This window comes from Rhipicephalus microplus, chromosome 6 (assembly GCF_043290135.1).
Source record: "Rhipicephalus microplus isolate Deutch F79 chromosome 6, USDA_Rmic, whole genome shotgun sequence".
NCBI lineage: Eukaryota > Metazoa > Arthropoda > Arachnida > Ixodida > Ixodidae > Rhipicephalus > Rhipicephalus microplus.
In genome coordinates, this window is record NC_134705.1 from 48,851,749 (window position 1) to 48,923,837 (window position 72,089).

Genomic DNA, 72,089 nt, shown 5'->3' on the forward strand with positions numbered 1-72,089 from the left:
TAAAAATTTTGCTCAAAATTTGGACCGGGCTTTTAAATTTTTATATTCGAATGATAATTTTGTTGAAAAACTTGCATATTTGATTGCTACATTTTTCTTTTATCAGCAGCGTCTAGGAAAACAAGCTTCTGCAGTAATATTGAAGCTATTGCTCAAAGTTGGCCCTTTTTTGATGCTTGTGCATGAAATCATTCTTACGCCTAGGCGCATCAAAGATACTAAACTTTCTTCATTTTGACAAAGTTTGCCATTATTTTGAGGTTCTTTCGGTTCTTCAGACAGCTTAAGGAAAGCATTATTGTAATTCATTGTGATGCGTATCAAAAGAGTAAGAAAGGAATCCAACACGCCACTCATAGTGCGCATTCAATTCGCCAGCGAAATTCGGAAACGTTGTGGTAAGCAATGACGAGACGCGCACAACGCCACTTTCAAACGTTTTTTGTGCTCTAGTTTCAATTTTTGGAAATAAATGGTTTGGTTCCGTGGATCTCAACTATACCTAAAAATCATAAAAAGAGAACGGACCTCTATAAAAAAACCCGGGCTGGGCTAGAGCAGGCCGAAACATGAAGTTTTTGGGCTGGGCCGGGCTGGGTTCGGGACAGGCTTAGGCCGGAAAATTAGGCTCATGCAGTGCTCGCCCTTAGTCGACACTACAATGCCTGCTTACACAAAACTTTTGCGTCTTTTTCATTCACTAGCAGATTTTTGTATTCCGAGTTTGCCTTAATGCAGCCGAATCAGCATTTCTGATAGTAATATTTGTGGTATGACCACTTTAGCTCCTTTAAATGACAGCTTTCCAATGACCGACAATTCTGAGCCGTGAGCTTTGTACGGACTGGTAAGCGGTTGCTCCTGCTCAGATTGACTTACTCTGATCACATCTGAGAGAATTGGATCTTTTGCTGTCCGAACAGTCTCGTGCTGGTTTTTTCACTGACCAGACTGGATAGGATTGATACTGCATGTACCTCCACATCGCTATATTCGTCTTTCATCAAGTTGCAACGGGAATTTGAAGCCTTAGATAGCATGTCTGGCAGGACTAGAACTTAACCAGGAACATAGGCAAACTGGTATTCGTATCTCGTCAGTCTGAAGAACAGGCATTGTAGTCGGGTAGGCATGTCACCAATACATTTTTTTGATATCTAAATCAACGGCTGATGATCTGTTTCTATGAGCATCTTTCGCCCATATATAAAGTCGTGAAACCTCTCACAGCCATAGACAACGCCTAAATCCTCTTTTTTCTATATGCGAGTATCGTTTTTCGCATTCTGTGAGGCGCCTCGAGCTATATTCCACTGGTCGCCAATATGAACCACGCTTTTGAAAAAATGCTGCAACAAGCCCAAATCTCGTGGCGTCAGCAAACACTCTGCATTATCTTTTCGGATCGCAGACCACAAGCACAGGTGAGCTTGTTATGGCCTCTTGAATGGCTTCTAACCCTCTTGTATGCTCGGGTCCCCTTGTGAAGTCTCTTTCGTGCTTTAACTGTTCATGGAGAAGAGTAGTTCGGTGTGAAAGATAAGGCACGTATTTTGCGAAATACTATACCACGCCTCAGACACGCTGAAGCTCTTGCTTTGTGCTTGCTTCTGGAATTTGCAAGACGCTGCTCCTAAGTTCGCGCGATGGCTGTATGCTTTTTTCACTGATCTCATCACCCAGAAAAACTATTTCTTTCATGCTCATTTCACACCTCTCAGCGTTTAGTGAGATTCCATGTTATTGAGCTGCGTCCAACACAGCCCTCAAACGCTCTTTATGCTCTCTTTCATTCGAGCCTTATACACTCTAAAAAATATCTAGTAAAAATGGTGTCTTTTGGTCCCACAACAATAATCGTCATAAGGCTTGTGCGCGCTTCCTTTCTTGAAAATTCGGCGCTGGCCACTTTCTTATTGAGAATGCAATGTAGCCCTGATAATGGGCATGTCGATTGTGACCGGAATGTACCGGGCGCGGGGCGATAGCGCAAGGATAGAACGCAATATAGATGACGATTATTGTTGTGGGACAAAAACACAACCTTTTTACTCGCTTTTTTTTTATTTGTGGAGTTTAACGTCCCGAAACTACCATATGATTATGAGAGACGCCGTAGTGGAGGGCTCCGGAAATTTCGACCACCTGGGGTTCTTTAACGTGCACCCAAATCTGAGCACACGGGCCTACGACATTTCCACCTCCATCAGAAATGCAGCCGCCGCAGCCGGGATTTGAGCCCGCGACCTGCGGGTCAGCAGCCGAGTACCTTAGCCACTAGATCACCGTGGCGGGGCTCGCTCTTTTTTTAGAGTGTATGAGCACATCATCGACGTATACTCTCATACCTGAGATTTCATCAAATACTTGCGACATGGCTTCCTTGTGCACCTCTGGTGCCGACGCTAAACTAAAAGCGGGCGAAGAAATCTGAAACACACGAATGGCGTGCTTAATGTACAAATACGAGAGCTCTCTTTGTCTAACGGAATCTAATAGAAACCAGAGTTGGCATCTAATCTTGAAAAGACACGCGCACCTGTCAGGTCGGCTTCAATGTCTTCGTGCTTAGGCATTTCAAAGTGCTCACGCTTGAGGTGTTATTTATGTTCCGTAGATTCATACAAACTCTCAGAGTGCCACTTTTTTTAGAACTATTGTTCCGGTGTCCAGCAGTAAACACGCAGCCTTGAAGCAACAATGAAGAAAGACCTTTATTTGTGGCAACGTGCCGGTATATATATCGTGGGGCAGCTGCATTATCACAGCCAAGCGGTATAGAACAGTGATAAGCAAAAGTCAGATACAAAAAGGCGCATTCGAAGGCAGCTAACACGATACATCTCCCTCCGTATGACAGCTAGAGCTTTGACATCAAGATACACGTGACTTGGTTGAAGTTCTCGTCGTAACCAAGGCGGCTGGGTTTTCGCCTTTGCCGGGCGGACTTCCTTGGTTGGTGTTCTAGCGTTGGGGTTGACGTCGTCGACTCCGGCGAACTTCCTGTTGATGCAGGTTGTACCACTGACGGCGACCATGAATTTTCCTGGAACATGTCTTCGCTTCGTCCCTCTGGAAAGATTCACGTGTGGCGAGAAGGTGTTGCCGATTCCGTCGAAGCACCCGACTGTCTTCTGTGAAGACGCGATAAGACCTTGGCGCCACCTTATCCAAAACCCGAGCCTTGCGATTCCATGTATCCCCCACGAACTCTTACGACTGCATCTTTGCTGAGTTCTGGCAGGGGTTTCCCTCTCGACGACTTCGGTTGGCGCGACTGACGCCTGAAGTCCTGGCGTCCAGAGCACGGTCTGAATTCGGGCAGCCGATTGCGCAATTTCCTGCCCTGCAGCAATTCTCCTGGAGATCGGCCTTCGTCCAGTGGCGTCGAGCGATAGCTGAGTAGACCAAGCCAGAAGTCCTCCTCCCTTTCACCAGTCTTCTTCATGATCCTTTTGACAATTTGAACTCCTTTTTCTGCGAGCCCGTTTCACCGCGGGAATCTTGGACTGAAAGTCACGTGAGTGAAGTCATATCTGGAGGCAAACAAAGAGAACTCATGGGATGCGAACTGGGGGCTGTTATCAGTGCAGACTTCTAAGGGAATTCCATATCTAGAAAAGATTGAGCTAAGTTTATTTATGACCGTGCCCGTCGTTGTGTCCGGCAGCTTTTCGACTTCAGGAAAGTTCGAAAACGCATCAAACACGCACAGGTTGGAGCTCCCGGCGTACATAAAGATGTCAACGCCAATTCTGTACCAGGCATGCTCTGGGGTTGGCCTGAGCACTACCGGTTCACTTTGTTGCCTGTACGCGTATTTTTGGTAAACAGCGCAGTTTTTCACTAGATTTCCGATGTCTCCATTCAGGCCGGGCCAGAATACCAGTCGACGGGCCCTTGCTTTGCATTTATTTATGCCTAAATGACCTTCATGAATGTGACCCAGTATTTCAGCTCTCATACCCTTAGGAATGATGACCTTTGTTCCTTTCAGGACAATCCCTTGAACTTCGGTCAACTCTGAGCTGAATGGTTTCAAGCAGCCTTGTAGTTCTTCGCCGTTTCTCATGCAGCGCAGCACAGTTCGTAAATTTGGGTCAGCAGCTGTTGCTTCAGCCAGACGAGCAAACATTTTCTTGCTCACCAGGTCTGAAGACAATCTCACTGCATGAACGTCAACATCCTCTGTGAAGTCATCCATAGTGCCCGGTGCCACTGGCGACGATCTAGATAACATATCAGCCAGGAACATTTGTTTACCTGGGACAAAGTGAAAAACATAATCGAATCTGAGCAAACGCAGAAAAAACCGCTGAAGTCGTGGCTGCATGTCACCAATGGCCTTCGAAGCAATTGCTATCAGCGGTCTGTGGTCCGTCTCAATGAAAATTTGCGGCCGTATACGAAGTGAAAAAACTTCTCGCTCCCAAAAGTGATTGCCATTGCCTCTTTTTCGATTTGTGCGTATCGTTGCTCAGTCTCGGTCATTGTGCGGGACGCGTAGGCTACCGGCCGCCAATTGCGCCAATTCTCGTCATAACGCTGAAGGAGAGCCGCACCGATGCCGTTTTTCGAAGCATCTGCGGCGACCTTTGTTTACCAAGGAGGATCAAAAATGGCTAGCAACGGTGCAGTGCTCAGTAAAGCGCAAACAGATTTCCATTCGCGGGCATGGTTCTCAGACCATTCGAAGGTGGCGTCTTTCTTAAGGAGGCTTCGCAGGAGCGTCGTTCTTTGCGCCAGATGTGGTTTGTATTTACCAAAATAGTTGACTACCCCTAGCTGTCTGTGGACGCCGGCTTTGTCAACCGGTGGCGGCATCTCGCCTAATGGTGTTGTCATTGCGGGGTTAGGTCTGATCCCGTCTTGGCTTATCACGTCGCCCAAGAAGTCGATTTCGGTGACCCCAAATTTGCACTCAACAGCATTGAGCATTAGGCCGGCGCTCTTGGCCGACTGCAAGGCTGTGCGAAGGCGGGCGTCGTGCTCTTCCCTCGTGCTACCCCATATCAATATATCGTCGATATATATTCGCACTCCTGGGACCTGGTCGAATATTTCATTCATGGTTTTTTGAAAAACCTCAGGTGCCGAAGCTATACCAAAAGGCAGCCTTAGGAAACGGTAGCGCCCAAACGGCGTGCCAATCGTGCACACCTTCGAAGTAGCCTTATCTAGAGGAATTTGATGAAATCCAGATTGCGCGTCGAGGCGAGAGAAAAACTTGACACCGGCTAGCTCAGCCTCAATGTCCTCTCTTTTTGGCATTTGATAGTGCTCTCTTTTTAAGCACTCATTGGTGCGCCTAGGGTCAACGCAGACATGCAGTTTACCATCCTTTTTTCTCGCGTCGGTTCGCCGACTTTGACCACGATGCCTTCATGCTCCATGCGGTCCAGTTCCTCTCACAAGGGCTGGAGCAGCGCCTGGGGCACCCGTCGTACTGGTTGGACCACCGGGGTTGCATCCCCCCGCAGAACCATGTGGTACTGGCGTTTTAAACAGCCGATGCCCTGAAACAACTCGGGAAATTCTGTCATCGCTTGGATGGTGCTGCTTATATTCACTACGTCGACAGTACGAGAGACCAGTCCTAAAGCTTCACTCGCCGACGGCTCCAGGATGGCCTGGGTGCTCTTCTTAACAAAGAAGAAGTCGAAGTAACCGGTGTGGCTCTTCGCGACAACTTGTAGCGTAGTAACACCGATATGCTTGATAGCGTCGCCACTGTATGAGCGCAGAACAGAGGAGCTTTCCCGTAACGTGGACTTCGATTTTAGGCTTAGGAACACAGACTGAGGCAACAAGTTGGCTAGTGAGCCTGTGTCAACCTTAAGAGACAATTGTTTGGAAGCCACTGTTGCATTGATCAGCCAATCAGCTTTGCTGCCAACGTTGACATCGAGGATGTCAAAGTCATCTTGCTGGTCGCATACTTCACTGACTTGAGGCCCTTTCTTGCAGCAGGAAGCAAAGTGGTTAGCGCCCCGGCACAGAAAACAAGTTTTGCCAAAGGCTGGGCATTTTCCACGCTCGTGGGAACGATGGCACCGGGAACACCTGAATTTTCTGCGTGCCTTAACATGTGCAATTGCTTTCTCGGGTTCCACCCTACATTCCTCGACACATTCAATATATTGTTCACACGCTGCACATTTGGCCTGCCGGTGCATCTCGATCGGCGCTACTTCCTTCTCTGTACCAGCCCAGGCAATATTTTGCTCAGCGCATACTTCATCGGCCTTACAAATGTCTTCCGCTTTTTGTAGCGTGAGATCTTTAACTTTGAGCATTTTCTCGCGCAATTTCGAATTAACTGTTCCAAAATCATGCTGGTCCCTGACCATGGAGTCACTCAAGGTGCCGAAATTGCAGCTTCGTGCAAGCCGCCTTAAGTCCCGGGCGAAATGCTCAAAGGGCTCCCCCTCTGCTTGCGTTCTTGAACGGAAAACATAACGCTCGTATACTTCGTTCTGCTACTGTTGACAGTACGCCTCAAACTTGCTCGTAACAGTTGCGTAATCTTCCTTGCGTTCGTTCTCAAAGAAAGCAAAGTTGTTGAATACCTCTAGGGCGTCCTCTCTGGCAACGCTGAGCAGGAGTGCTGTCTTGGCGGCCTCCGACCTCGGTTCTTTTGACGGCTCCGTGGCCTGCAGAAACAGCTCGAACCTCTGCTTGAAAAGGCTCCAGTTCTTTGCTGTACTTCCCGAGAGCACCAATGGCTGCGGTGGCTTCAGTAGTTCCATCATGAAGGTGCACGGTGACGCCCCTCTGCCTGTTGTCACTGCTTTGGCGAACGCGACCCCACTTCTGACACCATGTTCTGGTGTCCAGCAGTAAACACGCAGCCCTGAAGCAACAATGAAGAAAGACCTTTATTTGTGGCAGCGTGCCGGTATATATATCGTGGGGCAGCTGCATTATCACAGCCAAGCGGTACAGAACAGTGATAAGCAAAAGGCAGATACAAAAAGGCGCATGCGCAGGCAGCTAATACGATACAACTATGACTAAGGACTCACTCATTCAGTCGGTTCATCAACCCTTGTGATGATGCTGTTGTAGCACATAAGCTGCAATTCATCCTTAAGCGGCTGCTTCAGAAGATGCGGCACTCGACGCGGCTTTTAAATAACTGGACATGTTCCTTGTCAAAGAACTTTCTTGTATTGCGTTCGAACGCATCCCAAGCCATGAAACAATTTCGTGTAGTCTTTCATGACGCTTTCCCGAAGCGTTGCCTTTCCCCCGTTCCAGCTTCAGACAGCAGAGCTCATACCTCCGCGGTACAGCGCACAAGGTGAAAGTCCTCACACGCAGCAAGTCCAAGTAGGACACATCTTTTTAACACCAAAAAAATTTTCAGGCTAACAGTGTTGCCTTGGTAAGTAATTGGGAGCACAACTGTTTTCAAGATGCTTGATGGCTTGACCGCTGTAACTATACGTAGCGTCACCTTGTTCTTCCGAAACTCGTACTTCTAGCATCCAAAACACTTGAGCGAACGCAGAGGGATCGAGTTTACCCGTGATCATGTGCCTACTTTAAGCTTCGGTTTGCCGTTTTTCATGGTTGTGTTTGTCATCCATTTCGAACTGTATCTGAAATAAACCTTAAACACTTCATACTGCACTCTCGACGAGTTGCTGCGCGTCTCTTCGACATCGTCTACCGCTTTCTTCGTTCTAGAGGCTGCTGGAAAATGATACTTTTGGCCACATTTTCTGCATTGTTGACCGTACGCCGGGCATTTTTTTCGGTTCATGCCACCTCTTTCACTTGTTGGAGGGTCTTTGGTTCGGCGTCTTGTCCTCGCTTGACACTTTTTTTGACAATAGCTTCGACAGCTTTTGTTTCCGGAGCTTACCACTCTCTATTCATGCGAGGTGAGAGACGGGGTTGTGACATTATTCATGTCAAGACGGGTGAGTCCTACTTGTCGAACTGTCTCATTCAGCATATTATATTTGGATTTACCCCAAGTTAAGAGGGTGATTCCTAAAACAGCCCGGCAGAGGCAGCTAGATCGAAAATTCAGCAGTTACAAAGTACCTGTGAATTGGCGTTATGCGAAGCTTGCGCGGAGAATGTGTTTGTGCTGCAATTTTTCCAAAAGGTCACATTTTATTAATAAAAGAACGCTAAACACATGGACAAATGTTGCAAGCAAAGAATAATTAGGAGCTGCAAATGTTTATATACAGTTGTCTGCACTTGTGCAACAATGACAGCAGGAAAAGAAATCTTCACAACACTAGAAGCAATAAGCTGTTATGAAGCCCTGGAGCTCGCGAGGATGGTAGCCCTGGACACTGCTACATAATCAACTTTGATGCATGGCACCTAACTGTGATTTACGTTACCCTAAGTGATGGCTATATTATAAAAATACTTATGTGGAGTTTATAAAATTGAATAGCGTGCACTGCAACCCCAACAGACGTTTCGAACTGCGAAACGTCCGTTGGGGTTGCATTTATTGCGATTGCGATTTATTTGAAAAAAGTTGCGAAACTTGGCGTCGCTTTGTGGCAGAAACTTGATTGCCACACGGAATGCTTGGGTTAAATTTGTACTGGGATCCTGGCATTTATTCTTTACATTCGTCGGTTCAACGCTGCAGGTATGAAGTTTGTCTGGACGCTGACGCGTTAGGTGTTGCCCTCGTACCTGGGTAGATACTAAGTGTGAATTACCTGTAGCACATGAGTGCATACCAGTGGCACATACCCAACCTCGGGTATATGACACTGTTCGCCTGTGTTTGATGACGTACGCAACAAGATTCTGACATTATTCATATCTTGATCAGCGCGTCATGTTCTTCTGAGCAGTTTACCCTCCACAATAATTTTCGTACAATCATAGGTAAAGGGGTGATCACGAGAGCACCCAGACCTAAGCGACTAAACATATAAATAGACAAATACGCTGATATAAGCCATAAGCACTTGCAGTACGCTCAACCAGCTCTGTGAAAACACGCTTCACTATCGTGTTATACAAATACTACCTAAACAGAGGTATCAGCCACGTTTTTTTCTATTTATCTATCTTTTTGTCACACTCTCTTGTGCAGTTTTCTTCTTACTTTTATCTCGTTTCTTATTCCTGTCAACAGTTTGCCTGCTCGATTTCAACAAGCAGAGTTTTCTTGTTACACTCGCAGCAGCTGTACGAGGTCGTGGGGCTTGCCAAATTCCTGTTGTGCATACATGGTTTTCTGCAGACATCAACGTTGTCATGATCGCCGTAAACAGCTCCGATAATGAACAACGCGAAAGTATTGACAAGTAATGAGAGGAGTCTGCCTAACGGAAGCCTGATAGCGTGGAAAAATTGAAGATTAGAACAACGCGACAAAACGTTCGAATCACTGAACGAGTGGTTTGTTCAAAGCTGCCCACCTACCATCTATTACAATATTACAGCTCCTCAGATTCATGTGGCACGATATGGATTCGTAGTGGGTACTTCGCGAATTTACAGATCCAAGAATCATAGTGTATTGCGCAATTCAAAACTCTTCTTGGGGTATAGGAATTGTGGGGCTGTTTGCGGCGGCTAATGTTACATTCTCATGCGTTCCTTTGTTGTTGCATGGTTCAAGGCGACGGGCGTGAGACTTGAATAAATGACCGTGTTTTACTGTTCAAGGGCAAGATGAAGCCTAATCGAGGTCATTTTCTCATGTGCTCGTCAGCGCACTGTTGCATTTTCGTCTCGTTCTTTGTGTCGTGGTTTTAACTTCTCTTCTTACGGCACGCAGGTGATGATTCGACCATGCAGACTAACGCATCGGCCTTAAACGCTGTCAAACAGGTGCACATTCGATCGATATTGACTGAAGACAATGCTGGCAACAGTGTGATACTTTTTAGACACTTTCTCAGCTTTACTAACGTGAATTTTGGAGGGGTTCAACTTGGGCTTGTTTGTCAATCATCTTTAGGAGACTGATGCGCACAAAGCGAAGGAGCCCAAGAAGGAACATATATCGAGACGAATCACTTCGTGTGTCAATTGGCGTTACTTCTTTTCATGCTGGTTTTTGTGCGCACCAGTCCCCATAAAAATTTCACTGCCACGCCATTACCATCTCTGCACTTTTCTTCATCTCTTCAGGCCACTTTATTGTTAACTGTGTTCTTTTCCTTCAGTGTTGTCAATTGGCCACATCGCAGGGCGTAATGAAAGTCAGATTAACTGCTTCGTCACACACAGCCAGCATTTTGAAAGACCCATACAACGACAACAAGTATTCCTGCGGAGCTGATTAATTTATTTATTTATTTATTTGTTTACCTAAATAACTAAATAAAAAATATTTCTTATTTATTACCTGCATCGTCTTTGCAGGCATTACAGTGGCGCGTAAGGGCATATACACCACTAAATAATTGTAATTCATTTCTACACACAAAGCCTGGCAAAAATTACCAATACCTTGAGTTTCTGCAGTATTTGACAAAAAGGCATTTCACTGGCCCGCAGTCCTACAAAAAAATTAAAAACGCAAAGTGTTCCTTATAAAAAGAAATTCAAGAACTTTCAAAGCATGGTCCCCTCCAGGAGAAATATATGATTGTAATGCGATATATTTGTTTCTCTCAATGCCAGTTTTTCAATGAAAAGGCTGTGAAAAGAATTAATTGTCAGTGCTTACCACCTGTCCTTTAAGTCATGCCATTGAAGTGCACGCTTACCTCCAGAAACACTCAGGTATTTGTCCTAATTTCCCAAAACAAGTCGAACAGCCTCATCCTGAATTTTTTCTAGTGAGTTGAGTATGAGTAGGTGGATCACAGCTGACACTGTTGACAACTGTTGAGAATGAGGCTCCCAGCTGACACATGCGTACTCATGTATCGACCGTACGTCAGTGAAATACAGCCGTTCTTTCAAGTTAATACTTTTTTTCGGAAATTTCAATGAAGAGGCGTAGTTTGGGTGCTGCCTTTCTTCTTAGTTCCTGTGCATGCCCATTCCACTTTGAACCCAATGTACAAAAAAAAAACACAGTAGCGGCACTGTATCGATAGAGTTTGCCTACTGCGTGTGGCAGACAGTTCCGAGTATTCCTTAAAGGATATAAGGATATGGAAAACGGGACAAGCCTGTACTCCAGCACTCTTTTGAGGCGGTGAGTGAATACATCTGCTGCCATCACAAAAAAAAAACTAGATCTCGGTCGATCAGCTAATAGCGATAGCAGGCTTTTTTCTTACCAAATAACAAGCGTTAAAATCTAGTATTACGATTCCAGAAGGCTGTAGTTGAGGACGACCAAAAGGCGGCGTAGATGAGGACTTTCGCGGTACTCAATGCGAGTGTATTGTTCACCAAATAAAATAAACATTAGTTTATTAAAAAGTTTACAAAGAAGCCGCATCATTTTGACTGAACAGTGGTTTACATACAGCACCATCCTAATGACCAGAGGGACTGCTTACTCATTACAGTGAGAACATTCAATGTACTCCACTTATAACAAATTCCGTCAGAACACACATAAAACATAAAAGCTGACTTCTACCTTAGATGACAACATATCGAGTTTTCCGTCTAAGTAGATTCATGTGCATTTGACTCGCGCAATGATAACGACGTGCGAGCGCCAAGTGAAGAGACACCACAGTAGCCGCGACATGCGTGATAGCACCCAATTAAGTGCCTTAAAAGGACTCTCCGCTTCCTGTAGTCTGTTCGATTTCACGCATTGGAGCAGCCATTGTGCCGAGAGAAGCCGTCAACTGTTGCCAGCCTCCCGAACATCGTTAACGTGGGCACTGTCCATTTATCTTCGAACTTCAACTCAGCCACGCTCGTTAAGGGAGGGACAATCTTGCACAGGAAGTAACTCGCCACGATTTCACGGTTCCTACGACAGGAGCTATCACGCAGGGAAGTCAAATGGATCACCATTTTCCGATATTCAAGTCGAGCCTTCGCATGCTTGTTGTAGTTCATTCTTCAGTTGCGGCGGCGCCCATAATTTGCACTAGTCGCGGAGCTGAAAGCTTGAAAACACGCAGAAACATATGCTCCCAGTTCTTCACTGCATATTCACTGTTTAGCACGCTTGCCTTTTATTCACACCTAATTATTCGTGATAGAGAGAATGACAACTGTACAGAACTCCGTCTCTGTGTGTGTGTTGGGTGTCTCTATGAATATATGTGCGAGTGTATGTGTTAGTGTGTTTGTGAGTGTGTGTGTGAGTGAGCGCGTGTGTGTGAGTGTGTGTGTGGTGTATGGGTGTGAGTGCGTATGCGTATGAGTGTTTGTGCGTGTGTGAGTACATGAGAATAAAGCACACATTACATGAACAAAGTCGCAGTCACGAGTCACACTTACATATAATAAATTCGAAGAGTGGCAGGCACTGAAGTAATTCATCTCTGTGGCATACAACGTAATAGAAAGCTTCACTGCGCACGTCTCGCCTAATCTGTGATTTAAAAAGTGCGTCCTCCATTTCTCGCGCAACCGCCTACTTAAAACTTGATAGTACCTTGGCTTCTGATAGCAAGGGTGCGCAGCCGCACTCTATGCAGTAAGAATGAACCAAATTGTATGAATGAACCAACTCGCCCAACAAGTCACTCTACCTAACTCCAACGGTGCGCCAAACAAGGTGTCATAAACTCTATGTAGCAGCGTTTTCAAAAAACACAGGTGGAGTTATCTTGGATTGTTCACAGTTAGCGCACATATCGTTTGGCACCGGGCCACTTTGCGCGGCGTTGATGTAGCACGCTTCATGCTTTTAGTCAGTGAAATTTGTGAACCACTTCAGAAGTTAGGAGTTTATACAGGTCTCCCGTCTGCTTCGGTTCCTTTTCTTTCATTTTTGTTTTCTAGTGCGTCTTCTATAAGCTAGCACCTTTAACCTACGAGTGCTAGTTCTTCAAGCCCTTCCACTTCCATTTTTTTATCTACTGTGCGTTTACAGTTCAACACAGTGTTTAAAAAGTGTAGTCGTCTGTCAGCTTGTGGTGCACAGTATTCCACATTCGTAAAATGTATTCTTTAGTGTACTTGAACAGTACATAACAAGGCTCTTTTTTCGGGTAGTCCAGTGCCCTAGTGCTGATTTTATTATCTGGCAGAGCCAGACCACACCACTTTGCGGGCAAACTAAGGCGACTAGTCTTCACCTTGGCAGGTTTATGTTCCCATATAAATGCGCCGATAACTCTCCTAAGTTTATATGCAAAACTGCTCGGCAACAGCGCAATGTGTGTGTGTAGGCCTAGTAAGCACACGCACATGCCTTAGTGTTTATTCCACCTGCCCTTGCAGTGAGTGACACCTTGTATGCCGATACCCTACTTGTCACCTTCCTCGTTTGGGCTGTGGTGTCAACCCTTCTCTTATTTGCAAAGTTCTCGTTTTCGAAGGTCAGCCCGAGAGCTATGACAGGGTCCACGTACTGAATTTTAACAGGAAGATCGTTAGTGAGGGCAGCAAAGCACGGCGCCTTTCTTTTCCCGGTATTCAAGTATGCACCGAAAAGAGAGCGGAGTAATGCTCATTCATCTTTAAAAATAGGGCAGATATAATTTTGTTTTTTCTCAAATCTCCAATTATCACTGAAGAAACAAAGTAAAACTAAACTAGAAAAACACTCGAAAAGACGTGTTACTCAAATACACATAATTAGTACAATATATAGCGAAAATGTGGTACTCCTGAATAAAAGAAGTCAATAAATTTTACAAATAATGATTTCATGACTTTTCAAATGAAACCAAAGAAATTTTATACTTTAGTGATGAGGGTAAGGAGTTTCATAATGATATGACACAGAAGTGTGAAAATGATCTAACCTAGTTAGCATGAACATTAGAAAGCAGGAAGTTTTTATTAGCCGCAAACCTGATATTCTTAGTATTAGGCAAAAGTTCAGAACAAATAAAATTATTAAGAAGTATATGTGATTTTGTTTATGCAGAAACGTAAATAAAGTAAATCTAAATAGGTTGCTAACAGGTATGATGTTATTACAAGGGAGGAGGTGAGTGATGTTACTGTCGCGAGCGCAGTTAAGATAACGCGAAGTGCTCTATTTTGTAAATACTGCAAGGATGAAAGAGGACACTGATAAGAATTACTACATGAAGCAATACCGTACGTTATATGACAATGTATAAAAGCGACGTAAAGAGAAAGGAGTGCTTTGTGAGAAAATATGAGCGAGCTTTAAGTGAGGCGCTAATTTCGAACGCCGACATTTTTCTACCGTGAGCAATATGGAGGTCACATTTAAGATTAGCATTGAGTAGAAGACAAAGAAATCATACGCTGTCACTGATAATAATAAAATGAAAGTCTATTGTGATCACTGATGATGAAGTTAACTTGCGTTAGGGTGTTCTAAAAACCAGGGTGCTTTGTTACTTTCCTCACGAGGACACCCACTGACAATACAAGTAAAATCGGAGACGCTTGACCACTGGGTATTTAGAAAAAAGTGTATAATGATTTAGAGTAACTAGTACTGAAGCATGGAAGAGCAGTGAGCCGTCCCGGTGGGCAAACGACTATAAAGCAAGTGAAGAAGGGAAATGCGATTTTACACGTCACTTGTATATCTGCAATCTACACAACGGAAACAAGTGAAAACATTGTATACATCATACAAATGAGCCCTAAAAAGAATTTACCTATGTGTATTCGAATGTTACGAGTTTGTTTAGAAAAAGTTGTTAACTATTTAGAGTATTAGGTACTCTACTATGTGAGAGCGTGGAGCCGTCCCGTAGGCCTCACAACTGAGGATGCCGCGGCGACAAAAAGTACGCTGTGAACGAGCTCACGACGAGGCATGGTATAGGAGGAGTCCTAGCGGGAACCGAACTACTGAGCGTTTTGAGCGATTAAATTCTTTTTGAAAATGTTTATTTACACCATGTAAAAAAACAAGAAAATCATAACGTTCCAGCAATAAGGCGACCAAACACATGTTGTACATTACTAGGTTGTAGTGAACGCATAATCATCTGTTATATACATGGCAGAAGTGGCATGCATATACAAAACAACTCGATGGAATACTATAATACAACGGACACAATTGTACGATGATACAATATATGCAATGAAAACAATTGGCTACAAAAAAGGCGCGAACGACGACTCAACTGGCACTGTTTAGCACCTTATTAGTACGCAAATTAGTTGTACCTTTCCTTGTTCAGCAGTGACAAATGGGGCACGGCCAAGGCCACAGGAACTCGCGCTACCCTAGGAAGACGAGCTCTTAAGAGAGGAACGCGCGCACCTCTCATCTCCTTCGCCTCAATATCGGCCACAAAGCACACAGGCATCAATTTTTATCCATGGTCTCACATTGGTTTTGCCAAGGGCTAAACATCTCGTAATAATTAAAAAGCCAAAAAGTGACCACGCGGAAAGCGGCCGCCGGACATGAATGTCCACATACTCTGTTCAAAAAAACCAGCATGGACCACACGATAAAAAAAAACCTGCTCATCTGCAGAGTGAATGATGATGAAGCAGCTTGCACAAGACATCGAATCCGGTAAACCGTGAATTCTCTACACATACTCTAAATCATCATTATATAAAGACGAGACACGAGAGTTGTGCTCTGATTGTATATACACGTGAAATACACAGTGCTTTTTTATTGTGATAGCAAAACATATGAACACACTCAGCTGGATTTCGCCGCTGGTATCAGCAAAAGCATCGATGTCACGCACCGTATAAGTATAGGTATTGCTTTATATGAAAACGCAAGAAAGAAAGAAAAATCCCCGAAATATGACTTCAGCGCGCAGAATCGACCGTGCGACCTCCGCGTCGTAAATGTGAGGCGTTAACCACTGAGCCACCGAGAGGTACCTCCTTCAACGTTCATACGGCAAGCTATTGATACCTACTATTTACCGATGTTGGCGGGCGTCTCGGGAGGAAAGTATTATGTTTTCAGCATCATTGACTAGCTAAACATTTTTTATGTTGTTTGAAGTGCTTTGTTCTGTGTTGACTGCAGTATTGTACTGTTGATTTTGTTGTACTATGTACACCCACTCTGCTATGGCCCCACGTTCGGGCTAGCAGTATTGCTAAATAAATAAATTATCAGCAAGGGGGCGCAGTGAGCGCGCGGCGGCTCTCATCTCTCACGCGCACTTTGCCCCACGTAGAGAATAAGTGGGTATACGCTTGATCGCGGGCCCTTATCTTGCAGTGGGGAGAATCGTACGTCTTGACTAGCCTTTGAGTTTTGTCGGTGCGATTATGTTGTAGTTACCGGCCGTGCAAATGTCACTGTGATCGTTGCACAGCACCCGGTTCCGAAAAGTGCGGCCTTTTCAGACACAGTGAAGTAACAACTGATACGCTTGTTCACGTTATACTGAGCATGTGAGTACGTTTTGTGCGTCTTTTGTGCGTGAGAAACTCGGGGCACGTTTCAATCTGCTTGCCCTTCAGCGTGCGTATTTCCAATTTGTTGCAATCGCATTCATTTTGTCACGTTTGCGGCAAAGCTGTGACTGTTTAGAAGAGCGATGCCAAACGCCCTGCTGCCAGTCTACAAGCACGATACCATCCGAAGTCTGGGACAGTCATTACTTTACGCGTTCGTCGTCTTGCCGCCACTTCATTGAGGGCTGTACCTGTTATATGCGCAGCGCGCGACTCATCGTCTGTGTAGAAAACATACTTGGCTATCGGCCGACGTGCCATTGTCGGCACTCAAGAAGCTGCAACGCGCGATGCCTGCCTCAGCGACGACCATGGCGTTCACACTATTTCAACCACCAGCATTTCGCATGCGTGTCTCTTCCTTGCTTGCTGCTCATAGCGATGCGCAGAAATCGTGGTCCTCACGCACTGCGTGGACCCAGTATGGATCCTCACCCGCTGCTCTCAGGCTAGCGAGCGTCACTTATAGGGAGCCTACATGACAACTTTGGCAGTCGTGTAGGCTCTCTAGGGTGATGATGATGATGATGATGATGATGATGATGATGATGATGATGATGATGATTTGAGGCTGATTTTTTGTATCGGGCGGGCCAGATCAATCTGCTCTAGCCAGAGTAAAAAACATTTAAAAGTTAATAAACAAAACACTCCACAGGCGTACACACTCGCATCTGCACACCTTCAATTTTGCCCACATAAATCATTACCGCGGCGTCGTGCGCCACCACTGCACCAGCCTTGTTTTGGTGGTGCGTATTGCCACATAGTTCACTGTACCAGCCGCTCTATCGCCTGTGGGTGGCCCCGGGTCATCTTTGTGAGCAAACCCCAGAACCTCGGGCAGTGTGGTGCCCTTTCGTTGGTGTGGGCCCAAACACGTCCAGCGTAGCACTAGATAGGGAATGGTTTCTTCTTCCTGCCCGCACACCTGGCACATCACACTCGTGTCATCGGTATTTTCGTCGAATCGGCGACAGTACACAAGGGTTTGTAGTGCCCAGCCCGCGCTTCGAACAGAGAGCCACTACCGTCAATGTTGTCGTACAGGCGCTCCTTTTTTATTTCATTCTTGCAACTTCGATATACCGTCAAAGTTGCCTTGTAACGCATCGCCCTCCGCCACTGCTCATTCTCTTCCTCCCATACCTGTTCTTGGACGACACGGGCCCATCCGAACTCTGTGCTTGCCTTCACGGGTTTCCCGAAGAAACCAAACTTTCGGTGCAAGGTGTGCATCCACGCAGTCCATTGTGTCGGTATTCAAGTCAGGCTGGTGTATCGGAACAAGGGTCTTGCCCCCCTGTTGTCATTCATGAGAGGCAGGCGGCCCTCGTAGGCTATCTCGCTCCTGGCTTCTCGGGCCTCATACAAAGACCATGCAACCTCACCTTGATTTGCCTCGATAGCAACTCGTCCGTGGCATGCCAAGGCAAGTCGACCAACCTTCCACTGCCCTCGTTCCAGCCACTCTCTGGTTCCTGGTTGGAAGATTGGTACAACATTGGGAAACGACAAGCATGGGACATGCACACACTTACACATTTCCCGAACCAGCAGGATTCGGTTACAGCCCCAAAGACTTCGATGGCGCATAACGTTCACCGCTTTGCGTGATGTTTGGAGGATGTTTTCCTCGTGAGTGTGTAGAACTTGCCTTGATTTACTGAATTCGACCGCGAAGTATCTGTACCTTTCTTTCCACGAAATCTGTCCACCCTCCGGCAGCACACTGCCGCAGTTATGTCAGTGCCTGCAAACACCAGCACCGCTGATTTGTTGGCATTGAAGCAGAGTCGAAGTTTGCTTAGGTGATTTGCCGATAATTAAACGAGATTCTGCAGGTCACCCAAACTGTCAGCCATCAACACAACATAAACGGCGCATACCAGGCCCGGAAGCCTACAGGACACTGGTGTGCTGCAATATGAGTGGGCAGGAGAAAATCCCCCTCCATCCGTCAGCAGCGCCCTCTCGAGGCTGGCCGTATACAGCATGTACATCAGCGGTGACAATGAACATCCCTGTTTGAGACCCCGCTTTACCGTCACTGGTTCGGCTTGGGTTTCGGCAAAACACGCCACCACGGTATTGTCCGTGTAGAGCCGTCGCAGCACTTTAACCCATGTCTTCGGCATGGCAATCTGCGTCATGCAGTGAAACAAAGGTACATGCGGTACGCTATCATATGCCTTTGCGACGTCGATAAAAGACGTGTACAGTCCTCTGTTCTCCTTTCATGCTATCTCGATAACCTGGGTGAGCACAAATACATTGTCCTCGAGGCGCCGTTCGCTGCGGAAACCATTCTGCAGTTCTGTCAATTGGTTGTCGTGCTCTGCCCAGCCGCCCATCCACGTCTTTAGGATTTGTGCGAAAGTTCGGTATAGCATGCTGGTTCCTGTGAGGGGTCTGTATTCACGTAGCAACCCTGCATCTCCTCCTCTCTTCGGCACTAAGATCACTCGGCCACATTGCCAATCCTCTGGTATTGGTTCTCCTCTGGTATTGGTTCTCAGGCATCATGCCTGAGAAGATATCTGCCAGCTTCTGCCTGTCCTCGTCCTCTAAGCATTAAAGCAGCCTCGCAGGTATGCCGTACAGCCCTCGGGCGGTGTGTGCTCCTATGCGTTTGATCGCTCTGTCCAGAGCTAGACGGGTTACTTCCCATTTATTCTCGTCAGGTATATGACGTCAGGTAATATCGTCAGCTATATCGTCAGGTAATATGATCTCTGGATCGCCATTGCTGAAATCGTACAGTTTACGCATGTGGTGTGCGAGGTGCTTGCCCATGTTTGATACTGGCAGTCCTGTATCCTCATGTCGAATTTGGGTACCTTGGCTTTCCCAATCAGGGATGACACGTAGGTTAAAAACTTCCTGGCCCCATAGCGTCCGTCCGCTATGAAAGATTGGAGTGGTCGGCTGTTGTGCTCAATGATGGTGGGCTCGGTGGCACTGCCATGATGCGGTCCACTGGTGGGCTCGGTGGCACTGCCATGATGCGGTCCACTAATCCGCTTCTGTTCATCATGCAGATTATGACGTCCTTCGTCATGCGAATGTTGCTGCCCTTTCCCGCGGAATCAACGAGCGCTTCGTTGGCCAAGGCGAACCCGTGCACCAGCTGTGTCATCAATTTGCAAATCGGAATCGGCAACCAATCGTCCCGTTCAATGGCGCCACCAGTCCAAGCATGGATCCTCGACAAGATGCCATTCGCCCTACCGCCATCGTCAACAGCCAGCCAGCGGCCTATAAAGGAGCAGCGAATACCCCCCGCGCGCTGTGGGCTCGGTGGCACTGCCATGATGCGGTCCACTAATCCGCTTCTGTTCATCATGCAGATTATGACGTCCTTCGTCATGCGAATGTTGCTGCCCTTTCCCGCGGAATCAACGAGCGCTTCGTTGGCCAAGGCGAACCCGTGCACCAGCTGTGTCATCAATTTGCAAATCGGAATCGGCAACCAATCGTCCCGTTCAATGGCGCCACCAGTCCAAGCATGGATCCTCGACAAGATGCCATTCGCCCTACCGCCATCGTCAACAGCCAGCCAGCGGCCTATAAAGGAGCAGCGAATACCCCCCGCGCGCTGTGGGCTCGGTGGCACTGCCATGATGCGGTCCACTAATCCGCTTCTGTTCATCATGCAGGTCTGTAAATCTCATCCTCTTTTCGCTAAAAAAACAAGTAATTATTGTCTTGTGCAGCTACCGAGCCCGCAGTGCCGCTTTTCCATTGTTTTTCAGTGTCTTTCCGTGATTAGATCCCTATTATTGCTTTCCGGTGATATTGAAAGCAATCCTGGTCCCGATAATGCCGCGCTGCTTGCCGAAATGAAGAAGATTTCCGCTGGTCAGGCTAAGATGATCGCTGAAATGCAGGAACTAAAGAACCAATCTATGGCTACGACCGCGTTACTAGACACGTTAAGTAAAAGGCTGACGGACCTCGAGGGTAATTACCAAAGTGTGATAGCCTTGCAAGGAGACATGCAATCTATACAGGCAGACAGCGAACGTACGGCGCAGCTGATCCATAAACTGGAAGCGCGTGTAGACGATGCTGAAAACAGATCTAGGCGAAATAATTTGGTTTTCTACGGCCTTCCAGATCCGTCTGCATCAGAGCCATCATCAGATTCTGAAAAAATTATTTTACGTCATTGCTCAGATTACCTAAAGGTACAGCTTGAGCCCAAGGATATGGAGCGGGCACACCGAATTGGTCGGCATTCCTGTAACCGCAAACGCCCAATTATAGTAAAATTTGTGTCTTATAAAACGAAGGAAGCTGTTCTTTCAAAAGGACGTAACTTCAAAGGCACTGACTTTAGCGTCGCAGAAGATTTTTCACCAACTGTTAGGAACGCCCGTAAACACCTTGTCGCCTTCGCTAAAGATAAATCTGCACCCTATTCCTTGCGTTTCAAAACGCTGTTCATGGGCCCAAAGCGGTACGTATACGATGAAGCTTCTCAAACAGTCAAAGAAGCATAGCAACCACAAATCGAGACAAAATTAATCCGTCGTCCGAAACCAACAGGCAAGTCACGTCTTCCCATCTCAGTAATCTTCACTAATATACGCAGCTTCATTTCAAAACGTGAACATGTGTCCAACCTTGTGCTGACATCTAAAAGCAACATGTTAATTCTTACCGAAACTTGGCTTAGCGACCACATTTCAGATTCGGAAGTACTGACAGATTTGCCTAATTTCAGTCTGTTTCGTGCTGACCGACCGAATGCACGAGGCGGAGGTGTCCTCATAGCTGCCAGCCAGGAACTATCGTGCTCTGTTCTTAGTATCAGGTCGAACTTAGAACTACTTTTCATTCATTGTCACGCCGCTCCACAATCAGTACTTGTGGGCGTTTGCTATAGACCCCCCCACAGTAGCCCAGCTTTTGCCATTGAGCTAAACAATGCACTCTTCGAAATAACATCGAAGCACACCAAGGCTAGCCTTCTCCTTTTCGGAGACTTCAATTTTCCAGACATTAATTGGCACAACTTATCTCCCCACTTAGTAAACGAGACGGAGGTAAAAAACTTTCTTGACGTTTGTCTTGATTTTAATCTTAGTCAACTAGTGTCTCAACCAACGCGTATCACGGAAAACACAGCTAACGTATTAGATTTAATACTAACAAACCAACCAGACAAATTATCATCGATCGCCTACCTAAAAGAAATCAGTGATCATAAGGTCATTCACGCGTCCTTTAACTTTGGGGCAGTTCCGCGCTTGAAAGTACAAAAAACTATACATCTTTACAAGAAAGCAAACTACAAAGCTATGTACGATAACCTGTGTGAGTTTTTAGTTTCATTTGAAACGTCTTTCAATAAACGCACCATCCATACAAATTGGCAAATATTTAAAGAAAAAATTAACAGCCTAGCAGACAGATACATCCCAAGGATAGCGATAGGAACGCAACCAGAAAAACCATGGTTCAGCAATTCTTTAAAAAGGTTGGATAACAAAAAGAAACGTTTATACCGAGCAGCAAAAGGTACCACAAATGTATGCGCATGGGATAAATATTACACAGCGGAACGCGCATACTTGTCAGCTGTTCGGGAAGCAAAAAAAACGTACTTTCACGAAGACCTACCCAAGATGCTGGTCAACAATCCAAGGAAATTTTGGCAGGTGATTAATCCTCGAGATATAAACAGCAACACGCTAATTAACGAAGACGGTGAAACGGTCGACGACGTGGAGTGCGCTAACATTTTCAATGCAGCTTTCGCGTCAGTATTCACCAAAGAAGTTAGCTTACCATTTCCTTCTACAGCGTCAAGCACACCTAATACCATGCCAGTTATAACTTTCCATGTTGATGGTATTTCCTCTTTAATTGACAATCTCAAACTATCATCTTCAGCCGGAGTAGACAACATAAACTCAAAAGTGTTAAAAAATACTAAAGATATCAGTGCTGCTTATTTATGTCTATTGTTTTCTCAGTCACTTTCCACAGGCACCATACCTCATGACTGGACGGTGGGAAGGGTTGTTCCAATCTATAAATCAGGGGACAAGAATTCCCCACTTAACTATCGCCCCATTTCACTTACAAGCGTACCTTGCAAAATCATGGAACATGTCATTTATACAGAAATCATGAAATTTTTAGACTCGAATAAATACTTTCATCCTTCACAGCACGGATTTCGCAAAGGGTTTTCTTGCGAAACCCAATTGGCAGCGTTTCTGCATGATCTTCACACAAATCTCGATACTAACCTACAGACAGACGCGATATTTTTAGACTTTGCGAAGGCGTTCGATAAGGTACCACATCAACGATTGCTACTAAAACTATCTTTGGCAAATGTACACCCCGACGTCTTACGATGGATTGAAGCATTCCTTAATAACCGCTCACAGTTTGTCTTTATTAACAACAGCACCTCTGACTCCCTGCGTGTAACTTCCGGTGTTCCTCAAGGATCTGTTCTCGGGCCTCTCCTCTTTTTAATATATATTAACGATCTACCTGGTCATGTAACCTGTAATATCCGTATGTTTGCGGATGATTGCGTCATTTACAAAACCATTACTAATACATCTCACCAAATTTCTCTTCAGGCAAATATTAACCGTCTGCAACAATGGTGTGACTGTTGGCTAATGACACTAAACCCCGCTAAGTGTAAAGTTGTGACATTCTCCCGTCGACGTAACCCTCTGTCCTATTCATATTCAATCAATAACATATCATTAGAAGCTTCGCCCTCATACAAATACCTCGGTGTTACCCTAACTAAAGATTCATCTTGGAACGCACATATCACTAACGTCATCTCATCTTCTAATAAATCACTTGGTTTCCTTAAACGCCACCTAAAACAAGCCCCAAAGCATGTTAGATTACTAGCCTATCAAACCATAATCCGCCCTAAACTCGAATACGCATGCGCAGTATGGAGCCCCCACCAAACATATTTAAGCAACGCTCTCGAAACCGTGCAAAACCGTGCTGTAAGGTTCATACACTCTCAATATTCATATCATGTCATCGTGTCTTTATTGCGAAAGGACTTAGGTCTGCCGACCCTTGCCCATCGTCGCCGTGTTTTATCACTATCTCTTTTTCATAAGTTTTATCATTGTTCGCTCAATCAATCGCCGTACATAATTCCCCCTGGCAGAACATCGCATCGAACTGGGCACATCAACCATGTGGGCCGCCCCCGCACTCGTACTACTACCTTTTCAGGTTCTTTTTTCTTTCGCACAGCCATAGATTGGAACAGCCTGCCTCACCAAATTGCCGCCCTAACCAGCGCACCCGCATTCATGCAAGAGATATCTCATCATTTTTCAGAATAACAATTACTGGATGTCATTTTTCATCTTTCCAACTGATTGTATATACCACAAAATCATGTAAACCATATTTCCACGTCATGTTTAATAAATGCTTATTCAAATGTCATTTCTAACAATGTATAATGAACATATGTAAACCCACCCCTTATGTAATGCCCCTGTTGGGCCTTTAAGGTAATAAAATGAAATGAAATGATTTTGCTTTGGACTATTGTCTGCATAGCGTATTTGCAGTTTAGGTATTCTTGCCATGCTTGGAGACCGTCACTTGCGGAAAGTGTTTTCACTGCTTTCCTGTGCCGGTGGCTTGCCTCTTTGCGATTGTCGAAGGATTTCTGTACTTCTTGATCGCACCATCCTTTTCGTCGCTCCCCTCCTCGTGAATTGAAGTGGACTTCGTGTTTCCGCATTAGGCGTTGCAGTTCCTCCACGAACTCTTTATAATTGAGAGGTTTAGAGGTCTGTGGGCTGTTTGCGAACTCCTCGGAAATGTTTTCGTAAGCCTCTTCAGGCAGGAATAGTTGCGCAGACTTCCGGCATTCTCGCTTTTTTTTAAACCACATGGCAGAGCAGATTGTTAGGCTGATCCTGTTGTGGTCACTCCCGATGCTGAAGTCTCCCCCCCCCATCAATGTTGACGTGGTTGACCGGGCGTGCCAGTCGGGATGAGACAAGTAGTACATAGTCAATACGTGTCCGACTGTATCTGGCCCACCATGTAAATTCTCCTTCGCAATCTGGCCGGAGGTTGGCTCCTTCTAGGTTGTGCTTTCTGTACACTTCTGCATGACGTCGCCATTGAAGTCTAGGAATCCATGAATTTCTTGGATGTGGCCATTGAAGTCTCCCCATCCCCCACCACTGGATGTCACCACTGATGCACTGCATAGTTCGGATGTTACTATTGTGTTGTCCACTCGTGACTGGGAGAGAGAGTCCACACACTATTGTAGGAATCCCTAAGATGGTTCCACAGATCCACATGTGTTCACTACACTGGCACTCCAGTTTTTCCGACACTTGTTCATTCCGCCTTAGGAAGCCCATTCCGCCACCCTTGTGCGCTTCCCCTTCACGGTTATTACAGGCCCACTGCCACTCTGAATTAACTGGTGGCTTCTCTAGCTCGCAAAGATGCGTTTATGCTGCCTCGTAAAGCTCTATGGCCTCAGAATCCAACATCCTGTAGAGCTTTTCCCGCCTGCTTAGCTTTCTTGCTCCATGCATGTTTGGGAAGCCTACTTTTTTAGAAGTAACTCTCGTGCAATATCGGCGTCTGCCGCCCGCATGCACTCTCACTGGCTTCAGTCTAGTGGGCGTACTTTGTGCCTGAGACCTTACTGCTTTCAGGCCATCTGAAGGAGTGCCTTCCCTATGGCCGCCATTATCGCGGTAATTATGTTATGTGTTTAAAAAAGAGCAAAGTCTGTGACCTAGACGACTACCTGCTTCCTGTGGTCTATAAGGTTGCTGTGGATCACATTCAGGCCTCCTTCCCCCTGGAATAACAAGCTCCACCCTTGTTTCCAGTTCAGCAAACGTCTGATCCAGACATTGTTTCCAGCCTTTATGCCGTGCCACATCTCTTGCTTATCCTTGTCGAGTTTCTGGCATCCCCTTAATGATGAAGAAGTGGTCAATACCTCTCGGTTTCCAGGCCAGTGTGTTGGCCTTTAAGGTTGGGCGACCTCCCCTGCACCTCATCTTTTTGCAGGTTGGTTAGACCCGCGTATAGGACAACCATGGCTTCAAGTCCGTTGCAAATATCTGCTGCAGAATCCACTTGAGCGCTGATTTCTTGGATAAAGGCACCATCACTCACCCAGTAGTGAACCTGCTTGTTCAATTTAACCATGTGGAGGACTGTGTTTCACCCTGGCAGCACTCTCGTCTCTGTAGATGAATGCATGTCGCTCTTTCCTTTTGACACCCGTGCTGTCCTTGAGATGTTTTTGCATGTATTGAGTGGCAGCTCGGGGGCCTTCTGATGTTGTCAATTCTTGCATCTGTCGTGATTTCTGCTTCTTCTTGCCTTTCTTGCTTAAGGCAACTTTCCATGCTTGTCCAGTTTGCGGATCATCTTTCTCTACATTCTGATCACTTTTCAACACCTTGTCTATCTTGCCTAAGTCCAGGCTACTCTTAGGTTTGCATTCTGTGTTGTCGCCTGTTCTTGCGCATCCAGATACCCGCCTTTCATTCTCCTCTGCTGCAGCACTGTCTTGGGCTAAGATTTGATCTGCTGCCTCTAAGCGCGTATACAGAGGAGCGTTCCGAAGCTCTTTAACCTGTGCGCACAGAGCTGTCCTCCAGTTTCTCTCCTCAGCTAGCTCTTCTCTTACTGCACGCCTCTCTTTCGCTGTGTTGTCGATGTGTTCTGTCAGTCGGGTTGCAACGTACTGCATGGCCAGTCGCAATCCCTTGTCCATCTCTCTCGTCATCAGCAAGAACTCCTCCTTCAGAAGTCTGAACCGTTCATAGTGCTTGCATAAATAGGTCTTGGCATCCCCCGCCTCATCGGTTGTTGCGAAAGGCGTGTGTTCGAGCTGGATTCACATTTCGCATCCATTGCACATCACCCATCCGGCGATAGGCTGTTCTTGTGGCCATGTCTTGCGAGTGTCTTTCAATTTCTTCGCCAGCTGTTCTCCACAATCTTGAGCGTCTGTGTTTACTGCTGCTGTCTCTGCAGACCCAAAGGTTGTTGAGGCCGGTTCTACTTGGACTGTAAATTGGTAAGTCTCTGCGTTCTCGCCTTAAATCCGTATCGCTTGCGGTAGTCGATCGATGAGTGCAGCTTTCAAACCCGTTTTGTCAAACCTCTCTTATCAAGTTGTCTCTGCAGGTCCGACACATGGAGTTCAGACATGGTCCTAGTCACCGACTCAGCGCCGTGAGCAGCTGGGGTCATGTTTACATCACCCCAACACTCTATCACACTCATGTAGCCACTGCCGTAGCCATGTAGCCACTGCACTCACTCTCACGTCTGTGTCCGTGGGCTGCAGCTTGGTCGCCACGGTGTCCCCGGCTGCTCATGCCTTGCGGTCAGGTGTGGTGAAATTGATCGTTGCTCACCCAGGGTGTCGCCGGACCTTGACAGTCACCGATCTCATCTACGCTGTGAGGAACCTGTGTTCGAAGCAATAACGCCACCTAATGGCGTTTCGTCAGAAGCACTTTTCCCGACACCTCGTCAGGGGAGTGAAACTTCCCATACCCTCCATGGAACGTGATATTCGCTCGCAGCGCCGGACGAACGCCTGGTGTTTGGGGGGCGGTACGAAAACATGGTGGCGCATTGCAGACATGCACTGGGGGACGCCATCTTGATGAGGACTGAGGATCCGATTGGCGAGGGGGGGAGGGATTTAGCGCCAAATTCAATTGCGATGCACCAGCAAGCCGAATTGAGCGAGTGGAAGGTATTCAGATGGCGAGCACGCGACCTTCTTCCTGTTGCGCAACCCGCCACATGATGAAAACGGCCATCATTGCGTTCTGATTGATGGTCTGCCCATCCACCTATTTGTGCACTACTTATTCTAAGTAAAACGTTTTGTTTACGTGTACACATAAATTAGACAAGAATAAAGAGCAAAGTTTGTTTGAATGTTTTATTGCCTAAACGTACGGTTTATGCAGTACAAACACAACTTGAATGTTTTACATTTTTGGTCGCATACAAAAGTGGACCACACATGCCAGCATGCTAATAACCTAGTATCAATCCAGTGCACATTGCCGCACATACGTATATACAAAGACAGAAGAAAAACAATAATAACTATACACAAGTTCACAGCACGTATCCCGATATAAAATCATCCCATGAGTGGGACAAGATAATACGGCACACCGCACACTTACGATGCAAGAGGAAATGATACAAAAACCATAAGGTACCGGAGTTAGAGATTGCTACATTTTCTATTTAGCATCAGGTTTCTTTATAAAAGCTTAAGCAAAAATTTACAAAATACTGAAGCCACTATAGAGTGTTCTCATAAAATAACACGAAGGGTTTATGCTTTCTTCAGCGTAACTTACCTACATTGGTTAATGAAAAAAACAAAAACAAAATACAAGCAGATAAATAGTACGCAAACATGTCCGCTTCAGAGGCAGAAAATGGTGACCTCAGCTATAGAAGTAGCGGTGACTCAAAAATATGGAAGTAGCGCCTACTTTTGCGCATATGTGTGTCTTTTTGTCGTCCGTGTTTTCTGAGCGCTCAGTTTTTCAAGACCTCAAATATGCAAACAGAATCCTAAAAACTACAAAAACTTCCGCATTTTTCGTGCTGCAGCAGATTTTCTGGTGCGTTGTTTAGCCAAGGAGATGTTCACGAAGCGAATCTGCCACAACAATTGAATCCTTGCAAAGAGGTGCACAAAGGCTTTCTTGCATTCTTCAGAGCAGAATTTTTGCCTTCCCATACAACTGTGCAAAATGCCTGCCAAAACTCCACTCACATTAGGCAGGTGCGCCACAACACCGATATATTCCAAAAAGCAAGCTTCCATGGCCTTAATATCCCAAAAGCAATCGTCAGAAGGCATTGTTACATTGCCAAATAAATCTGAGGAGATGTTGCTTGCCTTAAACATAGCAAAATACTGGTGTGATGCACAAAGCTGGCGGTCGGCATTCTTTAAAAGCGTGTTGCACACACATTGTAGAGGCCTGTGCAACAAAAATTGCCGTACGAGATATCCCCCAACATAGTAGAGAACGTTATCCTCTACTATATCATGGCTAACGGGCTGTTCCTCATCAGGAAGCATATCGACTGTTGGTGCTGCATCACAAGTAGTAGGAAGCGAATGAGGTGGCTCTGACATTTGTGCCAACACAGTGCTGCGATCCTGTTTACAGTTTCCTTCTGAAAAAAGGGCAACCAGTTTGCCAACAGAAATGTGTTTCAGACCTGATGTGAACTGAAGCACATTTGGGTTGTCATTGCAGCCATGCTTTAACCTAAGAAGCCCGAAAAGGTTCTCCAGGGGGTCCTGCTGTAGCCAGCGAGTCAAGAGAACACGAAAATCAAAATCTTGGAAGAGGTAGTCCCAGAGGAGAAGGATAGCCTTTAAGGTGACCTTCCATGCCTCAACTGTGTGTGGTTGCCGAGGCCCGTCAATATTCCACCTTTCAACTCACAACAGGCGCTCCCGCAAAAAGGCTAGGTGTTCGGACCCTTCCGAAATTGCATAGCGTAACTGGTCACTGGCTTTTTTTACAGAAGAGCTATTCAGACAGTCGAATAACCTATCTATCTTCTCGAGAAAATCAGCTGTTGGTTTGGCGGATGCCGGCAACACGCCAAGAGCAATGAATACATCAATGTCCACTGAGACCGATTCGCTCATCACCTGGCTGGCATATTTAACTTTCATGTTATTGAAAGCCTTCCGGTAAATGTGGTTGTTGATTAGTTCCTTTGCCAATCTGAGTTTGAGAGGATGCGAGCTTTCGTATAGTTGCGTAATGAAAGACCAATCCACAATTTCTTGCCCGATATGGAGCTTGTGAGGTGCGCGGAGATTATTCCTTGTGCATTTAAGTAAGTGTGGTGTGTCATATAGGAAATAAATCTTGAGGCCTTCAAGCACAAAAAACGGCTCTTCAGGCGTCACACCTAGCTTACTTGCCAAATTGATGTTGCTTCCCCCCTGGTCGCAGATGAGCGCCTTGACAAACAACCGGGCTCCCTGCAGCTGCTTGATTAATGTTATGATCAGATGATGAAGAGTATCTGCGGGCGTATTGGTCCTTGATACTGTGTAAGCAACAGGCTGAATCCACGTTTTTGAAATGCCTGCCACAAGTATCAGGAGCGCTGAATTTGCCACGGCTGGTGTTCTTTGCCTACCGTCATCGAAGAATCCCATCACAATGTCATGCTTTGCATCATACTGCAGATGTTCCTTCAAGGACATTTCGTCTAATATTAATGTGCACGCACGATCTGTTAAATGCCAATTTCGGGTAGCTTCTTCGAGGGCTTCAATAGCGGTTGGAATAACTCCGGGAGTCATCGGAATATTTGATAACCACTGCTTTAGCGACCTCACAGTTGGCATGTCAGGCAGTCTTGACAGATGTCTGTACGCTTTCGGACCATGAAAGTATAAGTTTAAAGCGAACTGGCGGTGCTCGGGCGACCACCTCGGTCCTCTACGTTTCACGCCATTAATTTTAACTTGAGTCTCAAGCAATCTAAAGAATGTCTTGCGGACGTAGAGCCTGATAGCATTCAACGCCTCGGACTGGGAAAGCTTTTTAACCTTTCTCTTGCCAATTCTTGACAGTGCCTTCCGAAGCCTTGAATTTATCTTCTCCAGGTTCTTCATTTTTCTGGCTGTCCGGGGCGAGCACCTAGAAGGCTTGTGTTGTCGACCCGCTGGATTGGAACCTGAAAGATTTAGAAAAAAAGCTCATTTATACTGTGTTTTTGTGAAAGCTGACCATGATCTTTAAACCTAGTAAAAGTTCTAGCGGCTTTTAGAATTGAAGTGATTACTTCCATGAGTAATCAGTTGGTCATAATCAATTCTCGATCCTTCACTTATTCAAACTTGGGGCATTGGGAACAGGCCTCTGATAAGCACACTGCTGGGCATTGAGCCTACTAATGGCATGTATAAGCATCGTGGGCAACATGAAGCGTCAACTAATTTTTCCTAATCATTAGCATACTCCTTGTTAACAAACAGTATTGATTATATGTTTAAAATGGTATGTTTAGGAAAAAACAACGAATTCCTAGCCTTCTTTAAAAAACACTAATCCCTCTTATATTAATAATAATAATATCTGGGGTTTAACGTTCCAAAACAACGATATGATTATGAGGGACGCCGTGGTGGAGGGCTCCGGAAATTTCGACCACCTGGGGTTCTTTAACGTGCACCTAAATCTAAGCACACGGGCCTCAAACATTTTCGCCTCCAACGAAAATGCAGCCGCTGCGGCCTGGATTCGATACCGCGACCTGCGGGTCAGCAGTCGAGCGCCATAACTACTAGACCACCGCGGCGGGGCACTAATCCCTCTTAGGAGGCAACAAACAAGCAAGAAAGGGATCGGACAAGCACTCGTCTCGTCCTGCCTTTCGGTATACATCGCTCTCGTTCTCGTCCCCTAGCAATGAACTAGCTCGCCCAGCTGACACCCTAGTGCACTTTATGATCTGTTAAATGGTACGTGACATTAAAACGATAGCTGCAGGGCATGAATTTATCTGGAATAGTTTTAAAGAGCTTAGAGAGCAATACAATTTGCGTACATGAGGGCTCAGTCTGTTGAACTTCTTCATCGGCGCTGTGAGCGGGCACTGCAGTGGTATTCGCGGACCGAGGAGAGCATGTGAAGGGGATTTACGTAGCAGAGGTTTTAGCATGGCATACATACAGCTGGTATTAGGCGTCACTATAAATAATTACAATTACAATCACTCAGGGCGTTTTCTCACTATTAATTGGTCTCCTCGCGTATTATGTCTCAGTACGAGTAATAAAAAAGTAAAAACACACAAAAAGAGAACGCTACGTGTCACTCACTAAATATATGGGTGTCCCAACTATCCTAAACCATTTTTTTTAAATCTTAATGCGATGTGCCTAGAACAGGTTAACATCGTGGTGCCTGTGATGACCTAGCGCGTAACCGAATTCTTGCCAATTACACTTATTTGGCCCATTGAAAATAAAAGTAATTTTGTAATAATAAAGCTAATAAAAATAAAGTACCTTTTGGATTCTTAATTTTAAAAGCGACTTTGAACTAGGGTGTCGTAGAATGTATATATATTTCTAAAAGGCCAGTTCTGTTGCTCCCACTGTCAGAGCTATCGCGCAATTGTTTTAACAGCGACACCAAGTTGGCAGCTACTCACTCGCATTGTGCGAAATAGCTGATAACGTGCCACATGGAGTACTCTCTCAAGTTATGAGGTCATTTTCGTCTTTTCCTGTAAAACGCTACGCCACGGGTAGAATAGCAGAGACACCTGAATCAGAATCGAGGAGGTTACATGTAGAGCGTTCTGAGTGAGACGTTTGCTCTAAATTTAACGATTGTGAAGCCGGCAAATTTTTTACTTAGCTAGTTATATCTACCAGCAAAATCAGGCCGGCGAATCCATGGATGCTGTGTACACCATGCATTGGTACTGTTGGTGTAATCTGCGCGAGAATTTTAAAAATACTGAGTCATGATAACTCGGGCAGGTACACATATTGAGTATTAAGACATTTCTGTAAATAGATGTAGAGGCATGAAAGTTTGTGCTGTTGTATGATCACTTTACAGTATTCCCACCTGGACTTTCGACGTGTGTCTGCCCATCGCCAAAGATGGAAACTGTTGGCACAGCACATCTTAGCAGCCTTGTCTGTCCAGGTTCTGCGTAGTCTCTGCTGGTGAAATGGGCAGAGCACAGGCGGTAGCTGCTGTAGATCTGACGAGGTGGTAAATGAGCCAGGTCCTGCCGTCTCGCATACTAAAGCCAAGCGCGAGATCTGGAAAATCAATGTGTGCGTGTGTAGTATTTGGGTTAGATTGAATTTATTTCTGTTTTCAGGCGTAGATAGATAGCTTTGAGTGAAAACTGGCATTTTTATTCGAAGTAAGCGTTATTTGATACATTTTTCATCTTCCTTTCTTAATTGAATTTTTGTAACCAAGACGACTTGTGATAGCATTCCTGAAAGCAAACTTTAAAATAAAATCTCTCTTTATTATTAAGAGACGCGGATACATGCTTCTACTTGCGCGATAGTAATGTTTGGAGGCAACGACCCCAGCTTTCCTCCTAATTCAAAATATATTTTGGCAGACAATAGCAATCATCCCACACCAAAATCTCTAAACAACTATTCGTACATATATACCCTCGCGCACTGCGTATTCCTCGGGTATTTCTCGCGCCCTGCTACAAATCTATCATAAAAACCTTATTAAAACCGGTAATAAATTATTAGAACACGTAAGTTTAAATTGTCCAATTATTTATGGGCTTTTAGCTGCAATCGCATTCTTGTAAATATATCGTAATTGTACTTAAGGCTGAAACTGAAAACATGAAATTGAAGTATACATTATAAATTATTACTTTATAAATTTATTGCTAAATTCCTCTGCAATATGCCATGGATTTACGTGAGGCCGAAATGAAAACACACAATAGAAACGCCATAATGTAATAACATCCGTCTAAACTCGCAAGTGTAATAATTTATGTACTCAGTACTTAATTAACATAGTACAAAAAATACATGCCATGAACGTATATGGACCCTCCCTTATAGCCAAAAGATAATGCGAATTGCCTTCCTCCAGCTATGGACATATATAGGCTGATAATATTCAAGAATAATAATAACGCATGCAACGAGAACAGACTGAACGCAGGCAATCAAAAGGTAATAAAAAGAGTGCGGATAAGCTTACACTGTTCTATTAGTTACTGTATATGCTGCTACAAATACATTTGTGACATGCCTTGCATTGCCTTGAGCCAAAGTGCAACATCGAAATGCAATGCACGATCGAAACGCATTAAATTGAAAACACAAGTATAAACAATCGTGCGTAGCAAATGTATTCGCTGGAATAATTTCCAGATGCTCTGCCGTGCATGTCATGTATAATTGAAGCCGAAAAGCAGACAATCAGAATTTAATGAATAAATTATGTATGTGTAGCTCAATTAAATTACACAGATACTGCAGCAACCGCATCCTGATAGGCCGTGCAAGCGTAGAAAGACAAAACGAGCAGCATGCAGATCGTACCTTTCCTCCGCCGGGATCCGAAAGAATTTTATGCCGGTGTGTCGTGAAGAATTCCGACACCACTCAGCGCAGCACGATTTGTGATGACGGCGAGAATCCATGGATGCGTCTGTTGGGCTGAATCTTGCATGGGTTTCGCTAAAACAAACTTTACAGCGGTAAAAGCGGCCTTTGGGACACCGCAGGCTGTAGCATACATGGGCGCGCGAAAAGAAACGCCCCTTTTTTCGCCATGAGAGATAGGACGACTGCGCAGTTCCCGTTTTCCACTTCGGGTGGCGCTCTTATTTTCGCAATATCGAACTGCAACCTTTAGGTTCACTTGTGTAGTAAAAACTCCGGAGTTAATGAGTAACCTAGTAATCACTATAAAATAAAACAAGAACGTTCATTTAGGTAGTACAGCCCCCAAACGTTAGGATCGCTGCGGTCACGGGACAGAAAAACCGCGAAGTTTCACCCCCCTGACCTCGTTTGCTTGGTCGCAGAAGGCGCCACTTGTCAACAGTCACTGACGATGGATCCAATACGGCATGGCCGTGAGGCTAGGCTTGAGCCCATGGTGTACGCCGACGTAGAATCTCTTGCTGCCACAACACCACAATCCTCGTCCGCGCTCACCCTGGGTTCACGCGCTGGTCAGCGTCGATGACATGCGAACCATGGCAGCCGGAGCCGATGGCAGCCGTAGATGTCGGGTCCAAACACAACAGCGAGCGAATGCACACACACCGAGCGAACCGAGCAACCTGAGCAGCAGCGCGCCATTTAGTGAGTGCTCTTGAAACAAAGACAACAGCTGCGCCTCTAAAGAGAAGAATAAGCACTACAGTACACACCTGTGCAATGAAAAATACCCCCCCCCCCCCAGCAAAAGGAGCAAGGTCCTAAAAGGCGGGTGACCACACATTCGATCACCGCATGGCGGGTGGTCCCGACCATGACGCAGTTTGCACAAATAGAAGTGCGTATTACCTGTCATTGATGCAACCAATCTCGAGTGGTGAGCAAGCCCTGGCCCAACCGCTAAACAAAGTCACGGAGATGGCAAGGCAACACAGCTGCAGTTATCGATATCCATGGGTGGTTTATTCATCATGATGATGCTAGGACACCAAGGGCCACAGGAAGGTGGCGATCTGGTTTAAGAGAATTTTATTTCCGAATACATCTTACATAGCTTATGGGCACACAGGAAAATGGACAATGGTGATCAATGCGTGTGTACAATTCAAGCTGTTATATACCGCCAAAAAAGAACTGATTCGCGTATGCACTCTGTCTCTGCTTCTAACATCGGTGCTTTTCAGCGCTGATCAAGCCAGTAGTGCTAGGCGCACCTTCTCATATCATTCATAAGAGCATGCATAGTCGATCTGGGTACACTCCATGGTTCAAAGACTAATCAAACAACAGCACGGGTAGCGTACTTTTTAAAAGATGTTGCAAGAGAGACATTTCCTATTATTGTTATTCTTTAAGCAACTGACTACCATACAAAGGAAGTACGTCAAAATTGAATGTCTTTTGCGAGTTCTGAACCGAGTATCTGGCATCCTAAAGCAAGCCAACAGCACATATCGAGTAACTGTATCAGAAGTTGTTAGTTCTTTTATGCATCAAATTGTGCTACGGCATGGCATCCTGTCATATTTCATCTCTGATCGAGGGAGATCATTCAAGGTGAATCTCTCGGATGATATCTTCAGGTTGAAGTACACAACCCATCGAAAGACCACTGCACATCCCCCTCAGAGCAATAGTTTGACAGAAATGCTAAACAAAACGCTATCCGACATGATTTCTATGTAATTGGATGTGCAGCACAAAACTTTGGACGAAATCGTGACGTACGTAACATTTGCGTATAAAACTGCGACGCAGGAAACTACATGCTTCACGCCATTTTGGCTAGTTTATTGTCGAGATTTCAGAACTATGCTAGACGCCAAGATTCCGTATGAGGACATGAACCCGCTCGGCCAATTAGGCCCCGACATCAATAAGTACATACAGCGCACTGAGGAAACGCGTCAACAGACCCATGTGTACATCAGAACTCAACAGTGTGCAGACGAACGGCGGTACAACTTCCACCATCGAGAAGTTGATTATGAACCTGGGGATCAAGTTTCGGTTTGGACACCCACTAGGTGGCTACGTGTCTGTGAGAAACTCTTGAGGAAGTACTTTGGACCTCACAAAATACTCAGATGTGTGAGTGACGTGAACTAAAAAAATGGCAGCATATCCACGGGCTGAATGCTGGGGAGTGAGGCGAAGCATCCGTCCGTCCATTCGTTCTTGCTTCCGGCCGTCCATGCATATGTCTGTGTGACCATCGGTGTGTCTATCCTGCCGTTCGTGCGTGCGTCTGTTCGTGCGTCCACTTATTCATCCGTGCGTCCGATCCTGTGGTCATCCGTGCGTCCGTCCCAGCGTCCATTCGCCCGTACAGCCATTCATGCGTCAGTCCATGCATCTGTCTGTGTGTCCAGTTGTCCATCTAGTCAACACTCCAAGTACCACCATCTCGCATCTTTTCGTCATATATTCCGCATATAGAAGCACCGCTTTCCAGCGGACATTCCAAAGACTAAAGGAGAGGTGGCACACGCACACTTTCTTACGCTTGCACTTCGTGTCTACTTCCCACCTTTATACACCTCGAGTTCATGGTATACACGAGTGGACCCGAAGCGCAAGCCGTAAGAAAGTGTGCGTGTGCCACCTCTCGTTTAGTCCTTGGTATCTCCGCTGGATGGCGGTGCTTCTTTATGGGGAATATATGATGAAAAGATGCGAGATGATGGTACTTGGAGTGTTGAATAGATGGACGAACGGACACATAGACAGATGCATAGATGTACGCATGAACGGACGCAGGGGCGGCAGCATGGACGAACGCACGGACGGACACACGAACAGACGCACGCATGGACGGACTGATGGATGCATGGACGGTCACACTGACGGACGCATGGACGGACGGAAGCAAGAACGAATGGACGGACGAATTCTTCGCCCCATTCTCCATCATTCACTCCGTGGATATGCTGCAATTTTCTTTTCTTGCACCGTGCAGCCAATAGCGCCATTTGCCACACATGGCGTTTTTCTGCCACAGGAAACACGCTATGCGTTTCTAGCTGTAGTAGCTAGCGTGCTCGGTTAAAAAAATGGCAGCATATCCACGGAGTGAATGATGGATGGCGAAGCATCCGTCCGCCCATTCGTTCTTGCTTCCGTCCATCCATGCGTGCGGCTGTGTGGCCGCCCGTGCGTCCATCCGCCCATCTGTGCGTGCGTCTGTTCATGCGTCCGCATGTTTCTCTGTGCATCCGTCCCTGCTTTCGTCCATGCATCCGCTCCTGCGTCCATACATGCATCCATCCGTCCGTGCAGCCATTCGTGAGTTTGTCCATGCATCTGTCTGTGTGTCCGTTCGTCCAAGCCATGCATCTGTCTGTGTGTCCGTTCTTTTACATTTTCAACGCTCTAAGTACCACCATCTCGCATTTTTTCATCATATATTCCTCATATAAAAGCACCGCCATCCAGCGGACAATCCAGTGACTGAATGAGAGGAGGCACACGCACTTTTTTACGGCTTGCGCTTCCTGTCTACTTGCCACCTTTAACCACGTCGAGTTCATGGTATATATTAGTTTACTGTATTCATGGCACTGCGGCCCAACGGTCGCTAAACCTTTCTAAAACTAGGAGGTCACGCCCAGCGAGTATAACGTAGCAACCCTTTCTTGTCTTTTGTGTGTTGTTGATCAATAAAATATTTGTTGCGTGCGCGTTAACTAAAAGCCGGATTTTCCTGTCCCCCAGTCCCCCTTAGCAGCCACTGGCATGTACATTGAGCACAATCCTTTATTGTTCAACAATGCACAGAAGAAATATTTCACCGGCACCACCTTGGAGGTCAAATTGTAATACTGGTTACACACTGCGACTACTACTACTGCTACGAAGGACAAACGGGTGCCGCTATGAGGAGCTTCGCCCCTAAAAAAAAGTAGTCGGCGCGTGCCTGCGAGTAATAACAATAATATTATAAAATAATGTTTATTTTTCACCAATAGTTTGATGAAGGACAGCTGCAGGTAAAAGCTGCTCTCCGAAAGAGGCAACTTGACAAAGGCCGACGCTACCTTTTAGCACGACAGCAGTGGCAAAGAATCAGCAATGTGAAGTCAACAACAATAACAACACCAACTAGATAAACAAATAAAAATAAATAAAGATATAGAACTCAAGTTCAAATTCCAAAAATAAAAACAGCAACCCTGATAACACAGCAACTGCCAAGAAATCTTGAAAATAAAGGAAGGAAGGAAGTATGTTTATTTACAGAAAGGCAGAGAGGTCGGCCTGAGCGATAGCTTGCTCTAGCCTGCTACTCTACACTGGGGGAAGGGAAAGGGGAAAAGAAAGATTAATGGATAACGATGGTGAGATAGAGAGGTGAGTATGTAGTGTTCTTTCTAGCTGAGACACACTTTATAGCCACGCACATAGTCCAGTTGTTTCTAGAAAGGTAATAACTGCTCTTGTGACCGCAGTTGCACTGTTGGTGTCTGGCCAAGGGCCCAACATTGTCTCATCAGTTAATGACCTACTGCGATATTGTTCAGTAGAAGAAATCAGTGTTTGTCGTTCACGTGCGTATGCTGGGCAGACACAAAATATGTGCTCAAGTGTTTCTGGCACATCACAGTGTTCACACTTAAGACCGGTGTCACTGCGACCGATGATATGTGCGTAACGTCTAGTGTACGCTACACCAATACAAATGCGGTGGATCATACTTGTGAGTTGCCGTTTCAATTTAGGAGGCATGCGGAACCTCATTTCCGGGTCCCATTTGTGAAGCCGCTGGTGTCGCCATTCCGGTTTGGTCCAGTGCTGAAGTGTGTAGCTGCGCATCACGCAGCGAAGCAGGGCGTTCGTGTCAGCTCGTAAAAACGCAATGCGTACTTCAGGGGCACTGCTTAAGGCATTTTTAGCTTGAGCGTCTGCCACTTCGTTTCCTATCACGCCGCAATGAGCGGGATTCCACTGGAAAGTTATAAGATGGCCATTTGTTGAAGCAACTTGAATAAGTTCTGTGATTTCTATTGCCAAGCTGTAATATGGACCTTGCTTCATGATGCAATTATGGTTTGCAAAGCGGGTTTGGCATCACAGAAAATCGTCCAGGCTCGAGGTCGCACTCCGGGAATAAACCTTATTGCCTCTCGGATAGCGACAAGCTCTGCGGCAGTTGATGTGGTTTTATGGTCCACTTTGAATCGTCGAGCGATATCCATGTCTGGGATGACAAAGGCTGCGGCGGAGATGTTTAGCGTGGTGGATCCGTCGGTGTACACGTGCAGAGAATCACTGTACGTTGTATAAATGTGATATAGGGTAAGTTGTGATATAGTTGTGACATATAAATGTGATATAGGGTCAATGTGATATAGGGCCAACAGAAGAAATGAGCGACTTCTTCGTCATTCCAGGTATCGTAAAAGAGACAGGTGGTTTAGGCAGAACTCATGGTGGCACTGCAGGGCCATTTGGCGGAGAAAACCTTGATGGTATAATATTTTCATGCCGCAATATTACTTTTGAGAAACTGCAATCTGGGTGAGTGGCAGGTAGTACTGACAGTGGGTGCTGTCTGTGTCTGCTCAGTAATCGTAGGTGAACTCTAAGTGGCTCGCAGAGCATGCATACACTGATGGGACAAGCTCGAGCCTCTGCGATTGTCCCATTTGTTGAAGTGCAGCGTGGTAGACCCAAGCATCTTCGTAAGCATTGAGCTTGAACACTCTCGAGTGTCTTCACACAACTAGGTCTCATATTGGAAAGCACCGGCATGCTGTATCGAATGTATCCCACAAATAGAGCATTGTATAATTGAAGTAGCGATGATTCTGAGGGGCCCCATCTTGCTCCTGCTACGTGGCGAAGAATGAGAGCAAAGCTCTTCAATTTAAATTTAAGTATGGCGACATGCCTCGTCCACGATAGATCTCTGTGTACGACAACCCCAAGGAACTTGTGGTGCGTTACAGCAGGTATCGCTGTCCCATTAGTAAATATCGGGTATTGCGACATATGCTTGCGCGTGAACGCAAGCACTGCGCATTTGTCGATTGAAAGAGTGAGCCCCTGACGTCGTATATATTTGTATGTGATCGTCACTGCACGCTGTAGTCGAGCTCGCAATTGCAGACGAGTAGTTCCGGATGCCCATATGCATATGTCATCAGCGTATGCAGTGATCTTCACCGTGCTGAGAAGTTCTGCTGCTAGGCCGATCATTATGACATTGAATAGGATCGGGCTGAGAACTCCTCCTTGGGGAACACCCCGATGAACCTTATATCGATCGGTATCTTCGTTACTTGTCGTCATGTAAATGGTGCGGTCCCTAAGGTAGCTAAAAATCCAAGCGTACAGTCGTCCACCAATGTCAAAATCTTCCAGTGCGTCAAGCATCGCATAATGCAGCACATTATCGTAGGCACCCTTAATGTCTAAGAAGACGGCCGCCACTAGTCTGCGTCGGCTTCTTTCCTCTTCAACGCTGGTGATCAAGTCGACCACACCATCAATGGCAAATCGGCCTCATCTGAAGCCGTTCATAAATGCAGGAAAGGAGTTGCTGCTCTCTAGAAGCCATTATAATCGTGCCTGTACCATTCTTTCCATCACTTTTCCGACGCAGCTGGCTAACGCGATTGGTCTGTAGGAGAAAAGTGCATAAGGACACTTCCCCGGCTTGAGCAATGCAATAATGCGACTGCATTTCCAGTTAGCTGGGACTTCTCCTGACTCCCATGAGGTGTTTTCATGAGATAACAGGATACGTCGTGCTTCTGTATCAAGATGGTTGAGTGCAGCATACGTGATTCCGTCAGGTCCTGGTGCCGATGATCGGCGGGAGGCAGAAATCGCAGCGTCAAGCTCATGTATTGTAAAACGTACATCAAGGCGCTCGTCAGACGATGGAGGCTCAATGGTAGTAAGAAGCTCATTAGTGGCAAGATCATCAGTGGTGTCCACGATGAGGCTACAGTAGTCACTGGCTATCTCAACCTCTGTCCGTCCCTGATGTAGAGCAACAGCTTGAAATGGTTGATGTTGTTGGGGAGTTGTCTGCAAACTTCGCACCACCCGCCAGATCTTAGATAGAGGTTGCCTGGGGTCCAGAGATCCACAGAAATTTCTCCAACGTTGCCTGTCAATCTTGTCAAGATGCCGAAGAACATGTCGTTGAGCTCGACGACAAGCGGAAAGGTCTGAAGGTGACTTCGTTCGTCTGTATCGGCGTTCGGCACGGCGACGGATTGCACAAAGGGCCTCGTATTGGGAGTCAACTGCTGATCTCTGTATCGGTAGGTTAACCTGTTTGGTTGTGTCACGCAGTGAAGAAGCAATGATGTTTTCTACCTCGGATGGATCAGTCGTGTGCTCACAGCCATACTTGACAGATGCCTTGAACAGTGTCCAGTCGGTTTGACGGATGTAGCGTGTGTGCGTGCGGCGAAACCACCGTAACTGAACATAGGTAGGAAGGTGGTCACTGCTGCGAGTGTCCAAATCTGTGCACCAACATGCGGAAGACAGAAGGTTTCTGGAAATGAAACAGAGGTCGAGGCAGCTGCTGTAGGACGTGCCACGAACAAATGTAGGTGATCCGTCGTTGAGTACGCTTAGTCCATAGTTGTATATAAAATTGGCTAAATCCTTTCCGCGATAATTCGTTGTAGTGCTACCCCAGAGAGGATGATGTGCATTAAAATTGCCGATCACAATGCGTGGCCTTTGTGCTGCTTCAAGAATGGTCCCCAGGTGGAAGCAGTCCATCTGTGCGCTTGGGTGTATGTATCCTCCTATTACGGAGAATGTTCGCTTTTTATGTGTTATAGTCAGGATCACGTAATCATTGCTGGTATGCGACGCGACTTCATGTCTCAAGAATGTCAAATCACGGCGTATACAAACGAGAACTTTGCTCGTACGTTGATCACTGCGGGACCAAATCTGGATATATCCAGCGATACGAAACGGTGAAACCATATTCGGTTCACATATAGCGATAACAGGAAATTGATAATTAAAAACCCATTGTCTGAAGTCTGGCAGACGGCCACGTAGGCCACGAGCATTCCATTGCATAACAAGCGACTGGCGCATGCGTTCTTCGAACATCAGTGCCACGTTCACTTACTGAAGAACCAGCAGAAGAGGCTCCGAAACTTCAAGTAGCTGCACAGCCGCCTTAGCAGCGGGAGTGTTTAGGCTGCTGAGAATCTTACGCATCAAACCCATCAAATTTTCAAGCATAGCCTTGACATCTGTGTTGTCCATCTTCTTGTTTTCTTCATTTGAGGTAGGGGCACTATGTGATGATGGCGCTACCGTAGCTCTTGACGGTAGTGAAGGCCACTGAGTCTCCGACGTGGGGAGAGCCAATGACTGGTTACATTGTACTTGCGTGGACTGTATTGGCATTTGAGCATCTGTATCCTCCTTTCTGGCCGACAAAAGTAGGCTAGGAGGTGGTGAGGGCACGGTTTTGTGTGTCGAATTCGATAACCTATGAGCACTGCTGCTTCGTTTGCGTCGATGTCACGAACGATGTTTACGGCGCCGTACAGCCCTTGCAGCTTCTCTGTGAGTGGAGTGGTCTCGAACCATCTTCTTCAGGATACTCATTTCATTCCTCATTTTGGGACATTCCTTTGATGTTGCGTCGTGGGCGCCTGAGCAGTTTGGGCATTTGGCCACAACATTGCAGTTATCACCATCACGAGGGCCACCGCAATGCTTGCAGGTTACTGCACCCTCACAAACTGCACTAACGTGCCCAAATTTCATGCATTTATGACATTGCAGAGGTTTTGGTACGTAAGGACGTACCGAGTGCCTCACAAACTTTTACATGTGTGGGTAACGTCTTCGACGGAAACACTACTTTAACACATCGCGTGCGTCCAAAGCGGTGGAAGCCAAGCACGGGAGCCGACGATGACACCAGTTTCTCGAGACTCGAGTCTGTTATCTCCTCATCCACATCGTATATAACTCCTGTTGTCGTTTCTTCGTCGTACGCGGAGAATGTGCCAACCGGAATATTTCCTAATCGAACAATCGCTTTCAGCGTGTCCATTAAGGCCTTCGTAGTGACCTCCATGGACAGTATGTTCTTTCGGCTATTTATGCGTATTTCTACGACTTTCCCTGGAGCGATGAGCTCAAAGTACTCTGTCAGGCTCTGCCTATTTAGAGAGTTCAAGATGTCTGTCTTCGATGTCGTCACATACTAAATGGTGTACGACCGCATGCTACTCGCCTTTGTCTGTGCTTGCCGGCTAGTGCGCGATGTCCGGCTGATTTTCCTCTTCAGGCGTCGGCTTGGTACGACCACGTAGTTGCTGTCCGAAGCCATATCTTCAACGGAGGAGTCATCAGAATTGTCATCGTGGGCCCCGCTTGGGCCGGGGTGAGAACTTGCGTCAGACGCACTATGATGTGGTCGGCCCGGTCCCGGTTGCTGGATGGGGTTTTGATTCCCCATTCTAAGGGGCAACGCCCCTTCGAGGTGTGTCGATTATTGAAAAATCTTGGCAAAAGAATTAGGAAACTCACAGAGCTCGATGCAGAGGCTGTTCTCTGTGACAACTTCTTCTTCCACTCTTGAAGCTAAACTTGTGTATATCGCGCAATTGAATCTTTGTACAGTGTAAAAAACTCTATGCCGACCAGCGATGGGCCGTCCAGCAGGCCCACGAAGCGGCCGCCAGGTACTCCCTGTCGATCCCTACGTGGGAGACGCCCGCTACGCGCTAAGCGCGTCCTGCAGGACCGAAATAAAGTTTTTTTTCATTCCATTTCATTCCAGCTTTCACATATTTAGAGTATATGGCAGGGCCGGGACTGGCGTTCCAACGCTAGCGTGACGCGACGAAATGAACGCCAGCGAGCACGCGCACCTCGTCACGTCGAAATGTATTGGCGTCTTGACTGTGGCATGTAGTCATGTTCTCAAATGACGCGCATCTCACGATTATCATGTTTAACCACTCACATACCTTCGTCATCCATCGGCTTTGTGTTATACAAAATTTGGCATATGTGAAGCGTGCGAAACGGCCGCGAGCGCATCATGATTGTTGAATGTAGTCATGTTGTTACATGACAAACAAGTCATGATTATCATGTTTGCCCCAATATCATACCTGCAACATCAATTCACGTACCATTATACCAAATTTGGTATATGGGACGCTAGCAAAACGGCCGCGAGCGCAACATGAGCATGGCATGTAGTCATGTTGTTACATAACAGGCATGTCACGATTTTCGTGTTAGTGTCATTCGTTTTTGTTCGCCATGCAATCATGTCATACCATGCCAGTTTTGCGACATGTCATGTGAAGCAAGCCACTGCAAGAATTACCATGAAATATAAATCATGACATTCATGACACACATATCATGACTTTCGTGGTATGTCTAGTCAAATATGTTCTTTATACAGTCATGTAATCCCATACCAAGTTTGCGATCGATACCATAATCGAAATGGCCAGGAGAGCTAAAAGTTGTAAGCAGCTAGATAGATAGATAGATAGATAGATAGATAGATAGATAGATAGATAGATAGATAGATAGATAGATAAATAGATAGATAGATAAATACGCTCAAAGTCGCCGAAGTTCGCTAAGAAATGCTTCGCACTAATTATAGAATTTATGTCTTCATTTTCTACGTGGAGCCGTTTGAGACTGAACACAGCTCCTATTATTAAGATAGTCACATTTACTTTACCTTATCCATCGTAATTTTCGCGTTCTTGAGCGCTTGAGAAATTCCCGCCTTTTCACGTGCATCTAATAGGCTCAGTGATGTCTGCGTCTATATGAAACGCTGATGGTGCGTCCCATCACATTCCATAGCGTTACGAGACGCGTATCAAAAGGGATTGCTTCGTGTAGTGCTACAAGTGCAGAAGTTATATTTCTGTAGCTTTCCTTTTAGTGCCAAGAGAAGTTGTGGCGAAGTATAGTCTACGCTTGCTCTCACCCGTCTTTCTCTAAGCATTCATCCCTGGGGCAATTACACACCCAATGCGCATGCGGGTCACCTCCACCTCTCTCTGCTCACCTACGCCCCCCGTCGCCATCACCCGTTTCACAACGCCGACGCAGGCAGCGTCTGCTAGCCAGTTTAATATTAAAAAAAAAGACGAATCTTTGCTATGCACAACCGTTGACTTCTCGCTCTGCACTGCGTATTTTAGGCACTGGATCTTCACATTCTAGGTGGTGCCAGTGAAAATGTTCTGCGTTGTTCAACTATAAGCATTTACAGCGTGCGCCTTAACCAAGAGCGGACTGTGGGGTCACTGCGTATAATTGGACTTTTCTGTCTCTTACTTTCCTTTAGCAGTGATTGGTATGTTCAAGTATTCGATGCGTCACTGCGTGATTTGCGCTTCCTCGAGTTTCTCTCCTAGTGAGCGCCAGCGTCAACACCGCCGGCGTAAGCGTTAGCGCCAGCTGCGTCATGTGTACACATGGTTCCCTGGAGTAATTGTTTTTCTAGTTCTACTTAACGACTCTTCCCGCTTGTACCAGCTCACTCAATTACTTCAGGATTAGCATAGCTTTTTATTTTACAAAGTCTGCTCTCTGAAAAACACGTACTCATTCTGTTACTGCTAGCTTTGCACTATAAATCAGACGAATATTCAGAACCCTCGGGGTTTCTTGATAACCTGTGCACTTTCCTTGGGAAAAGCTCGTCATATGGGTATAATGTAAGTGACTCTCTGTTCCTCACAGTGACAAGGCGCAAAAAGGAATGCCACGGTTGTGCCTTACATGCACCAGATTTTGCAACGTTAAAACAATTCTTTTAGTGTCCCTTTATACAGAATAAAAGAGACCACATTCCCGTTTCATTGAATATTCTTTTTTGTTCCTTCCCCATTTGTATCGCGCTTTAAATTATCGAATAAAGCTTTAGCAGCTTACCCAAATTGTGTGCGCTTCTATGATTCTTAACGTCTCAACTCCCTACGAATGACTAAACATCCAAAAAGGAGAAAAAGAGAGAGATGAAAGCTTGCGAAGAAAAAAAATAGTAAGCAGGGTTTGTGTCGAGCAGACGTTTCGACAGGCCGACTTGTGTTTTCGAGCTTAGAACAAGTTAGTTCTAGCCCTGACAAAGACAAAACCGCTTGTCGAGACATTGGCTCTAGCACAATCTCTGTTTAAAGATGTTTCGAAAACACCTAAAAATATTAACGAGACACCCTAAATATCACCACGCTTGCTCAATATTGCTAAATTGTGTAGTTTTTCGAGCTTTCACGTGCAAACCAATATGAATGATTCACCTTGTATTAGCAATAATGACAACCAACAGAAAATCAAGCCAAAGATGGTAAAAGATAACCCAATTGTAGTAACTGTGATATTGAACTGAGTAAAGTAACCTGGACGGAAACACAAATTGGTGCTTGGAAAAACCAAGCCTGCAACATCCGGAAAACGCGCCTCATATATAATTCTTATGTATACTTTTTTCCATGATACAGTCTTCTTTAGTAGTAACTATTTTCGTCCTCGCTTTGTACTGTTCCATCATATATAGTGTCGGTCATTTTACAAGACCTCTTCATCCTTCAGCCTACCTCACGAATAAACAAAATTTAAGGACTCATCTTTTTCAGCTAGACACAATGTTAAAAGGACACTAATGTGAAGCAACAATTTGAGTCAGAGTGAAAGATCGAAGTATTAAAACGTCCAAAACGACAATAATACCTATAGTAGTGCCCTACTTACCGAAGAAATAATGTGTGTGCTCGAAAACACTTGCGCAACGTGTAGGACATTCGCAAAATGATTCTGATGGCGTTAGACTCACCGCCTACTCTTAATCACTAGTAATCGAACTAGCTCCGCTAAATAAAGAAATTTCCGTGCATCAAGAGACGTAGTAAAACGCTGCTCCATCGTTTCTCATTGATTCAAGAAAAAAAAAACACCGGACGATGCTGTAAGAAATGGTGTGAGTGGCGCGAAAGTTCAACTTTCGCCTGGTTAAACTGGACAGGTTGAGCCGTCCAGCAGGTCCCCGCTGAACCAAGCACGCCTGACATCTCGGAGGTCATGGCAGGAATTTTTTAACAGCCACTGTTGCTGCTGTGGCACCCACCACTTTTGTTCTGCTGCTACTTGTGTTGGTGGCCGCGCAGTAAAGCCGAGCAACGCTGTGCATGGCAACAGTGACGTGAAAGGCTCCACTTGAGTCGGGTAACTTGAAGTGGGCCAAAGCGAATGGACCACTAAAACAGGCTTTTATTGCAAAATAACATTTTTCTTGGCACACAAGCATCACTACGAGGTTTCAGGAATGCTAACTCAGCGATCAACATCGACATCATATATGCCTTTAGTGTACTTTTAATGTACACCAACAATCCATGAGACCAGCAGAGGTGCAGGGTGTGTTGTCTGTTATCCCTTAAGTGTTCTTTTGTATATATTCAGGATAGAAAAATGAATAATCTAAATATGATAAAAAGACAACTTGCTTCCGAGAGGGTGCCAGACTACAGCCTACGAATAATGTATTCGATCTATAATGCTTATATGCTCTCTATAAGTATCTTCATTTGTCCTTCAATAGACCCTTTCAAGGTTTACAAACATAGGCTCTTGATAACATTCGGTTTCGTCCACCGATGTGTCTTTATAGCATCGTTGGACAACAAGAGCTTTAGAAAATAGCCCGCCGGTTTCCTACAATTAACTTGCCTTATTTTGATAAATACATTCATACAAATTTTCTTTTGAGCTGCATAAAAACTATGAAACATTACTTCATACTTTACGCACGTTTCTTTTATGTAAAAATGAAGCAAAGAGTTTCCTTACCTTTGATTGATTTGTGGGGTTTAACGTCCCAAAACCACTACTTGATTATGAGAGACGCCGTAGTGGAGGGCTCCGGAAATTTTGACCACCTGGGGTTCTTTAACGTGCACCCAAATCTGAGTACACGGGCCTCCAACATTTCCGCCTCCATGGGAAATGCAGCCGCCGCAGCCGGGAATCAAACCCGCGACCTGCGGGTCAGCAGCCGAGTACCTTAGCCACTAGACCACCGCGGCGGGGCTTTCCTTACCTTTGAAGAAGAATTAAAAATGTGTTTTAAGTTTGGGTGTTAGGAGCTAGTAAATGAGGTGACCGCCAGTTTTTTTTTTTTTTTTTTGACGTACAGCGCTTATGGTCTTAAAACCATCTATAGTTCTCGTGTATTGCAATCTTGCTCGGTTGGCTTCATTTTTTTCTTGACACATTTTCACTTTTTCTATTTCCAGATTTTTTTCTTATGACTGTCTCTCTTGTGTCCTATTGACCCATTCTATGTTTGTAAACACAGGTAGGCCGACGTTGACCTTATGGGTAAACGTATAGCGACGTCCGACATAACTTTTGCCATAAGCGCTGAGGGTTGCGATGTGCGCCAACAAAACGACGTTGTGAGGCGCCATAAGCTTGGTGAAAGCCATAAGCTCTGAGGGCTGGAAAGTGGGCCAACAAACTGTTTGATTGGGCTGTTAATGTGCTGAATAAAGCGTTGTTTTATGGCATTACATAAAAGGTTATGCTTCATTTTACATACATGCGTAACCCCTCCAACCATTTCACTTCTGAAGTGACGTCCTAAAAATACAGTAACCTCAGTGAACTGTGGTTATATAATTATTTGTGTTAACTATAAAGGTTAGTCCTCTCTCCAGTGGTGCTAGCGTCTGCCTTTTCCTCATGCTTCGCGCTGTTGCTAGCTTTCTTGAAGTAGCAAGAGACAACTGGCCTAGATTTCAACTCTTCTTAGTCTTCCGATTTGGAAAAATCAAATCACGCTCTATAGGTTGACATGTACTTTTTTCCAACTTCCAGTGATTGTCAAGCAACAAACCTCTTAGGTAGATTGTCAGAGCGTGAAAAACAGATTTGCCATAACCTGAAACAGAAAAAAAATGTAGATTGTAGTGACAAACATTACAAAAATATAATTCTTTCTTGTTTTAAAGACGATAGTCTTTCTTGGGGACCTTCGACGCAGACACTTTGATTTCTCTGTCTGTCTGTCTGTCTGTCTGTCTGTCTGTCTGTACATTTGTCGGTTTGTTCACCATTACTGCGAACCGGGTATTCTAAACAGCACCAGCCCATATTCTGAACGACCAATCCCATTCGCAGCGACCGCCAATGTTGCTTAAGAATCAGTGTTTAAACGTGTGTTAATGTCAATTAAAAAGCAATTATCGCGCATATCTCAGGCACCACCACAACACGTATATATACTTCATGTTCGTCTTTTACTAGAAAACGCATGCATCAGTAATTCTCAGGACTGTAGCGCTTATCACGCGGCGCTGACCATGTAACGCTTGCACGGAAAGGCGAGTGTTTCCAACGCTTTGATAAGGAGACACGGTGGTGGCCCTCACCTGCCGCCTTGCGTTCTACACCTTATATCCTCTGAGACGGGCGCATGCTCGTCTGAGGGCCACGCGCTTTTTTTCCGTAAAAAACTGCCAGATGGCGCTCATGTCTCACGTGTGACGTGACTTGATGCGCTCGTTCGCCTACACTGCACGCTCGAGGCGCTCAACGCAGTGCCTCCGGAATACCATTAACCGATTTTCTTGCGCAGAATATCAAAATTCCCGCTGAAATTGCGGGTATCACCGATAACCAACTGTTCCGTGCTGCCTTAGCCAATATTGTATATGCAGAAATATCTAATGTTTAATCTGTGTTTGTGTGACCACATTGTTGCGATAATACTAATTTGTTTTGTCTTTCATTTTCCTTTTTATGTACACAACGTTTTTGTAACCATGCTACCTCATGTTATGCCTTTGTTCTGTACCACTCCCCTCTGTAATGCCTCTGGCCCTGAGGGTATAATAAAATAAATAAATAAATAAATGTTTTGTTCACTCTCTCCACACGCAAGACTATCGTCTTTCTACGACATTTGCAGATCACATGCAGATATGGAGCCAATTTTTTTCTACATGTCAATAATATATATTTATAAGGTAAACCGCAGAGGAGGACTCCAAGTTACTTTCGAATATTTAGGCCTAAATAAAGTGCAGATAAAATTAAACACACTGATGTCCTCTGCTACTCTCTCTGATTTAAATTCGGCGGTTGTCATAGAACACAGTCGTACCGACACTTTAGAGCTTACCAGTGCAATAACTGAAGTTCCAAGCTACCTCAGCGACTTCACAAAACGATGAATGTAGACTCAGTCACGGTTTTTGTGAAGTGTTCCATTTCTGCTCTTTCCTTGGACTATTACGCTGACATCCATTTCTCCCCGGTGTGCCAACAAGACGTCGGGTGAAGACTTTGAGGTCTCGGCGCCTTAAAGGTACGAGGTTCTTTTATGAAAGACTTGGCTAGTACGCAACCACTACGGTAGTTGGTAGCCTTCGCCATTAGCCTTATGCTTGTCCAAGTGCATCAAGCCACATGAGTGACACTGCAGGACACTTTGAAAAGCCTGGGGGCTTACAGGCGCGCCAAAACATCATAAAGCCGGCACGTTTGCTTTTTCACAACCGTGAAATGGCTCCAGCGAGCACAGCAGCGATGGAAGACAATGAAGGTGAGAGCAAGAAGCTCCGCTTAGAAGAGAATCTTTTCGACGATAAAACGTCAACTGATTACGTAAGTGATGAAGAATGCATGGGCAAAGATGAATCGTTTACGTTGGTTGCGTATAAGAAGAAACGAGCAGAGGGGATCCAAGTCGTCTTTCGCCCAATAACTGAAGGTGCTAGTTTCTGGAAGGTGAACCCCGATCGAGTGTCAGCCGAAGTAGTTTTCGCTGCTGAAGAAAAAATGCAGTCATGCAGAACGACCAGAGATGAAAGCTTCAGTGTCCGCGTTGTTTCCTTAGCTTCAGCCAAGCGTCTTTTGATGCTTTCGAATGTAAGCCGCCTAAAAGTTAAGCTTTTCATCCCCGAGTCATACACTCGGACCGTTGGGAAAGTAAAGCATGTTCCTCTGCAGTATTCAGACGAAAAACTCCTAAAGTACTTGAGAAATTCAGGGGTTATATCAGAGCTGTGAAAAATGAAGTATTACCGCCAGTAAGACGGGGCAGTAACGTCGCGTCCACTTCACTCAGTTATTCTGACTTTTTGAGATGACCACCTGATTCCAGGAAGAATCTACTGAGGATTCACCAGTCACCCAGTGGAAGAACATCTTGGTCCAGCACTTTCTTGCAATAACTGCCAGCGATTCGTACTCATGGCAAAACGTTGCCGTGACACTCGCCGGTGTAAGATCTGCTCAGGAGAACACCACCATAAGGAGTGCAAGTCAGTTCTTCTGCCTAATTATGCAAACTGTGCAGGTAATTATGCTGCCTCATATTCAGGCTGCCCGCAAAGTAAAGCTGCTGCAGAATTGCGTCGGTATGAGCTTATCTATGAATAAAAAACCGCGCCCAATGAATTCTCTCTAAACCTTGAGATTGTTCATCCTGTACGTGATCTACCTCAGCGCACACCGCAACAACAGCCGACAAACACGCCAAGAGAGCCGCCAAGAAAACCACCAAGAGCACACCCGAGAGTCCACTCACGAGAAGTACATTTAGGTGACCCAACCTACGTTTCAAAGCTGCGAACGCCCACGCGACTTTAGCCACAAAGTAGCAGAAGTGCCAGCGCCAGTGTTACCCCCAGCTACAACATCTAAGCGTCACGTCATTCTCAACAGGCCTCATAAACTTAACCATTCAATGGGGACCGTGCCTCTACATCATTCATGCAATTGATTCTAAATTGCTTTTCGCAGAACTTAAGGAAATCCTTTCTACTCTAACGGAGGCAAACCAACATGGCCAGCCGTGCAGCAAACAATTGCTGCACGCCTGGCCATGTTTTCAGTGGGTGCGAGAGCAGCGCAGACAGCATGCCTAACGTACGCCGTTTCTGCCCATCGCATGTGTGTAAACTATTGCCTTTATACGCTAAAAAGAGCGACAACCCTTTTATTTTTGTGCTCCCGAACCCACAACTGATGTCTGAAATTGTTTGCGACTGTGTTTTGATGCTGTTCTTGTTACTGCAATCCGGCGATGTCGAAACTGACCCGGGTCCCCTTACGCGTTGTCAGGCGCCACCGCAACTTGAAAATTTGCCTGATGAACCCTCTGAGCAGTTGAATGGCATTTTTCATCTCCTAAAAGATGTTCACGCCCGATCTGTGGAATCGACAAAGAGTCAAGAGGAGTTAGTGACTGATATAAAAATCATCAAGAGCAGTGAAAAGAGCATAGAAGACAAAATTGGAAATATTCAGAGTAGATTGGAAGCCGTTGAAGGTAAAATGCAAACTATTGTCGACAACAACGCTGACGTGGCAACTATTAATTCTACAGTCGGCATGCTAACAGCAGAGCTTGAATCCTTGCCATCACGCCTTGACGAACAAGATGACCGGTCGCGCCGCAATAACCTCCTGTTTCATGGCGTTCCCGACTGCAAAGAAACTTGGGACGAATCTGAGGCCAGTATCAGAGAAGTTTTGACAGGCGTAATTGATCCGCCATCCGCAAACGACATTGAGCGGGCTCACCGTTTGGGAGCATTTCGCCCAGGTAGACATCGCCCCATTATCGTAAAATTTGCCAATTTTAAAACACAAGACAAAATACTCTGCGCACGCAAATAACTTAAAAAAGGACGTTTCTGTGAACGAAGATTTTTCGCCGGCGACACGCCATGCTCGAAATTAACTTGCGGCCTTCGCGAAAAGTCAGTCAAACGAAGCACCCTTCCAACTCCGGCACAACAAGCTGATTATGAACAAAAGACAATACTTCTTCGACCCCTCAATTAATCACGTAACAGAGCACCTACAACGCCTGCCCCATAACCCCCAAAACCCCGCCGTGCCGAGCAATGAAAGCTAGGAAAAACTGAGGTGCAGTGGAAGGAAACTAAATCGCGTATCATTTCTTTACACCGACATTCGTATCATTCTTAAAAAACGCGATAATCTTCATTTTGCCGTTACCACAACTAATGCTGATATCATAGCACTAACAGAGACCTGGCTGCATCCAGATATTCTTGACCACGAATTACTCGACTGTGCTCATTCTTTTTCTTTTTACTGATGTGATCGAACAGCCCGCCAAGGGGGCGGCGTATTGCTGGCTATTACGAAAACCCTAGCATCACAGTGTGTTCATGTTCCTTCAGACCTGGAGATAGTATGGGCCATTATCCAATTCTCCCATCAAAAAGTTGTTGTCGGTGTATGCTATCGTCCTCCTGCATCATCCCCGTCCTTTATCAGTAAACTGCGCGACGCTATCAACATTGTTAAGTCTCGCCACCCGTCGATTCCTTTGCTTCTAATAGGCGATTTTAATATTCCGAACATTTCCTGGGCAACTGAATCACCTACCATCAGCCCCTTTTCCACATTCGCAAATGATTTCTTAAATTTGTGTCCTGTTTTTTCCTTGTCACAATTAGTAAAGCAACCTACCAGAACTACTGCGTCGGTAGCTAACACACTAGACCTTGTGCTTTCGTCCCACTCCCATTTTGTTTCGAACATTACCCATCTGCCAGGTTTAAGCGATCATACTCTGCTGTCGTTCAACATCAACGCATCCTGTCCCAAGCGTGTAAAAACGGTTAAAACAATTCATGACTACGGTAAAGCCGATTTTGTCTCCACTAATAATGAACTTTGCACATTTCTTGATAGCTTCCTCTCCACGTTTGATTGTCGTAGTGTTCAAACTATCTGGGACGTTTTTGTAGATAAGGTGAAACAACTAACAAATAAACACATTCCTGTTCGCACTATCACATCCAACTAAAATGCACCATGGTTCAATATACAGATTAAGCGTCTCCTAAACAAAAAGCATCGTATTTACAAAGCCGCGAAAAAATCCTCCTGCATCGTTCGATGGGACAATTACAAAAAAGCCTCCCAAGAGTACACCACCGCACTGAAAAATGCGAAATATTGCTATTTTAACACCACGCTTCCAAATATGTTACTAATTGATCCTAAGAAATTTGGGCGCGTTATTAACCCCAAAGATAGCGAAATGTTAACCTTGATTGACAGTGCTGGAAACACCATTCCCCCCCATTTGTGTGCAGAAGCCCTTAATGATGCATTTTTCAGAAATTTCTCAGCAACTACAGACGCCCCTGTTCTGACCACCACCCATTGTGACTACCCACCTATGCCTTCTATTATTAATGACTACGTTGGTGTTGAAAGTGTAATCAAGTCCTTAAAGAATTCCTCGTCTCCTGTGTGTGATACGATCAGTCCTAAATTTTTGAAAACACCAGCTCTTATTGTTCCGTCATACTAACGAAGACATTCGAACAATCGCTTCATGAAGGCTGTCTCCCCGTCGACTTTAAGATTGGAAAGGTAACTGCACTGTTTAAAACTGGTAACAAACATTCACCGTCTAACTACCGACCTATCTCGCTAACCAGCATACCTTGTAAAATACTATAACACATATTATATTCCAAACTGGCAGGTTTTCTCGAATCTAACTCGTTTTTTGCAAGTGTCAACACGGTTTCAGAAAAAAACTATTCATGCGAGACTCAACTTGCATCTTTCACCCATGGATTAAGCATCATTCTTGATCATTCATCTATCGCTGATTGCATTTTTTTAGACTTTTCTAAAGCTTTCGATAAAGTATGTCACAAGTTGTTACTTCACAAACTACAAAATCTTAATCTTGATTCGAAACTTTTATTTTGGCTTGAATGTTTCCTTTCTAACCGCGCTCAGTTTGTTTTAGCTAACGATAACGTCTCACAACGACCGAAAGTCTCTTATGGAGTCCCTCAATGATCTGTCCTGGCTCCCCTGCTCTTTCGTATTTACATTAACGACTTACCTTTATCTGTTACTTCTCACATTCACTTGTTTGCCGATGACTGCGTCCTCTTTCGGGAAATATCTAATGACAATGACCTATTAACCCTTCAATCCGTTCTTAACACTATTTCTGTGTGGTGTAAAACATGGGTAATGGAACTCAACACTAGCAAATGCAAGTTCCTTCGCGTATCTAGAATTAACCGTAAATTGCCCACTTACTATCTGAACGATGCTCCACTGGAATCTGTCAGCACTTACAAATATCTCTGAAAACATATTACTACCGACCTCACTTGGTCCGTGCATACCACGTACGTAATTAATAACGCTAATCGCATGCTCGGCTACGTACGTCGAAATTTCTCACAGGCTCCTTCAACACTAAAACTAACTCTATACAAGACGCTTATCCGCTCCAAACTGGAGTATGCTGCATCAGTTTGGGATCCTAACCAAGAAAATCTAATACACTCACTTGAAATAGTTCAAAATAACTGTGTTCGTTTTATACTCTCTAACTACAACCGGACTGCCAGCATAAGCACTATGAAATCCAGCCTCGGATTACCTTCCTTATCATCTCGTAGGAAAATCCTTCGCCTTTGTCTTTTCTATAAGCTTTTCTATCACAGCCAGCTACGAAACGAACTCGTTCTGCCTCCTCGGTACATTTTAGTTCGCATAAATCATGTCCATAAAGTCGGCTCGTGGTCCTGCAGAACTAACTCATTTTCCCAGTCATTCATACCGCGTACATCACAGGAATGGAACCACCTACCCGCACTGACGGCAACAATCTCGGACCACCAACTTTTTAAAACTGCTTTAGCTAACATTGTATAACGTGTAACACTGAAGTACATTGCATTTTCCTGGTTTTGTTGTGTTTATACCTTTTTTGCTCTGTTTTATATTATGTTTGTAACTATTGTAACCCACTCCCCTTTCTAATGCCTCTGGCCCTGAGGGTACCTGAATGAATAAATAAATAAAACCTGCCAGAAGTAGAAGCCATGCTGCCTTTGGAAGCACTATTGTGTCAACAAACCGGGTCAAACCTGCGACAAGTAACATACGAATAAGCGATATAAAAATGTCTTCATATACCAGTCAATCGGCTGCTGACCCGCAGGTCGCGGGTTCGAATCCCGGCTGCGGCGGCTGCATTTCCGATGGAGGCGAAAATGTTGTAGGCCCGTGTGCTCAGATTTGGGTGCACGTTAAAGAACCCTAGGTGGTCGAAATTTCCGGAGCCCCCCACTACGGCGTCTCTCATAATCAAATGGTGGTTTCGAGACGTTAAACCCCAATTATCAATCAATCATTACTAGTGAAATGCCAATAGTCTTCGAAGGAAGAAGTGTGCTGACTTCCATAAACTTCTTTTGCAATAAAACTTTGCAATACTTTGCATCCACGAGGCAGGAATGAATGATGATTTCGGCCTCTCTAACTACGTGATATACAAGTCATCTCGTCAAAGTGGTCCCATCAGAGTGCATTGGGCTTGCAGCAGCGCTTCGATGGCCAACGCTTACATGTCCCACCTGTTTTTTTTTTGTGCAGATGCTCAACATAGCTTATCTCCTCGCCTGTTCTGCTGGTCAACCGTTCTGCTGGTGAAATGACATGCAGCGTCGACAGTCCCACCACCGACCAGGCCGTTTCACAGTTCCCGGAATGCGCACCCTTCAACAGTCGTCATGACAACACGACGAGCGTAATCGAGCCACCTTATTAACTTTTTGCGCACCGTCTACCAGCTCGTGGCACCCAGCTTATCCTGACGTCACCGACCAGCACTAAAAAGTTTTGCATCGACCACGCGTGCACCAGTGGGCTTGGCAGCAACGCTTCGATGACCAACGCTTACACGCCCCGCCTGTTTCTTGTGCAGGTAAAGAATCGGTATTCCTTGTTTGCATCGCGTACTCGTTTTATGGCATAGATTGTACTGCCAAGTCCCACTTGTTGTGCGAGAATATCCTATGAATGCGAGTCTGTTTTCTTAGAACTGTTGCTTTTAGCTGGCGACATTGAAGAAAACCGTGGTCCCCTTACCTGTTAATCTCTTTCGGAAGCAACCTATGACATTTTACAAGCCTTGCGAGATCTCCAAGTAGTTCAAGCTGCGCTTTTAACTGAGGTGAAGTCTCTCCATACCAAACTGGCACAAAAAGAAGAAACGCTCGGTACTATCACTGAAAGACTTGGAAAATTTGAGACAAACTGCGCATCCCTCCTTTCCCCTAAGAATGACATTAAGGAAGTACAAGCAATCGGGACGCAGAACTCGTGTGAAATTGCTAGTCTTACAGCTGGAGTAGATGATTCTGAGGATCGCGCCCGCAGGTCGAATCTTGTATTTTTTGGTCTGAAGAACAGCGCTAATGGGCACAGTCAGAACAATCAGCAATCGATGTATGCAGTGAAAACCTTGACAATCCGTTAGCACCAAAAGACATTGAAAGGGCTCACAGAATAGGCCGTTTCAACCCTGCCAAGACCAGACCCATAATCGTGCGCTTTGCAAATTTGAAAGACAAAGCTCCAAAAGTCTCCGAGGGTATGCATACAGCATTAGCAAAGATTTTTCACAGGCCAAATGCCTCACACGAAAATAATTGGCCGAGTTTGCCAAAACAAAAATAAACCGATAAAACTTCGCTACAACAAGCTAGTCATCGATGGCATCACGTATGTGCACGACGAAATCTTGGAAAGCGTCATCCCGCGACCATCGTAGCTCACGCCGAGTTCACGTCACGATCTGCAGTGTTACGAGCAGGTTACGGAATCACGCCCCGCCGCGGTGGTCTAGTGGCTAAGGTACTCGACTGCTGACCCGCAGGTCGCGGGTTCAATTCCCGGCTGCGGCGGCTGCATTTCCGATGGAGGTGGAAATGTTGTAGGGCCGTGTGCTCAGATTTGGGTGCACGTTAAAGAACCCCAGGTTATCTAAATTTCCGGAGCCCTCCACTACGGCGTCTCTCATAATCATATGGTGGTTTTGGGACGTTAAACCTCACAAATCAATCAATCAGGCGTGGTCACTTAGTCCATCCAGGTACGAGACGGATGAAACAGTTTCTGGGTGCGATGTTAGCAAAAGGTCGAGGATACTTGAAGACTGAGCAGTTTCTTTTGTAGGGTGTAAACGAGCTGTGAAAGTCTGAGATTAAGGCATGAATTAACGAAATCACTTTCCATAACCAGCATAACATTCAGCATAACATAAGTGGCTTATGTCAATAAACGCATCAAATCCTCCCTTCTCACTTTTCATTGAAAGAAGTCATACCCGGCTCGCGATTATATAAGGGGCTCTTTAATATCCCCTTTTAAATCCTACAAGTAATTAGGAATTAACCTCACTTCTGACCTATCATGGCACACCCACATAACCAGCATAACAAATTCTGCTACTCGCGTTCTTGGTTTCCTGTCGCGTAATATCTGATTAGCACCCCCTCAGTCAAAATTCTAACGTACTGCTGCTTAGTAAGGCCGAGGCTCGAATATGTATGCGCCCTGTGGGACCCATACCGAAAATAATCACGTTGCCATGCTTGAATCAGTACCGAATTGTGCCGTATATTTTATTTTTTTCAGACTATTTCTACATCTCCAGCTCATAGAAACTCAAACCCCAAGCCAACCTTCCCAGCCTTGTATCACGAAGTCGAGTCGCCCGCCTTTCCCTTTTTCATATGTTCTTTCACAAGTCACCCCAAGCCGATCTCACTACTCCCGCACACCGCTACTCAAGCCGAACAAACCACAAAAGGACCGTATACCCCTCTCAAGCCCACAATGTCTCCCATGCCTCCTCATTCTTCGACTAGACATCGAGGGACTGGAATGACCTTCCCACCAAGGCAGTGTTTCATTCCGACCAAGCCATTTTCAAACGCATCATGAAAGAGCTGTTTTGTAGAAATGCCCACCCCTCATGTAAACACCATATTTTAGAAACCTTTAAGGTATCATACATAAATAAATAAATAATAGGTTTGTGCGTCAGAAAGAACATATTTTCCCACCAAGTTCACTCAAGTGATTCGGACTTCCTGGAGTTCTTGGCTTGCAAAGTATCCTTTGGTGAGCATGCATAACAGTGATCAATTTTTATCTACAACCTTCAAGACGCATTTCGGCGAAAGAGCTAACAAATATCTTTAATATTTCAAATTCATATACATATACATGTGGAGACGTCAATGCGCCCAACACAATCTGGTGTAGTTATCGATGTGATACTCGTGGGAACGTTGTTCAGTGTGCCGCAGACAAATGCACTTTGACACTAATAAATGACGGCTCCCCAACTTTTCTCAGAGGGCATAATTACTCGAATTGCATCGACGTAACTATGTGTTCCCAAGATCTAGTAATTGAAGTGGGATGGACAACGGATGTACAAACACGTGGGAGTATAAGCATATTCGTATTCTTATAAATCCCCCCCACTAGCAAAATGATGACATCAGACCCTACAGCAAACTGACGAATTGGAAAGCTTTTTGGTACCGCCTAACAAACCAAAATAGTGAACTCACGACAGTCTAAAGCTTTAGTGAATTTCTGCAAGATAATGCGAATAAATGTACAAAGAAGGTCTCGATTCCAAAAGACTATGCTGAAGTTGACGGAGTGTATGAACAACTAAGAGCCATCAGACGACGTTCAGATGGGCATATCGACACAGCGGAAGTTTATAATCATACGAAAATCCACAGAAAATTCACAGTGTAATGTGTAGACGACTAGAAAAATTAGGTAGACGACGCTGGCATGATTTTTGTGGCACGCTCTCTCCCCACACATTTGTTCCAAGATTTTGGCTTGTTTTTCGAGCATTTAGTGGCCCTGTATCACAGAGCTTCCCCATTTCATGCTCTTGCGGTAGCCTTGGACAAACGGGAAGATGTGGCAGCTGATGAGTTTGGTCAACTTATCAGTAGGCCGGCCACATCACAATGTGCCTTATTTGATTATTCTGTCGCGTTAGCCAGCCAGAAAATATTGCTTGCTTTTGGGCCCAGCATCCTTAACTAAACTCTGTATTTACGTTAAGTGAGCTGCAGTGTGCTATAGCATTATCTCAAAAATCGACCTTTGAACCGGACAGCATTACGTACAGTATGCTGAAGAACCTTGGGCCCACAGGCACAACTATTCTCTTAGATATTTACAATAATCTATGGGTGCAGGAAATTGTACCCGTGTCTTAGAAGTTTGCTCGCATCATTTCAATCCAAAACCAGGTAAGGCGCCCTTGAACCTTGAATCCTTCCAGCCAATTAGTCTGACAAGCTGCCTATATCAGGTAATGAAAAAAAACGATTGATGCGCGACTTTATTGGTAGTGCAACAGAACTGGTGTATTCTCCAACTACTTAACAAGTTTTTGGAAAGAGATGCACAATAGATGCAATACTGGACATAGTAGCGTATGTGGAGCATGAACGCGCCTGTGGTAGTTTGACGGTCGCAGTGTTCTTAAACTTCAATAGGGCATTGGACACTGTAAGTCACACTCATGTTTTGCTGAGTATGTTGGAACTCGGACTGTCCGGCAGGTCTTTGCGGTGGATATCTAAATTTTTATCAGGTCGCAAAATATTCATTCAGACGAGTGAAGGAAAGACTGCGGAACACGACGTCCGACAAAGAGAGCCACAAGGAAGCGTACTCAGCCCTTTTCTTTTCAACTTGGTTATGGCTGATTCAGCTAAAAGACTGCCTTCCAGGCTGAAATACTCCTTATAAGGAGAAGATGTGAGCATTTGGGCATCTGGCAGGGACAAACGGGTAATTCAGATTGCATTGCAAGACGGCATGCTTATTATGAACAATTTTTACCTGAAAAAGGAATACTTTTATCGCACGCAAAAACATCTGTATTGCTCTTTACCCGTGAGAAGTTCAAAAACTTCAATCTAAATTTAGAAGAAGAACCACTAATGATTGTGACACAGCATCGGCTTCTCGGAGTAATACTTGATAGGCAGCTATCGTGAGCACCAAACATAAACAAACTCGAAAACGAGGGGAATATGCTAGTGAATACACTCCGCGGAATTCCTGGGACATCATTGGGCGGATCTTTATCATCCACTCTCAATGTCCACAATTGTTAAATACGACCAAAAGTTGCGTATTCTGCAACAGTGTTACACGGTCTTTCCCGCACTTCAGAGGAGCCACTTAAAAGATTATTAGCTAGGGTCAGCGCGTCTGCATAGGTATTCCACAAGCGATTTCCTGCAGCCTTGTCATCGCAGAGGCTCGACAAACACCCTTTCCAGTCATGAGAACAATCGAAACACGCCGCCATCTTTTTCGCTTACAGACGCAACACAAGGACCACCCATAGGCACTGGAGATCTTGCGAAGAGATAAAAGCATTGCTCATGAAGAAATACAGAGTAATGTACATATATCACCAAGAAATGAACTTTTGAGCTCTGAAATGGACTCTCCTCCATGGCTGCTTGCAATACCAAGCATTGAATTCTCAGTGGATGACATTATCAGAAAGAGAGACATGTTCATACAAGCTGCTCAACAAACATCTTCCACATCGGAATTTGTTATACCACAGCTCAATATTCAGGAACCAATGAAATTACGTCGCCTGACGTCATATACTACAGCTGAGCTCTTCGTTATTTTGTCTGCTATAAAGTTTATAAACTCGACAGCAGACGCGAGAAAATGGGTACTTTTCACTGACTCACATACCACATTACGATCACTCACCAGTACAAACACGACAGTAATAAATGGTAGTAAGACATACTAAACGCTGAAAGAGCTCACCAAAGCAAACAAGGCGCCACATGAGATCAAACTCCAGTGGATAACTGGCCATTGCAACATTCCTGCAAATACAGCTACCGATGAAGCAGCACGACAAACACATTGTAAAGAGGTTACTAGTTTTTTACCAATTTCGAAAAATGAATTGCGTAGTATTTTAAAAACTACGACTTTCAGAATGAGCAAAACTGCTTGGTTCGACCAAAGCAAAAAGAGCTGCGATTTATATCACATTCGCCGATTTACCGATTTAGGCTAGGCACCATATACACAAAACTTTTTTTGCACACAATGGCAGAGCTGAAATTCCTGAATGTGGATGCGGATTCATAGATGAGGACGTAAGTCAACTTCTCATAGACTGTCCACATCATGACATGCCGAGACGCTGCCTTAAATCCGAACTGTTGGCATTACACCGCAGACAGTTTAGCATGAAGAAACTTTTAGGCCCGTGACGAACTGGAGTTTTACAGTCGCCCATCTTAAAATCATTAACACGTTTTTTACAAGACAGCGGAATTGCTGACAAGTACTAAGAAGTAACAAACTTTCATTTGTATAACATGTACTAATTATGTGCCGTATCATGTGACACCCAACATGTGTGTGTAGTGAAGTGAATGACGTGTCGACTATTATGTACACATGAGCAAATACATCTTAATAAGGAACAGACGTGTGCTCTGCTGTTGTTTGCTGGTTGGACCAAATATTAACGAGGTACATCATCAGAAACTGCATTCATTGACTTTCGAACATTTTCTTATCATTTTATTGTGATATGTGCGTATAAGTGTGTCTTTGCTTATCTGTGCCCAAGTGTTATATTTTCCATGCACTTCTTTGTATGTTTTACTTCAGGATACGTGTTAAAATTTCACTCAAGCGCTAATGAGCAGCTGGCGCCATAATTGTCCGCCAACATCTCCTTATGCGTTATATCAATAAAAGAAAGATGAATGTAGAACAAATTGTGGTACTAACGTCTAAGTATCATCTTATAGGAGATAATCTTATAGCAGGGCTATTGGCTTCGAAAATACATGCATTATTGAAAAGTTGTACAGTTGCCATTAATCGAAGAAACAGCTTCACAACAGCATTTATTGGATGACTGCCGTTTAGGTATCCTGGCATAAGTTCATAATAAGCCCCGCCGCGGTGGTCTAGTGGCTAAGGTACTCGGCTGCTGACCCGCAGGGCGCGGGTTCGAATCCCGGCTGCGGCGGCTGCATTTCCGATGGAGGCGGAAATGTTGTAGGCCCGTGTGCTCAGATTTGGGTGCACGTTAAAGAACCCCAGGTGGTCTAAATTTCCGGAGCCCTCCACTACGGCGTCTCTCATAATCATATAGTGGTTTTGGGACGTTAAACCCCACATATCAATCAATCAATAAGTTCATAATAAAACAAGCGCCAAAACTAACAGCTCTCAAAAAGGACACAGGATGAACGCTTTTATGAAAAAAGGCACATTGTAGTAGAAACTTATCCACACCATTTTATTTTCACCTCACCCATGTGCCAGCCATGCAAATTTGACAACCGCAACACAGATCATGCAGTAAAATCAGCTGTTTTTGTGGAACGCGTTCACGCTTTTATCTCTATGTGCCCGACGAAAAAAAAAAGAACAGTTCACTGAGATGACATCCTACTGTACAAGAAAACTTGGCGCCATGCGTCTATCTCTACGTGCAAGAAGCTTAAGCACGAAAGTCCCAACTTTTCGTCATCTATGTGCCCACATCAAGTGACGTTGTTCGTTGCCAGGAAACGCCGTCTGGCTAACTCGAAAGGATCAAATATGAGGTCTTGAGGAAAGTAGAAGTGCGCTGAACCCTAGCCTGGGCAACTTTGCAAACACAAGCCTCTCTGTCTTAATGTACCAAACTATATATATTTACGAGGTCATGAAGTTTATCGAAGCACTCAATTTCGTAGCGATGGCAAACATTCGGTCACTGCACGAACGCTAAATTGCCGCAGATGGAAACTCCGTGACAGCTGGACGTTTCATTTCCCCAGCTAGAGTTCGAATTAACTTGGAAGTTTGTCGGTGTTTGCTTTGTGGTTATGTTACACTCCGGCCGGTAAAGTTTTATGCTTGTACTTTCGCAAGGCGTTACTTTTATCTAGGCAAGAAAGATTCCACCGTAGGCGCAACTGCCTTTTAAATACTCAGATCTCTTTTTTTTCTTTTTTTTTCCTCTCTTCTTGGTAGTGGTGTTTGTCCAATGTCGTTGAGTAATCGCATTGCCTTTCTCCTCAAGAAAAAGAGAAACTTTTATAGGAAGTTATCGTGTCGCACTTCCTCAACTTTGCTGGCTTTATGCGCGATCGAAATATTTATTTATTTACTTGTTTTGAATGCCTCAAAGGCCTCCGCTGGGGTATTACATAAAAGATGGGTAGTGTTGAGAACATAAAAAAATTGGTAGATCCCACGTCTTGTGGGATTCATTGATATGCAAAGCATGAAAAAAATTATTGATATTTCGCTTTAAAATCAGCATAACGTTATGAGGTGGAGGTAAATGATGCCGTACATATCTTCCGAATCATGATTACCAAGTTCAGATGGGTCGTTTACCTTCGTCATCTATTCACATCATGTGACAACAAATTTATTATATGTGGAGCTGGCGAAACGGCCGCGAGCACGCTACGAGCGTGTTATGCTGTAATGTTCCTACATGACACACATGTCAGGATTATCATATTTGCACCAGTCATATATATCGTCATCCTTTGACGTCACGTAACATCAAATTTCGTATATATGGAGCTCGTGAAACGGTCGCGAGCACATCATGAAGGGCACAATTTACTCCAATGTAGCGTTGACGCGCGCGTACGCTGGGCACAGCGACGTTACGTTAGCAAAACGCAAGCATTCTATAGTCTGACGCCTGGAGCGACCAGCGCCCGTCGGCACTGCCCGACGGCAACCGGCGCGAAATGCGACACGCTGCATTTCTCGCCGATACCATAGAGTAACCTTACTCTATGCCGATGCGTTACCCAGACAACACTGCGCCTCCCTCGTTTCGTGACAGACAGACGCCGGACGCGCTGAAACGCACAGGCGCCAAAGCAACGCAGCACGGCGCGCACCTGCGAGTATATGGCAGGACCGGTACCTGGCGTGGCAACGCTGGCGTGACGCAACGAAATGAACGCCGGCGAGCACGCGCACCACACCATATCGAAATGTAATGGTGCCTTGACTGTGGCATGTAGTCATGTTCACACTTGGCACGAATATCATGAATATAATGTTTGCAACAGTAACATACCTTTGTCTTCCATTGGCGTAACGTTATACCAAATTTGGCCTATTTATTTATTTATTTATTTATGGTACCCTCAGGGCCCGAAGGCATTACAGAGGGGAGTGGCAATACAAAATAATACAGCAAACGGCAAAACGTAAAGGAAATTTTCGCTAACCTATTTTAGGTTAGCGAAACAGCCTCGAAGGCATCATGAGTGTGGCATGTAGTCATGTTGTTACATGAGAAGCATGTCGTAATTGTCATGTTTGGATGTGTCATTTACCTACGTCGTTCGTTCACGTCATGTAACACCGAGTTCGGTGCATATGAACCTAGCGAAACAGCCGCGACCACATCATGAGCGTAGCTTGTAGTCATATTGTTACATGACACGCATCTCATGATTAACATGTTTGCACCAGTTACATACCTTCTTCATCTATTCACGTACCGTAATACCCAATTTGGTGTATGTGACGCTTTGAAACGGCCGCGAGCGCATCATGAGCGCTGCATGTAATCTTACATGACACGCATGTCATGATTTTCTTGTTAGGGTCTGTCGCTTGTGTTCGCTATACAATAATGGTATACCATACCAGTTTTGCAACATGCCACGTGAACGAAACCAGCGCAAGAGCTGCAGGACCTTAAAACGTAAATTAAGATATTCATAACATACATGTCATAATTTTTATGTGTTGAGTAGTGAAATATGATCTTCATACTGTCATGTTATGCAATAAAAAGTTTGGTATCGATACCATTATCGAAACGGCCAGGACAACTAAAAGTCGTAGACGGCTAGATAGATAGATAGATAGATAGATAGATAGATAGATAGATAGATAGATAGATAGATAGATAGATAGATAGATAGATAGATAGATAGATAGATAGATAGATACGCTCAAAGTTGCCAAAGTTCGCTAAAAATGCTTCGCATTTAAAAAAAGTGACTCGAGGGAAATCTTGAATTGATGAAGGTCAGAGTGGTTTACGGTAGATGCAGGCAGACGGTTTCAGTACCATGTGGGTGAGATAAAAAAGCAGCGAAGGTGGGCAGCAGTTTGCGCTTGCGGAGGGTCTACTGCTTTTGCATGTTCTGTGCGGCTGGATGTGCGATGAACTGACAGGATGGCTGGAATTTCGATTGGAGCATGATGAAACTTGTGAAACAGGCATATTCCAGATATGAGACATCGTGTCTCTAGATCATACAGGTAAGCCCGGGCTTATAGTTTGGAAACACTGGAATCATAAGAACATTCAAAATAGATAGAACGTGCAGCGCGGTTTTGATCGATTCTAGAGTGTTGCATAGGTTTGATTATTGAAGATCCCAGATAAATCATGCATATTCAAATTTCGGACGAACAAGATTAGGATACGATATTAGTTCGACTGATGGGCGTGCAAGTCTTAAGTTTCTACGCCGGCGGCTGCATTTCCGATGGAGGCGGAAATGTTGTAGGCCCGTGTGCTCAAATTTGGGTGCACGTTATAGAACCCCAGGTGGTCGAAATTTCCGGAGCCCTCCACTACGGCGTCTCTCATAATCATAAGGTGGTTTTGGGACGTTAAACCCCACATATCAATCAATTAAGTTTCTACGCAGAAAACTCAGAGTGCAATCGCGGAATTCACTACTTCAGTGATGTGAGGTCACCAGGAAATGTTACTTGAGAATGTGACGCCGAGATACTTGCAGCAATCAGTCGATGAGATCGTGGAGCCAGGAATTGTATATTCTGCAGACTGGTAATTGGGCCTGCGATGAAAAGATACCAATGAGGTTTTCTTTACGTTTAAAGACATTAACCATTTATCACACAACGGCGATATAAGGTTGAGGTCGTTTTGTAATGTTTTATTATCTGCTCTGTTTGCAGCGGGACGGTATACGACGCAGTCGTCTGCAAGAAGGCGAATGCAAAGTTGTGAGCACTATACGTTATCGTTTCATATACAACTTAGTTTCAGGGCCGACGGTATCCGTACCATTCACGAAGCATTACTCAAACCAAAGCGTGTGTCGCACTGAAGAAACGTGAACTTCAGAGTTGTAGCTTTTGTTTACGTGGTGCCTGTAAGAAGGAGATACGATGCAGGCGTAAAGACAAGTGTCGGCACTGAACTTCTAGCTGTTGTTAACATGCTGTCAAGAACGACAAGACGAAGAAAAGAAGAAGAGAAAGAAGTTGTCTTGAATAGTTAATCAAAAAACGCTGGAATGAAAAAGAAGAGGAGAAAAGAGCACGCGGGGACACGATATTGGAACAAGAGGGCGCGTGGTGAGTGAGGAACGCGCGAGTAGGGACGTGGCGTTCGAGGGGCCAAGGGCTGCGGAAGTTTGGACTGGTTCTCGCCCCAGGCTCCCGCCCGAGCACCTGACTCGGCGAGCAGGACAAGGAAGTACTGCTGTCCCTGGACGGCAATGGTTTTTGCCCGAGCACCTGACTCGGCGAGCAGTGCACAGAGCAACCGCTGATCCTGGGCTGCAGTTTCTCACCCGAGCACTGACCTCGGCGAGCAGCCCCGGAACCACAGTTGACGCTGGTCTGCAGTGTATCCTGCCCGAGCACCTGCCTCGGCGAGAAACCACTGGAGCTACCGCTGGAGTGGTTCTTCAACATTGTCGCCACCGTTGAGCATCGATATGTCGTGTCATCACGCCTGAGAGGGACTCACAGCAGACCAGAGGCCACGCCACAACTGTAAGCGCGATAACTAGAAAACGCAAATGGTATCGGACGTGGAAACGCGAGTCATTAAGATATTTCCTTGTCTTTGTTTTTCAATGTGTTCGTGTTTTGTTGTTTTGTTTTGTGATTTTTATGGTAATGAAGTGGGAGTTTCGTTTGGTACCATCAGCCGCTATGGTTCATTTTGCAACGCCCGACGAGCGAACGAGGCATCAGCATATATGCGAGACATATGCCGTCCACAGCCATATTATACACGATCGAAAACACAACTCACGTGCACGCGATCTCATTTCAAGATACGTAATTTCCTTTTCCGTAAGAGCCAATAATGGCGAACTCGCACATACGTTTCTGATATCTGCTACAGCTTCTTTCATTTTACGTGTTAGCTGATTCTAGGACAGTGTGATATCGATACACCTGTACATAGTGGAGGAGCAGCGACTTAATTTGCAGTGCGCTCATAGAAACCTTCACGCTGAATGTCTTTCTCGCGTTGTAGCTGTGCTTACGTAGTCTGTCATTCAGGCACCGCGTCTCCTTTCTTCTGTCTTCGCGGTCTAAATGCACTATAAACTTGATTGATAGACTTATTTATTTATTTATTTACTTATTTATTTATTTATTTATTGAAAGATAGATTGCTCGATTGATGATAGATTTATTTATTATTTAATAAATGAGTGAGTGAGTGAGTGAGTGAGTGATAGCGGGAATTTCGAATTCTCAAAACCATCATGAGAGACACCGTAGTGGAGGGCTCCGGAAATTTTGACTACCTGGGGTTCTTTACGTGCACCCAAATCTGAGCACAAGGGCCTACAACATTTCACCTCCATTGAAAATTCAGTAGCCGCCGCCAGGATTTGATTCCACAACCTCCGGTTCAGCAGCCAAGTACCTTAGCCAACAGAGCACAGCGGTGGCGCGAAACTGATGGATGTGCGGCCCTTAGATGTAAATGATCACCTGACGCGACAGAACAAGAAATTTTTCGCGATGGCCATTTGCCTGAAAAAAGAAAAATAAATGACAAGTTTTGTGGACGGATGATTGTCAGATCAAGGCCCGCAAAACAACTGACAGCCGCGTATTCCGAATTCAAGACGAAGCTGACCTAAGCGTATTCTCGAACTAAGCTAATCTCATATCCGGACGTTACCATGCCTTACATTGATACTGATATTGATTGATACCGCCTTCTTTATCAATTCAGATTTATAATTCAATAATTCATTTTAATGCGCGTAGCCTCCACAATCACTTCAAGAATTTTCACGCCGTTTTTTTTTCAGTTTACGCTTTCCGTTTCTGATAATCTGTGTTTCAGGGACTTTGCTTACTCACTCTGATAAAAATTCGTTTTGCTTTCCGAACTACAACGCAGAGTGCAACTACCGTGCATCCTCATGCCACGGCGGTGCCACGATATTCATATTTAACACTGTTAGCTATAAACGCGAACAGACTTAGTTCTTGATGTACCCGATTGTGAAGCAGTTTGCATAGAATGTGATAGTCCTGATTTCGATAGCAACTCACGCAAAATAGTATTCGGTTGCATATACCATTCACCCAGCTCTATGAAAATTTAACAATGCCAGCTAGTAAGAATACGGGAAATGCGTGGCGTATACTTGACTCGTTTTTAAATAAAATAAAGCTGCAGATTCTATCACAGAGATATGTCACGAAGGAAATACCTTTCAAACTTCTAATGCCATTGCAAATGCTTTCAGCCACTACTTTTCCAGAATAAGCAGTAAACCCGGCCAATGTCTTAACGACAAACTGCGTCCATTGCAATCTCTTTATTTTTTTCCAACCTGCCCAGCTGAAGTCCGGAAGACTATATTAAGTTTGAAAACAACTAGCGCTGGACTTGACAGCTTATCTGCCAGATACATGAAGGACATTGTTGATGTCATCGTCCCTATTTATGCCCATATATTTAACCTAATCTATACGCAGTCTATCTTTCCTTCCAAACTAAAAAATAGCAAGATAGTGTTTGTTCACAAGAAAGGCGATAAGTCACCCATAAACAATTAAAGGCCCATCGCTATCATTCTTTTTTTAGTAAGGTTGTTGAAAAATTGTATTCTGTCCGCCTTACAAAATACCTCAAAAAACTTCGGCTCTTGTCGCCCCATCAATTTGGATTTTGTCAAGGGCTTTCCACCAATCTAGCACTAGTAATATCCCACTGAAAATATCAGAAACACGATCGATGAAGGAAAATTCTTTGGATCAGTCTTCATTGACTTCAGTCAAACCTTTGATTCTATCGATCATGCTATTCTTTCAGACAAGCTCTCTTCCTATGATATAACTGGTTCACCAGGAGATTTATTTTCTAGTTACTTACTGAATCGTACACAAGTTGTATCCATTCCAGGTGTACTTTCACGCTCCAAAACTGCAAATATAGGGGTCCCGCAAGGATCAATATTAGGTTCTCAACTATTTCTCGTTTACATAAATGACCTGACAGACTGTTTATTCTCTCACCCAGAATCCTTGATTTACCGAGACGACAACACCATATTTAGTGCTCACGACTGCATTGCTGCCCTAACCTCCAAGCTGAACAGCGATCTTCAGAGCGTCATTAATTGTGCTTAAACAACAAGTTTGTTATTAACCGCTATAAGAAAAAGTTTGTTATTTTCAGTTCTAGGTCAAAAAGCGAGATAACGCACTCCCGGTGTATGTTAATAACTGAAATATTTCTTTCTGAAAAATGCACCGTTCTCGGTGTTGAACTTGATTTTTTTTTAACTTCAACCATCATATTGAGTTAATAAAAAGAAAAAACCGGCTATGATATTCGCGTTTTGCTCAGAGCCCGCCAATTTTTCGCACTTCCTACACCATGGACGTGCTCTCTATTTTGCCTTCCTCCATAGTCATTTCAACTACTGCATTGAATCTTGGGGACTCACGTATAAAACTTATGTAAGCCCATTAGCGCATATTCAAAACAGACTCTTCGCATAATAAAGAGCAGTGATTATGATGCCCATTCAGCTCCACTGTTTTCTTCACTAAATATTCTTCCTATTGCAAATTTCATCGCCTCTAACTTAGCTGTAATTGCCTACCTCCTGGTACATAATCCGGATCTTTCATGTATTGTAGGCAATAAAATTACCACCTCTTCTAGTAAGACACGTTTCTCTATTCAAAACAATATTTTATTGCCTAAGGCGCGCACTAATTATGGACTAAGAACAGTGAGCTTCTCCGCCATCAAGGTGTGAAACACTCTGCCTTTAGAGACTCAAACCTCTTCCTCAATAAATGCCTTTAAACATTCAGCTTGCCCTTATCTGAAGCCTTCTTTAAACTTCTGACTTATGTGTAGTGACTGTCGGTTCCGTTTTTGTCATACACTTTCATGGTTCTTTTAATTATTTATATTATTTTCTTTTTCTTCAGAAATATTGTAGTGTTTATTCCTAGTGATTGTTTTGTTTGCACTGTATTAGCTTCACTTTCTTAATTCCTTTTCCCGTGTACTTCGATGTCAAATATTCTGTACCTTAATACATACCATAATGCCTCTTTTATTATTTTGTACGCATATTGACACTTCTTTTACGCGATCCTGCTCCTGTTTTTATTTCATCTCTGTGTATTTGATAACAAAAGGTCCCATTGCAAGGCTTACACTAAGGAACCTATTTCTGTATACCTCTTTCTTTTTTGTAACCCCCACCCAATTACGCTCAATCAACTGAAACTGATAATGAAACTGAAACTCATTAGAATAGGCATTAAAAACTTGTATTTTAAAAATGTCGTAAGCAAAACTTTTTTATTTCTTTAATAATACTGTCAACCCTCGCTTGAGGATCATAACAGGGAGGGAGTACGATAGTACGTACAAACACAAAATCAAAACAACTGGCACTCGAATAGCAATGCACACAAGAAACAAAAATTGGCAGTAGTTCACTTCAATCATGACCAAAATAAGCATCAATTTCTCTGTCAAAAGATTGCACATCGGTACTATTAACAACAAGATGGGGTGAACGATTCCTTTGTTCTATAGCATCTGGAAAAAATGACCACCGAAAGATGTCAGTGCGAGCGTTGAAAAGTTAGTCATCACGAAGTGAACTCCGGTTTCGAGACTCTAACAAGCATCTCACTGTAGCAGGGTATTCAGTTCTGTTACAGGTTTGTGTTGGCGAACTCATTCTGAAAGATTTACCTAAAAAAACGGACAAGAAGTTTTAGAGTGTTCCGGCTACAGTGCAGGTGTCATCCTGTATTTGCACACTATTTTCCATACCTCGAAGAAAGTGGCCGAGTGGGCTAACGTACGTTGTTTTTATTAGATTATGAGCTCATTCACACGCTACTAAAAGTCTGTCTTAGCTCTCGTGTACCTGTTAACTGTTCAGTTTGCAGATAAGTCACAGTACGTGCTGTTTTTCAGTTTAACTGGGCGAGCTGTGCAAGTTGACGTGCCCAAACAATGTAGCTCTCTCAGCCTGTGATAATGAACAGCAGGGTAGGTTTGTTGATTGCAAGTGCTGTGTTGTGTACAAGTTTTCTTTATCACACGGCAAGTACTACATAAAGAAGACTAAGCTGCGTCTGAATGGTAGAGTTTGTGAACACAGCTACAGCATGGTAAATA

The 72,089-nt window shown here is 44.9% G+C and overlaps 1 long non-coding RNA gene across 1 annotated transcript; it reads right to left on the reverse strand.

The window, feature by feature from the left end:
- Nucleotides 1–30,094: 30,094 nt before the first annotated feature.
- LOC142764767 (uncharacterized) lies at nt 30,095–31,176 on the reverse strand. Its single transcript, XR_012883864.1, has 2 exons — nt 31,105–31,176; nt 30,095–30,231 (listed from the first exon to the last, which is right to left on the reverse strand). It is a non-coding gene; the product is annotated as an uncharacterized LOC142764767 (long non-coding RNA).
- Between the last annotated feature and the right edge of the window lie 40,913 nt (nt 31,177–72,089).